This window comes from Lolium perenne, chromosome 5 (assembly GCF_019359855.2).
Source record: "Lolium perenne isolate Kyuss_39 chromosome 5, Kyuss_2.0, whole genome shotgun sequence".
NCBI lineage: Eukaryota > Viridiplantae > Streptophyta > Magnoliopsida > Poales > Poaceae > Lolium > Lolium perenne.
Window position 1 is genome coordinate 76818862 of NC_067248.2, and position 72089 is coordinate 76890950.

General features: G+C 44.1%; 2 protein-coding genes across 2 annotated transcripts; one reads left to right on the top strand and one right to left on the bottom strand.

The window, feature by feature from the left end:
- The first annotated feature begins 19254 nt into the window (after positions 1–19254).
- Positions 19255–23403, top strand: LOC127299500 (uncharacterized). The gene is made up of 8 exons (XM_051329465.2): positions 19255–19608; positions 19697–19802; positions 20560–20652; positions 20751–20946; positions 21514–21692; positions 22285–22538; positions 22810–22994; positions 23084–23403. The coding sequence occupies exons 1-8, from the start codon at positions 19290–19292 to the stop codon at positions 23252–23254; spliced, it is 1503 nt and encodes a 500-aa protein (XP_051185425.1). The 5' UTR covers positions 19255–19289; the 3' UTR covers positions 23255–23403.
- Positions 23404–24187: 784 nt separating this feature from the next.
- Positions 24188–27848, bottom strand: LOC127299501 (uncharacterized). Its single transcript, XM_071819918.1, has 6 exons — positions 27594–27848; positions 26856–27206; positions 26499–26583; positions 25168–25254; positions 24860–25093; positions 24188–24413 (listed from the first exon to the last, which is right to left on the bottom strand). The coding sequence occupies exons 1-6, from the start codon at positions 27750–27752 to the stop codon at positions 24334–24336; spliced, it is 996 nt and encodes a 331-aa protein (XP_071676019.1). The 5' UTR covers positions 27753–27848; the 3' UTR covers positions 24188–24333.
- Positions 27849–72089: the final 44241 nt, after the last annotated feature.

Genomic DNA, 72089 nt, shown 5'->3' on the forward strand with positions numbered 1-72089 from the left:
TTTGGGTGGAGGAGGAGGGAGATCTGAGGCTTTTGGTGTTTCTAACAATGGAGTATGGAAGAAGGAGCTCAAGAACAGCTTGTAGTGTAGTGCCTAACTGTCTAGAGGTAGGAGAAGGGCTATTTATAGTGTTCTTCGAAATATGGCCGTTGCCACTTGCCACCTCAGCATTTTTCCTCGACAAACCCGGTTGACCGGGCCACAGACCGGACAGCCCGGTCCAGAGGCCGGTCAGACCGGATCAGTGACCGGAGCTCCTTTGCATCGTCCTGGTGCTTCTCCGGTTGGTGTCCGGTTGCTGCCCGGTTGCCGCCCGGTCGACCGGACGGAGCGCCGGACCCGCCGGTTAGGGGCCCGGTTGACCGGTCGCAAACCGGATCTGCTGGCTCCTCCATTGGAACCCGGTTGCCGCCCGGTTGACCGGCCAGCACGCCGGACTGGCCGGTTGCTGGCCCGGTTGGACCGGGCTGGTGACCGGATTTCTCCTGTAGCCCCCTTTTGATTGTTGTTGAAATGGGGGGTCTCCTTTAGCCTTCTTGTTCCTTTGATACACCATTTACGCCTCATTGCCTAATACCTGAGATTATCCTTATAAACACATTAGGCCAAATACTTTAGCATGGTGTCATCGTTACCAAAATAATGGATAAGGGTGAAATACCCTTACAATCTCCCCCTTTTTGGTATACGATGACAAACCGAGCTAGAGTCACAAATAGATATTATGATAAGCTCTAAACCTTGATTCCATATAAGATATTACGAAAGCTCCCCCATAATGTGTGCACTTGGAGAATTTGCGTTTGAATGCAAAGTGCACCATTTGTGAAACATGAGAAGCTCCCCCAATATCTTTAGGAAACAAGCATGGTATGGAGATGTGCATATCAAGATATATAAGCATAGCACACATAATCATCCTAACATAGAGTAGCACACATAATCATCCATACATGAATTATTGGAAATAGCAAATGGTTCTTGAAATCAAGGCAAATAAGCACAAGCCATATAAAATCCAAATAAAGCAACTCCCATGGCTTGTGATAATCAAAGAACCCCCGTGGTTCCCTAGACTCTACTCTCTTCTCCCCCTTTGGCATCGGAACACCAAAAAGGCGAAGGAAAAAAGTAGAGATGCTATCGCACCCATCAATAGAACTCATGCCCGGTGGAGTAGGAGCCCTCGTCATCATCACCGGCAGCCGAATCAACTTCATCCTCATCACCATCATCATCAGCAGGAGGAGGAGTAGGAGTACGAGCAGTCCTAGGAGGAAGACCACCATGAGCATACATGGAGAAGTCAAAGTTCTGGATCATCTCATCGGTGATGGGAGGCATCTCCCACTGAGGTGCAGCCACAGGTGCCAACTCGGGTCCAGGAGGAGGAACAGTGACATTCCTAGTAGCCATAAACTCGTTCTGTCGCCTCTTGGTCTCCTGGTTCAAAGCAAGACTCTGATGTGCAACATCATTAGTGTTCTTGCACATTTGCCACATGCTAGAGAAGAAGCGAGCGGCACCATGCTTGGGGCGCCGAGAGTAGCTGGAGCTAGCATCATGATCATGGCGTTCCTTAGAACGGCGCTCAGCAGTTGGCATCATGGAGGGAACATCCGGACGAGTGGCCTCCTGAGTGGGGATCTTGAAGGCGTCCATGATGACTTTTTCACCAATAACGTTCCGAGGAGCGGGAACAATGTAGTTGATGAGCCGCTGAACATATTGGGCGTAGTTGGGAGTCATACGGTCCATAACTGCTCTCTTCAGTTCACAGTAGATAAGATCACAGCCATCAATCTTCCTTACCCTGTCAGGATGACAATAGTACATCAAGTTGAGGTGATAGTTCCGGACTTCACTGGAGTCGCCAGACTTGCTGATGAGGTTCTCTCGGAACAGCTTGGCAAGGACAAGGTATGAGTAGTACATCCCAGAGATAGTGGGAGGTCCAGCTGTAGGGTTCGCAGGGTAGCAGAAAGAGATGTCACCCCTAGTAAGCCTGGACCGTGAATGAATCCTGTACCTTGGATTACTGTCATCACCACAACCCATGGCTGCACGGAACTGAGAGTAGGTGCATGAGTACTTTGTCTTGCCGGTCATCCAGGTGAGGGTGCGGTCCTCATCATCATGGAAGAAGACGGTGCAGTGAAATTGACGGACAAGGAGTGGACAATAGGTAGGATCATCTTGGGTATCATCAGGCTTGAGGCACACAAGGTCATACACTCCCAGATTCTTCAAGGTTTGAACCACAAAACGGTACTTTGTGGCTTCATGCAAGGCAAGCTCGGCAGGATTGATGGCCTTGGGTGATACAATATTACCATGCTTCATATACTCATGAGAATCATAGTAACCCTCCCAGAGGACTGCTTGTGTGTTGGTCCAGAAGGCCTTGTCCGAACGAGTGTAAGTTGGCTTTGCAAAGCGATACGGATTGACTGTCCTCCATGCCTTCCACTCAAGGCGGTTTGCAGCCCCAACATTGACGGTTGGCACTACCTCATCATCCTCTTGGGCAACATGCTTATCCTTGTGCTTGGTAGCAACAGACTTGGTTCTACCCCCAACTGAGCTGCCACCGTCAAGACCCTGCTGAGCTGGAGGGGGAACGCGGTTACTAGAACGGCGAGGAGGATTAGCCCTTCCTCGCTTGGAGACATTGCCACGTGTCTCACTCTCACCACTCCAACTACCTGTGAATGAGAAAAAGAGAGCCGGGATAGAAGTGGGGTAAGCGTACATGTCATCAATAAGAGAGAAGCCAAAAGAGCATAGCATATATTCAAGTGTAGTGATGAAATTGTGCGAAAAACTGGGCAGCTCGGCGCACAGGCCGGTCAAACCGGGCAGCAGACCGGACTGGCCGGTTTGCGACCGGTTGACCGGGCCATGCACCGGGTCGGCCGGTGGAGCGGCCGGTTGACCGGGCGTGTGACCGGATCTGTCGAGATGTGATGTTGTGCCCAGATTTTCTACCACAAAACCATGCAAAAACTCATAAACTTGAATATAGACTATAGCAATATAGTGGAGAAGTGCATTGTGGTGTGAGACACTCTAAAGGCATGAGGAGTTTACAAACCCTAACCCTAAATTTTCTCAACTTTCCTCAACATGTGGCAATGGGAGAGGGAAATCAAGAAGGAGAGGGAATAGAAGGAAGATTTACCCGATGCCATGGTCCTTGTTGCTCAAGTGAGCAAGAAGAACACGGGAAGAGGGCTTGAGGGCCAAATCCCCAAGATCTTCCAAACGAACTCGAGAGGGACCAAATCCCTTGGTGAAGAAGCTTGAGAGACCCCGATCTACGGTTGGGTGAAGTTTGGGGAAGAACTAATGGCGGGAAAGACCTAGGCTGTGGTGGAGATGGTCAGGGCGCCGGCCATGGAGGTTGAAGATTGGGGAACAATGGGAAAGATCCCAAGGGGTATCCCTTCCCCAATATATATAGGAGGCTGCGCGACCGGTCAGGAGTCCGGTCAGACCGGACTGGTGACCGGCTGACCCGGCCCAGACCCCGGTTGCCGCCCGGTCAACCGGACCATCCGGTCAGGGACCCGGTCCAACCGGGCCAGGGACCGGCCCAGCCCAGAATTTTCTAATTTTGCCTCGTTTTTGCCCCTATGCTTTGTGTAAATGTGTGTGAGTGCTCAAATGATGACATGTACATATAGATAGATAGATGATGATGAGATGAGCATAGACATGGGGTAGGAAACACAAAGTTCTCTAGGCATACCCGTTGGAGAGAAAATCCAAATAAGATGTGAATAGCATCAATGGGCATGATTCGAAGTGTATATCAAGAATCATAAGTCATTTTGGAGTGATTTTTGCAATAAGATCATTTAGCCTTGTACATCCAAATCAAGTAGCAATTTAGACTAAATGAGGGGCGGGGGATTACTCCCCCTATGTGAAAGCGCAAATGTCATGTGACCTCGAAGAGACGTGCTTGGGTCCATATAATGACATTGGGTCTATTTATGTTGCACACATGGGTATGCATCATACCAAGACATGGTAAGATGACTATCCCCATATGTGCTATGCCTCTAAGCTAGATAGTTAGATAAATGCAAGAATATAGTGCAAGAAGTTGATTCAATCCAAGTTTTTAGGATCAAGAATACCAAGTTCTCCTCTCAAGTTCACAAACCGGGCTTCATCCAAAGGCTTAGTGAAAATATCCGCCAATTGGTAGGTTGTTCCCACATGAGTGAGATCAATATCCTTATTGGCAACATGGTCACGTAGGAAGTGATGGCGAATGTCAATATGTTTGGTGCGACAATGTTGAACCGGGTTATTGGCGATCTTTATTGCACTTTCATTGTCACATAGAAGAGGCACCGTACCAAGAGACACACCATAGTCTTTCAAGGTTTGCTTCATCCATAACAATTGAGTGCAACAAGATGCCGCGGATATATATTCGGCTTCGGCGGTGGATAAAGCGGTGGAGTTTTGTTTCTTGGATTACCAACTCACCAATGACCGGCCAATAAATTGGCAAGCCCCGGAGGTAGACTTCCGGTCAACCTTATCACCGGCCCAATCGGAGTCCGAGTATCCAATGAGTTCAAAGGTTGACCCCTTTGGATACCATAGCCCGAGAGTAGGAGTGAGAACAAGGTATCTTAGAATCCGTTTGACCGCCATCAAATGGCTCTCCTTAGGAGCGGATTGAAAACGAGCACACATCCCTACACTTAGCATGATATCCGGCCTAGAGGCACAAAGGTAGAGCAAGGATCCTATCATGGAACGGTATACCTTTATGTCCACATCCTTCTCACCGTCACATGAGCCAAGTTGCCCCTTTACGGGCATGGGTGTCTTCATTGGGCTTGCATTGGTCATGTTGAACTTCTTGAGCATGTCCTTCACATACTTTTCTTGAGAGATGAAGGTGCCTTTTGCAAGTTGCCTCACTTGGAAGCCTAGGAAGAACTTCAACTCCCCCATCATGGACATCTCAAATTTCCTAGTCATCAATTGCTCAAAAGCTTTGTTATGATTGGGGTTAGTTCCACCAAATATAATATCATCAACATATATTTGACATATAAACAAGCCACCCCCTTTAACCCGCTTGGTGAAAAGGGTGGAATCGACCGTACCCATGCAAAACCCATCTTGTAGTAGAAAATCCCTAAGGAACTCATACCAAGCACGTGGAGCTTGCTTGAGACCGTAGAGTGCCTTATGGAGTAAATACACATGGTTGGGTCGGCATGGATCTTCGAAACCCGGAGGTTGAGCTACATATGCGGTTTCTTTTAGAGGACCATTCAAAAATGCACTTTTCACATCCATTTGATATAGTTTGAAATTGTGGAAAGATGCAAATGCAAGCAAAAGACGAATAGCTTCAAGACGGGCTACCGGCGCAAAGGTATCCTCAAAGTCCATACCTTCTATTTGGGCAAACCCTTGCGCCACTAACCTTGCTTTATTTCTAATGACAATGCCATCCTCATCTTGCTTGTTCTTGAACACCCATTTGGTCCCAATGACATTGATGCGATGATCCTTGGGTCTCTCAACTAGAGACCATACTTCATTGCGGGTGAAACACTCCAATTCTTCTTGCATGGCAATGACCCAATCCGGATCAACCAAGGCTTCATGTACCTTAAGTGGCTCAAAACTAGACACAAAAGCATGGTGTTGACAATAAGTCATAAGTAGTGCATGGTGTCTACGAGTTACCACTCCTTTGGAGATGCTACCAAGGACAAGATCCACTTTCATGTCACTTGCCCTTGTAGTCGCCTTGATCTTCCGAATGGTTCCTTCATGATCAATGAATTCATCTCTTTCTAATACTTGATCATGAGGTACAACTTGAGCTTGAACATGAGTTGAAGATGTTTCTTGATCATCATCATGATCTTGCTCAGTGGGTTGAGGACTTTCTTCTTGTTCTTCGGGATGTGGCTCATCTTGAGTGGAGGATACATCTTGGGTTGCACTTGATGGTTCAACTTGAGTTGAGCTAGGCTCAACTTGAGGTGAGCTTGATACTTCTATTCCATCACCTTGATCATCACTATGCACTTCCATGGGCCGGATGTGTCCAATGCCCATATGCTTGATGGCACTAGATGGATCATCATTATTACCTGCAACACATGGAACAACTTGCTCCACTTGGGAGCCATTATCCTCCAAGAACACCACGTCACAAGATACTTCAATAGTCCCAGTGGACCGGTTGTAGTATCTATAGGCGTGAGAGTTCTCCGCATATCCAACAAAAATGCCCTCTATAGTTCTAGTTTCAAATTTACCAAGCTTCCCTTTATTGTTCTTAACAAGACATTTGCATCCAAAGACACGAATGTACATGACATTAGGCTTGTTACCTGTGAGAAGCTCATATGGAGTTTTGTTGTGGAGGGGGCGGAGGAAGAGCCGATTGGAGTAGTGGACAGCTGTAGAGATGGCTTCTCCCCAAAAGTTGTGGGGTGAGTTGAATTCACTCAACATGGTTCTTGCCATCTCAATGATAGTCCGGTTCTTCCTTTCAACAACACCATTTTGTTGAGGGGTATATGGAGCTGAAAACTCATGCTTGATGCCCTCATCATCAACAAACTCTTGCATAGTGTAGTTCTTGAACTCGGTGCCATTGTCGGTCCTAATCGCCTTGATCTCGGATTCATATGTACGTTGAGCTTTCTTGGCAAAGGTGATGAACTCCCTATGTGTCTCATCCTTAGACTTAAGGAGAAAGACCCAAGAGTATCTTGAGTAATCATCAACAATGACAAGTCCATACTTGCTCCCACCAAGAGTATCATAATGTGATGGCCCAAAGAGATCCAAATGAAGGAGCTCCAAAGGCCTAGATGTGGTGACGATACTCTTGATAGGATGTTTCTTCTTGAGTTGTTTTCCCGCTACACATGCACTGCATACACGATCTTTCTCAAAAGAAATGCCGGTTAGTCCAACAATGTGCTCACCCTTTAGGAGTTGTTTAAGGTTCCTCATGTTAACATGACCAAGGCGGCGATGCCACAACCAACCTTCGTCATGCTTGGCCGCCATTAGACATGTGGAGGGAGATGGGCTCTCTTTCGAGAGGTCAACCACGTAAAGGTTGTTCTCCACATATCCAACAAGGACCAATTTGAGATTGTCACTCCTAAAGACTTGCACATAATACTTAGTAAAATATGAATTGTAACCGGCATCGGCAAGATGATATATAGAAAGCAAGTTATAACCAAGGTGTTCAACAAGCATGACCGTCTCAAGGCACAAGTCCTTAGAGATTGCCACCTTGCCATACCCAAATACCTTTCCCTTTGAGTTGTCACCAAAGGTAATGCTTGACTTCTTGTTAATATCTTCAATGAATTGGTCAAGCACACCTCTTCCTCCGGTCATATGATTGGTGCATCCACTATCAAACACCCATTTTGGACCACCGGAGGAATACCCCTACAAAATCAAGTAGAGGATTTAGGAACCCATTGATTAATGGGTTCCCTAGTCATGGCAACAAGATCTTTTGGTACCCAAATCGAGTACCCTCTATAAGCATAGCCATTACGAGGACCAACATAGTTAGCATAAACATCACCATAATAATCAACAAATAAAGCATAGTGATTGTTTGGCCCCGTGCGGTCACCACTAGCGGCTTTGCCCTTTGGGGCTTTGCCATCATTAGTGACCTTCTTGTTCTTTTCTTGAGCGGGCTTCTCTTTCTTGTAGTTGTTCTTCTTGTAGGGCTTGGGAACATACCCAAGTCCATACTTTTGATTGTTTGACCTTTGCTTACTCAAGAGGTCATCCAATCCCATCTTACTCTTGGTTGTGGTGAACTTGGCAAGTTCTTTCTTCAACCTAACATTCTCCTCAAGAGTAGTTGCTTGCTCACAAGCCGATTCATTAGGATAATAGTTGAGACCATATTTGGTTACCAAAGATTCAAGATATGTATTGGTCTCAACATGCAAAGATAGTTCCTCTTGTAAACGAACATGTTCCGCAACAAGCTTAGCATGCTCACTAGTAAAGGTGGTGGAGGAACTAGCAACATTTTTATCAACAATAGAATCATTCATTGATTCAAGAGCTTTAGAGTAGGATTCTTGGAGTAGGTCATGGTTCTTTCCAAGTTTCTTGAGCTCATCCTTGACAAGCTTGTTAGCTCTTTCAAGGTGGTCAAGATCCCTAGTGAGAGAAGCATGAGCAACTTCAAGTTCCTCCTTTGATGCATTAAGCTCTTGGGTCAATAATTGAGCCCTTTCAATAGTTTCAAGATCCTTAACTTTATCTAGTTCATAAGTTTCAATTTGTTGCTTAAGACCTTGAGATATGCACCTTTCGGTTTTTAGCTCTTGTCTTAGGAGATTGAATCTCCTTTCCTTATCATTCAAATGATATTCTAATTCCTCAATGGACTCATCCTTTTCTTTGAGAGAGTCCATCAAGAAATCAAATTTGACAAGAGCTTCACCACGAAGGGTGCATCTAACATTGTAAAGTTCCTTAAGCACAGTTAATTCATCTTGATTTTCAGCTTTATTGTCAAGGACACTAGACAAAGAAGGTGGGGGTTCCATTACCTTGGTTTCTCTTGCCATAAGACAAGAGCCAATGGTTGTAGATGAGGAAGAGTCGTCGGAGTCATCATCTTGAGTTACTCTTGCCATAAAGGAAGAGCCAACATCATTCTCCGTGGAGTAATCCTTGGAGTAGTCATATGTGAAGAGTGACCCGGGCTTAGAGAAAGCCAAGCCGGCCACTCCGGCCTCCTTCTCCTCATCTTCCTCTTCTTCATCGGACAAGTACTCGGCCCCAACAAATGCTCTTCCCTTGTTCCTCTTGTATCGGTCATTGATTGGGTTTGGCTTCAATCTTGGCTTGACCCCTTTGATGAACTTTGGCTTGTCTACCCTTTTCTCATAAGGGCACTCATTTGCAAAGTGGCTCTCTTCATCACAATTGTAGCAAGTTCTCTTCTTCTTCTTGTCATTGAGGAGCATTGGCAACTTTCCCTTGTACTTCTTAGCAAAGAAGGCAAAGTCGGTAGCGATGTCACTAGTTGAGGTCATCTCCTCATCTTCCTCAATTTCATATGCTTCTTCTCCTCCATGGTCAGCTCTAGCCTTGAGAGCAAGGTTGTGTGACACTTCATGGTTGTGTGAGGCTTCATCAACACGGTTCATTGCCTTGAGCCTCTTTCCGGCTTTGGCCATGTTTTCATTGGCAGCCACATAGGAGACAAGATCATCGGAGTTGAGATCGGCACTCTTGGTCATGATTTGCAAGTTGAGTCCAAGGTTGGTGTCTTCTTGTTTGACGGCAATCATAGCAATGACCTTGGATTTTATGAAGGCTTCGTTCATCTCGAATCCGTCATTGTACTTCTCAGCACCAAGTCCCTTGATCCTTACTTTTAGAGCACCAAGCCTAGCATAGGCATCGAATACGGATTCTCCATCTCGAATCATGAACTGGTAGGTGATACGTCTCCAACGTATCGATAATTTCTTATGTTCCATGCTACTTTATTGATGATACCTACATGTTTTATGCACATTATATGTCGTATTTACGCATTTTCTGGAACTAACCTATTAACAAGATGCCGAAGTGCCAGTTCCTGTTTTCTGCTGTTTTTGGTTTCAGAAATCCTAGTAACGAAATATTCTCGGAATTGGACGAAATCACCGCCCAGGTTCCTATTTTTCCACGAAGCTTCCAGAACACCCGGGAAGGACCAGAGGGGGGCCACAGGGCCCCCAGATGATACCTTGGCGCGGCTAGAGGGGGGGCCGCGCCGCCCTATGGTGTGGCCCCCCTGTCAGCCCTCCTGCGCCGCCTCTTCGCCTATATAAAGCCTCCGTCGCGAAAACCCTATGGCATACGACGAAACCCACAGAAACCTTCCAGAGCCGCCGTCATCGCGAAGCCAAGATCTGGGGGACAGGAGTCTCTGTTCCGGCACCCTGCCGGAGCGGGGAAGTGCCCCCGGAAGGCTTCTCCATCGACACCGCTGCCATCTCCACCGCCATCTTCATCACCGCTGCTGCTCCCATGAGGAGGGAGTAGTTCTCCATTGAGGCTCGGGGCTGTACCGGTAGCTATGTGGTTAATCTCTCTCCTATGTACTTCAATACAATGATCTCATGAGCTGCTTTACATGATTGAGATTCATATGAGTTTTGTATCACTACTATCTATGTGCTACTCTAGCAAAGTTATTAAAGTAGTTCTATTCCTCCTGCACGTGTGTAAAGGTGACAGTGTGTGCACCGTGTTAGTACTTGGTTTATGCTATGATCATGATCTCTTGTAGATTGCGAAGTTAACTATTGCTATGATAATATTGATGTGATCTATTCCTCCTACATATGCATGAAGGTGACAGTGTGCATGCTATGCTAGTACTTGGTTTAGTCTTTTGATCTATCTTACACTAAAGGTTACTAAAATATGAGCATTATTGTGGAGCTTGTTAACTCCGGCATTGAGGGTTCGTGTAATCCTACGCAATGTGTTCATCATCCAACAAAAGTGTAGAGTATGCATTTATCTATTCTGTTATGTGATCAATGTTGAGAGTGTCCACTAGTGAAAGTGTAATCCCTAGGCCTTGTTCCTAAATACTGCTGAGTTACTACTGCTTGTTTACTGTTTTACTGCGTTACTACTGCTGCAATACTACCACCATCAACTACACGCCAGCAAGCTATTTTCTGGCACCGTTGCTACTGCTCATACTTATTCATACCACCTGTATTTCACTATCTCTTCGCCGAACTAGTGCACCTATTTGGTGTGTTGGGGACACAAGAGACTTCTTGCTTTGTGGTTGCAGGGTTGCATGAGAGGGATATCTTTGACCTCTTCCTCCCTGAGTTCGATAAACCTTGGGTGATCCACTTAAGGGAAAACTTGCTGCTGTTCTACAAACCTCTGCACTTGGAGGCCCAACACTGTCTACAGGAAAGGAGGGGGAACGTAGACATCAAGCACTTTTCTGGCGCCGTTGCCGGGGAGGAAAGGTAAAAGGTACTCACACTCCGGATCTCGGCTACTAAGCTATTTTCCGGCACCATTGTAAGTACTCGAAGCTATTTCCTTTAGACTCTGCAATTGCGACATTTGGTTTCTTGTTTACACTAGTTAGGCATAATGGAAAACAACAAAAATATGAGAGATCTTTATGAACTTTATCTTGAATTAGGACATGATGTGTTTGAAGAGAGAATTAAAAAACCCATGGAACTTTATATGCATGATAATGGGAATGTTATTAGTATGAATGCTTTGAACACCATTGTTGCTAATGCTATGGAAAATTCTAAGCTTGGGGAAGCCGGCTTTGATGAGCATGATATTTTTAGTCCCCCAAGCATTGAGGAGAAAATTTACTTTGATGATACTTTGCCTCCTATTTATGATGATTATAATGATAGTAGTCTTTTGTTACCACCTGTTATGGAGGATAAATTTGATTATGATTACAATATACCTCCTATATTTCATAGCTACTTTGTTGAATTTGCTCCCACTACAATTAATAAGAATGACTATGCTTATGTTGGGAGTAGTAATTATTTTATGCATGAGACTCATGATAAGAATGCTTTAAGTGATAGTTATATTGTTGAGTTTGCTCATGATGCTACTGAAAGTTATTATGAGAGAGGAAAATATGGTTGTAGAAATTTTCATGTTACTAAAACACCTCTCTATGTGCTGAAATTTTTGAAGCTACACTTGTTTTATCTTCCTATGCTTGTTACTTTGCTCTTCATGAACTTGTTTATTTACAAGATTCTTATGCATAGGAAGCATGTTAGACTTAAATGTGTTTTGAATTTGCCTCTTGATGCTCTCTTTTGCTTCAAATACTATTTCTTGCGAGTGCATCATTAAAACTGCTGAGCCCATCTTAATGGCTATAAAGAAAAGAACTTCTTGGGAGATAACCCATGTGTTATTTTGCTACAGTACTTTGTTTTATATTTGTGTTTTGGAAGTTGTTTACTACTGTAGCAACCTCTCCTTATCTTAGTTTTGTGTTTTGTTGTGCCAAGTAAAGTTTCTATGTCAAAGTTGATGTTATATTTGGGATTGCTGCGCAGAAACAGCATTGCTGTCTGTCACGAATCTGGGCCTATTTCTCTGTAGAAAATTCGAAAAAATCTGCCAATTTACGAGCGTGATCCTCAGATATGTACGCAACTTTCATTAGTTTTGAGTTTTTCCATTTGAGCAAGTCTGGTGCCATCTTAAAATTCGTCTTTACGGACTGTTCTGTTTTTGACAGATTCTGCCTTTTATTTCGCATTGCCTCTTTTGCTATGTTGGATTTATTTCTTTGATCCATTAATGTTCAGTAGCATTATGCAATGTCCAGAAGTGAAAATAATGATTGTGTCACCTCTGAATGAGTGAATTATTAATGATGCACTAACCCTCTAATGAGTTTGCTTGAAGTTTGGTGTGAAGGAAGTTTTCAAGGGTCAAGAGAGGAGAATGATATACTATGATCAAGAGGAGTGAAAGCTCTAAGCTTGGGGATGCCCCGGTGGTTCATCCCTGCATATTTTAAGAAGACTCAAGCATCTAAGCTTGGGGATGCCCAAGGCATCCCCTTCTTCATCGACAACTTATCAGGTTTCTTCTAGTGAAACTATATTTTTATTCAGTCACATCCTATGTATTTTACTTGGAGCGTCTGTGTGCTTTTATTTTTGTTTTTGTTTTGTTATCTTAGTTCTCTGAATAAGTTCATCCTTGTGTGGGAGAGAGACACGCTCCGCTGGTTCGTATGAACACATGTGTTCTTAGCTCATAATATTCATGGCGAAGTTTCCTCTTCGTTAAATTGTTATATGGTTGGAATTGGAAAATGCTACATGTAGTAATTGGTAAAATGTCTTGGATAATGTGATACTTGGCAATTGTTGTGCTCATGTTTAAGCTCTTGCATCATATACTTTGCACCTATTAGTGAAGAAATACATAGAGCATGCTAAAATTTGGTTTGCATAATTGGTCTCTCTAAGGTCTAGATAATTTCTAGTATTGAGTTTGAACAACAAGGAAGACGGTGTAGAGTCTTATAATGTTTACAATATGTCTTTTATGTGAGTTTTGCTGCACTTGTTCATCCTTGAGTTTGCTTCAAATAACCTTGCTAGCCTAAACCTTGTATCGAGAGGGAATACTTCTCATGCATCCAAAATCCTTGAGCCAACTACTATGCCATTTGTGTCCACCATACCTACCTACTACATGGTATTTCTCCGCCATTCCAAAGTAAATTGCTTGAGTGCTACCTTTAAAATTCCATCATTCGCCTTTGCAATATATAGCTCATGGGACAAAATAGCCTTAAAAACTATCGTAGTATTGAATATGTACTTATGCACTTTATATTTTATTAAGTTGCTTGTTGTGCGATAACCATGCTTCTGGGGAACGCCATCAACTATTGTTGAATATCATGTGAGTTGCTATGCATGTCCGTCTTGTCTGAAGGTCTATCATTTTAGTGGTTGGAGCATGCAAAATTGTTAGAGAAGAACATTGGGCCGCTAACTAAAGCCATGAATCATGGTTGAAGTTTCAGTTTTGGACATATATCCTCAATCTCATATGAGAATAATAATCATTGCTACATGCTTATGCATTTAAGAGGAGTCCATTATCTGTTGTCCATGCTGTCCCGGTATGGATGTCTAAGTTGAGAATAATCAAAAGCGAGAAATCCGAAATGCGAGCATTCTCCTTAGACCTTTGTACAGGCGGCATGGAGGTACCCCTTTGTGACACTTGGTTGAAACATGGCATGCGAAGATCCGGTAGTCCAAGTTAAGTAGGACGAGGTGCGGGCACTATTAGTATACTATGCGTGAGGCTTGCAACTTGTAAGATATAATTTTCATAACTCATATGCTTTATTACTACCGTTGACAAAATTGTTTCATGTTTTCAAAATAAAAGCTCTAGCACAAATACAGCAATCGATGCTTTCCTCATTGAAGGACCATTCTTTTACTTTTATTGTTGAGTCAGTTTACCTATCTCCTTCCACCTTAAGAAGCAAACACTTGTGTGAACTGTGCATTGATTCCTACATACTTGCATATTGCACTTGTTATATTACTTTATGTTGACAATATCCATGAGATATACATGTTATAAGTTGAAAGCAACCGCTGAAACTTAATCTTCCTATGTGTTGCTTCAACACCTTTACTCTGATTTATTGCTTTATGAGTTAACTCTTATGCAAGACTTATTGATGCTTGTCTTGAAGTACTATTCATGAAAAGTCTTTGCTTTATGATTCAGTTGTTTACTCATGTCATTACCTTTGCTTTGATCGCTGCATTCATTACATATGTTTACAAATAGTATGATCAAGATTATGATGGCATGTCACTTAAGAAATTATCTTTGTTATCGTTTTACTCGCTTCGGGACGAGCAGAACTAAGCTTGGGGATGCTGATACGTCTCCAACGTATCGATAATTTCTTATGTTCCATGCTACTTTATTGATGATACCTACATGTTTTATGCACATTATATGTCGTATTTACGCATTTTCTGGAACTAACCTATTAACAAGATGCCGAAGTGCAGTTCTGTTTCTGTTTTTGGTTTCGAAATCCTAGTAACGAAATATTCTCGGAATTGGACGAAATCACCGCCCGGGTTCCTATTTTTCCACGAAGCTTCCAACACCCGGGAAGGACGAGAGGGGGCCACGGGCCCAGATGATACCTTGGCGCGGCCAGAGGGGGGGCCGCGCCGCCCTATGGTGTGGCCCCCCTGTCAGCCCTCCTGCGCCGCCTCTTCGCCTATATAAAGCCTCCGTCGCGAAAACCCTATGGCATATGACGAAACCCACAGAAACCTTCCAGAGCCGCCGTCATCGCGAAGCCAAGATCTGGGGGACAGGAGTCTCTGTTCCGGCACCCTGCCGGAGCGGGGAAGTGCCCCCGGAAGGCTTCTCCATCGACACCGCTGCCATCTCCACCGCCATCTTCATCACCGCTGCTGCTCCCATGAGGAGGGAGTAGTTCTCCATTGAGGCTCGGGGCTGTACCGGTAGCTATGTGGTTAATCTCTCTCCTATGTACTTCAATACAATGATCTCATGAGCTGCTTTACATGATTGAGATTCATATGAGTTTTGTATCACTACTATCTATGTGCTACTCTAGCAAAGTTATTAAAGTAGTTCTATTCCTCCTGCACGTGTGTAAAGGTGACAGTGTGTGCACCGTGTTAGTACTTGGTTTATGCTATGATCATGATCTCTTGTAGATTGCGAAGTTAACTATTGCTATGATAATATTGATGTGATCTATTCCTCCTACATATGCATGAAGGTGACAGTGTGCATGCTATGCTAGTACTTGGTTTAGTCTTTTGATCTATCTTACACTAAAGGTTACTAAAATATGAGCATTATTGTGGAGCTTGTTAACTCCGGCATTGAGGGTTCGTGTAATCCTACGCAATGTGTTCATCATCCAACAAAAGTGTAGAGTATGCATTTATCTATTCTGTTATGTGATCAATGTTGAGAGTGTCCACTAGTGAAAGTGTAATCCCTAGGTCTTGTTCCTAAATACTGCTGAGTTACTACTGCTTGTTTACTGTTTTACTGCGTTACTACTGCTGCAATACTACCACCATCAACTACACGCCAGCAAGCTATTTTCTGGCACCGTTGCTACTGCTCATATATATTCATACCACCTGTATTTCACTATCTCTTCGCCGAACTAGTGCACCTATTTGGTGTGTTGGGGACACAAGAGACTTCTTGCTTTGTGGTTGCAGGGTTGCATGAGAGGGATATCTTTGACCTCTTCCTCCCTGAGTTCGATAAACCTTGGGTGATCCACTTAAGGGAAAACTTGCTGCTGTTCTACAAACCTCTGCACTTGGAGGCCCAACACTGTCTACAGGAAAGGAGGGGGAACGTAGACATCAGTAGGCCTCTTGCTTTGCGGTCTCATAGAGAGATGATTGGATCAAATCGGTTCCCTCTTGGAGTACTACGATCCGATCCCACAACTCTTTAGCGGAGACAATGTCATCAACTTGATCTAGAAGCTTGCGGTTGATGCCACTTCTAATCTTGTCACGTGCGGATGCATTGAGTTGACGGTTGTAGAACTCGGTGGAGGTCAACCGAGTAGGATCTTGTGGCTCCCGATGTCCATGAACAATGAGTTCCCATAGCTCCACACTGCAGCTGCGAATATGAGATTCCATAGCAGATTTCCAATGTGGAAAGTGAGTTCCATCGTAATGGGGAACGGTCCCACTATGGTTTATATGAGGCATGGGTGAAGTGTTTCTGGGATAGTCATGGTTAACATCATGGTAGGATTCTTTAGAGGCCGAAGCCCCACTAGGAGCTCCTCCAGTAGTTAGGTTCTTAAGCATGACAGACATTTCTGCCATTTGGCTTTGTAGTTCATCCTCCTTTTTCTTCCTCTCGGCATCATATGCCAAGAGTCTAGATTTCATTTCTTTAACCGAAAGGTTAGAGTCATCATCTAGACCCTCGAATAGTTTTTCCATCTCACTCTTAAGGCGATGAAGCCCTTAAAAAGAGTCCAGGCTTTGATACCAATTGAAAGTATAGAGATGGTAAACCTAGAGGGGGGGGGGGGTGAATAGGTTTCTACAGATTTTAATTCTTTCTTTGCAATATTAGGCTTTGCGGAATATAAAGGTGAGCCTAATGCAAACTAGGTGAAGCAACCTATATGAGGATACAACTAACTCGAGCACGAAGGCTCTCACAGGCAGTTAAATCACAAGTAAGGAGTTCGGTTAGAGATAACCGATAGCACGCGGAGACGAGGATGTATTCCCGTGTTCCCTTGCTTTGCAACAAGGTACGTCACGTTTGGAGGAGTGGAGGTCCCACGAAGGATTCCCCGCGCCACGAAGGCTCACCCTATTCTCCGGAGCCTATCCCACGAAGGAATAGCTCTCTCACTTGTGGTAGACTTTGAGGTAGCCTCCAAACCTTCACAATCTTGCCCGTAGCAGATCCACAGCCCGGATGCTTCCGGACTCCTCTTGCCCACCTAGGGTTTCCAAGGAACCCTAGGAAGCAAGCTTCTTGATGAATACAAGGGGGAATGAGATTTGGCTTGGTAGAACGGTAGATCAGGTCCTCCTCTATCGTTTCCCCGGAGGGATTTGAGTTTGGGTGGAGGAGGAGGGAGATCTGAGGCTTTTGGTGTTTCTAACAATGGAGTATGAAAGAAGGAGCTCAAGAACAGCTTGTAGTGTAGTGCCTAACTGTCTAGAGGTAGGAGAAGGGCTATTTATAGTGTTCTTCGAAATATGGCCGTTGCCACTTGCCACCTCAGCATTTTTCCTCGACAAACCCGGTTGGCCAAGACCACAGACGGACAGCCCGGTCCGAGAGGCAGTCGGTCAGATCAATCGGTGACCGGAGCTCCTTTGCGTCGTCCCGGTGCTTCTCCGGTTGGTGTCCGGTTCTTTGCCGATGCCGCCCGATCGACCGGACGGAGCGCCGGACCCGCCGGTTAGGGGTCTTGCTGACCGGTCGCAAACCGGATCTGCTGGCTCCTCCATTGGAACCCGGTTGCCGCCCGGTTGACCGGCCAGCACGCCGGACTGGCCGGTTGCTGGCCCGGTTGGACCGGGCTGGTGACCGGATTTCTCCTGTAGCCCCCTTTTGATTGTTGTTGAAATGGGGGGTCTCCTTTAGCCTTCTTGTTCCTTTGATACACCATTTACGCCTCATTGCCTAATACCTGAGATTATCCTTATAAACACAGTAGGCCAAATACTTTAGCACGGTGTCATCGTTACCAAAATAATGGATAAGGGTGAAATACCCTTACAGTTAGATCTGTTAGGTCGCACTTATGAGGCGTTGATTTTATTCGCTTTGTTTTGTCCAAGGACAAGCATTACATTCTCTAAGGTCTTGCAGGAAATTTACTAGCTATGTTTGCTACATTGTATGAGACTAACTTGCAAATGTTTATCATACTGGTATGTGATTATAATGTGGCACAATGATTCATAGCTTGCACCTTGTTGATTAACATATTGTGCCAATGATTAAAAATGTGAGCACATATTGGTGGCACAATGAATCTGTCCGGCCGTGAGCATTGTACAAATACTCAACAATGTGCATAACACTTGGTCGAAACTGCCGCAAGGTCATTTGTGTATGAGGCGTACTATAAGGATGAGCCAATCATGTTGGTATAGTGGCCACTTATCCAATATTGCCTCACATTTCCTTTTATATGTAGACTCTGGGTCTGGGAGTGCATGTGGAGGTACTTGAAGAGGTGCCAAGCAAGAGGCCTAGGGGACGACGCCCGTCTGCGAGCCACTTTCAGGAGGATGTGTCGCATACCCACTTATGCAAGGTGCTTATGGCTCCATGGATCGGAGTGCTCCCTCTCGCAGATGCCGTCAGGCCTTATCTTGACCCGGTGCGTAGTAAGATGATCGTCAAGACCACCACAGGGTGCCAGTTGGAGATGAACATCAAGGAGGTTTGCAGCAAGACCGTCCTGGAAGCTGGCTGGACAGACTTCGGCGTCGCCCACAACCTGAAGATTGGCTACATCTACATGTTGTTCTTCAGGAAGCTAAGTGCAAGGGAGTACAGAGTGGCCGTCTTTGACTACTCTTGCTGCGAGGTTGTTGGTCGGTGCCCGGCACCTGAGTACATGAAGAGGTCTGACGAAGGTGACGAGTGATCAATGTAGTTGAAGTTGTCCGTACCGTGGTCGTATGAATATTAGTACTTTTCGTACCGTTGGTCTGTATGAGCAGTTATCCTTGTGGTTAATGTCTGTTCGTGGTGTTCTTGCTGTTTTTCGTGGTGTTCTTCTGTTCTTCGTGGTGTTCTTGATGTTCTTTCTGGATCACCGTGTTCTTGACGCTATGGTAATCTCCTCACTGCTCGTGGGAGGAGATTACCATTTCACGTTAATGCTACACAGCCAAATGCACATCATGTTTAGTCATTTCGTCGAGTAGGTTGTGTGCTCGGTTCGCCGGCTCGCGGCTGGAACCGGAGCAGAAAAACTCCAGATTTCGTTGGTGGAGTGCGGAGCAGGAGCTAGCTCCGGTCGAGGATCTGAGGAGTTTTTCTCAAAAAAAAAAAAAAAAGGATCTGAGGAGTTGGAAGGGATACCGAACAGCCACCCCACTTCGCCGGGTCCCGCTTCACAGCTCCTCTCCGCCGCCCTTCTCCGACCCATGGAGCCGCCGGTCGCCGCCGTCGTACGGCTCGCCGCCGTCTCCCGCGCCCTGGTCCTCGCCCTCTCCCTGCTCGCTCGCCTGCTCTTCCGCCCCTACGACACCTCGGCCTCCCTCCACCCGCCCTGCCTCTCCTCCCCATCATTCCCCTCTCCCGCCCCCTCTCATAATTCCACTGCCGCCGCCGCCGCCATCTCGTCCTTAGCAGTGTGGGACGGCGTCCACTTCGCCCGCTCCGCCGAGTGCGGCTACGAGTACGAGCAGTCGTTCGCCTTCCTCCCGCTCCTCCCCGCCTCCATGGCTCTCCTCTCCCGAACCCGTAAGTTGCCTCGCACCGTCTTCTCCTTTCCTTGAGGCGCCCTGCTTGATCTGATCTGATCTGGTGTTGCGTGTTTCTGGCGCCCAAGTGTTCGCCCCGCTGGTGCCGGTGCTGGGGTACAGGGCCGTGCTCGTCATCTCCGGGCATGTTCTGAACAACGTGGCGTTCGTTGCAGCCGCGGCCTACTTCTACAGGTGACTGACGTTCTTCTTCTTCAGCAACTCACGTTTGGTTTCAATTCCTTTCAGTGTAATTAGGATTTCTAAATTTATGCCATTCTAGCTTTAAGTGAGCCGTTTTAGGTTCCTGGAACTGTTCGAATGTGTTTGCCAGATAGGAATGCAGGTAACTTAAGTGTGTACGAAAGAGCATGCTGTGTCTGATTCATTTTATCGGAGTCGTTCCCATGAATTCCCAGACTGTTAGAGTGTATCTATTGTTTGATTGGTGAACATAATTGTCTACTTGGTTCATTTAATTGCATTATTTGGTCATAGTGCAAAGTATCATATAGTGGTATCATCTATATGATACAAGTCTATGATACTACCCCTATAGTGGTTAGTATCATATAGTAGTATCATAATCTCATGCTATTTAATTATTTGTAGAATCTCAATGCAATTGTGTGTATAGGATGTATTTGACATTAAATTTTCTAGTTTCACGTGCTATGATACAGTATCATATTATGATACGTACCACTAGCATATCTCTCCTCATTAATTATAGCGCCACATCATATTTTTGCCAAGGTGGCATGCATGATACTCCTTATGATACTAGCACTATGGCTAGCCTTATAGTGTTCAAGTAGCTGCAACTAAATGCCCGCCATCAGTTTCAAGGTGTAGTGCACTCATTTCAAGCGCAGAATGACCAACTTCTAGTTTATAGATGTTCCCCTCTGCCTAACATTTCCAATATGGCTAAACATTCTTCTTCTTACAGATTGTCTGTACTGATCTTGAAGGACTCAGGAGCAGCCTACCGAGCGGCTGTTCTTTTTTGCTTCAATCCTGCTTCAGTGTTCTACTCATCACTGTAATTTTTCTTTCTCTTTATGCCACAACTAGGAAAACAAATCACGTACTAACCATGAATTAAACATTAACATGTTTCTTTTTTGGGTGTTTTGGCAGATATTCAGAAAGTCTTTATGCGCTGTTTTCGCTTGGAGGGCTATTCTACCTGTTTTCCGGTGCCAATACCGTTGCAATGATAATGCTCGCTGTCTCTGGTTCCGCTAGGTCAAATGGAGCACTTAATGCGGGTTATTTCTGTTTTCAGGCTTTGCTACAAGCATATGATGCTGCTATACAGAAGAAAAGGCCTATAGTAAGTTTTATTTTAGTCTGTATGAACTTTGCTATTGTTTTCCATGGTGCTTATTATAACTAGCTGAAATGAGGAGGCTACATGATTGAAGAGGATGTGGTTCATCCACACTCATACTCATATCACCCCTTCGGGGATTTTCACCAGAAAGTTTGAATAGATTCTCATAAAGTTCAATTTTAGGTGTGAAATTTGTGTACATGCGAAGATTGTGCAAAGTATATGATTATATGTGCGCCGTATAGTAGGACAAAGATTGTACTCATATTACAAATGATGATGCCATCTTTTTTCCTTTCTTCTGTAGAGGCACATATCATCAAAATTGTCCACAAAATTTGCATGTAGTAGTCTTTCACATGTCTTAGCAATATGATTTATTTATTTAACTTTGCTGAAGTTCCCGAGTTAAAAGCGACCGAAATGCACACAAATGTGTGTGCATAAGTCATATCTTCTACATGGCCTTTTATGTTCCTTTGTTCTATGCAAAAGTTCTGTTGGGCTACATAAGATGCTGTTAGGGAAAATGTGTGTATCTAACAACATTACTTTTTTTGGCCAAAGTTGGCAGTGCAGGCCCTTATCACTGGATTTTTGCGCTCCACTTTTATATTTATACCATTCTTTGCTTTCCAAGCATATGGATATTTAAACATATGCCTACACGGGAACTCAGATGAGTTGAGGCCATGGTGCAAAGTAAAATTGCCCCTTTTGTACAGTTTTATTCAGAGCCACTACTGGTAATTATTTCTATCATAGCTTTATCAGCATTAGCTTCATAATTCATAAAACGTGAACACTGTTTTTCGCTAGTATTATTGGTTTTACTATCTTCTTCTGCAGATTGTATTGTGTTTTGTCTCACAACTCATATGTAAATGTTATTTTATCCTTAACAAAGTTCTTTTTTTGCGTGACTTAATAAATGTTCTTGTGAGGAAAAGGACCATTTCTCTTATACAACCATGCATGTTCCACATTCATCTTTGTGGACTGTTATTTATCTGTTCCCTCATCCTTGTGGTCTATTTCACCAATAGTGTATGTCATATTGTCGTTAGGTTGTTAGGATACCATGCTTGGTATTTGGAACCCATGCTTGGGTTACATGCCCTATGCATAGGAAGAGGACATAATACGAATGTGGGTTCTGAACCATGGAGTAAGAATGTCCATATCCCATACAATTTTACATAGCTTATACTGCTAAGCTTTGCTCTTTGACTAATGACTACTCTATTTTGACCACTTATGAGTCTCATGTTTTCATAAAAGAAAAACTTGTGAGACTCATTATGCATGAGATTTATGCTATTTTCTCTTTCTTTTCAGGGGAGTTGGTTTCTTGAGATACTTTCAAGTGAAGCAGCTGCCCAACTTTCTTTTAGCTTCACCAGTACTGTCCCTTGCAGTTTATTCTATAGCTCATTACACAAAAATGCTTCACCAACTCTTCCAGTCAAATAACATACACGAGAAGATTATTGCTACTGTTGAGGGGAGGTCAGTTGAATTATGTGAAAGCTCAGATGTTGCCACGGTGTTGAAGAGTGAATTTTCTAGTGGACTAAATAACAAAAAACAAGGTGCTGTTACATCCTCAGCTGTCAACATATTTATATTTCTCTATTCTGAAAGATTATTTGGGTACATCATCAAATTGATATTATTCAACTTCCTTAAAGATGCCATTTTCTCCGACTCGCTAATGTATAACTTCTATAAATAACATGAGTACCTTGAAGTTGATCAGGAATTCAGAGAGTTTGAAGTGACCTGAGAAACAGGGAACTGGCATCAACTGAACGAGCTTTAATAAAACTTTTATGTTTACCTAACTCTGCACTGTTTGAACAGCACAAACTGATGTTAAGAAGAGGAAATCTGCTGCTTCCGAGGCTACTTTGGCATCTTTAGATGGCAACAGGTCAACTGGTCGAATTCTAAAAGTGGATAAGGACGAGTGCTCCGTACTAGTTCTTCCTTTCATTTTACATCTGACATTCATGACATTTACCGCCTTCTTCGTGATGCACGTCCAGGTCAGTATAGTGTTTGCAACTCAAAATAGAATTTATTTGTAGCTGCTGCAGAGTCTATTACAGCCTCCTCTGTTTTTCCCTTGGTCTAGGTGTCGACGCGATTTCTGTCTGCTAGTCCCCCAATCTACTGGGCTGCTTCGCGCATTTTGGTTTCTCCAAGGGGCTCGTCCAAGAGATGGGGATACTTCATCGTCGTTTACTTCATTGCTTATATTCTTCTAGGCAGTTTGCTCTTCCCCAACTTCTACCCGTTTACATGAGAACTGCTGCACAGAGCACAGTTACACGCAAATTGTATGAAAAAACTGAGTGTGGAGGTTCTCCTAGGTAGATGGTTCATGCACAGTTGATGTATCTTTTGCTCCCTACAAACTTTCAGCTTAAAGAGAAAACCTGGGTTGAGCTGTCATCTTGAATGGCTTCCACCCGCTCGTAGAAGCCATGCATTCAAATCTACTGAGCTAACTCAAAGGCTACTTATCACATATATGCTTGAGATTATGAGCAAGGTCTGGTTGGACACAACCAAAGATTGCACAGAACAACAAAGGATTTTATAGGCACTATGTCGAGAGTAGTGACTAGTGAGTAGCCACCGTTCAGTATGGATAGAACTTACGACTTACGAGGTTAGCGACACGGAGTGGGTTGGCGTCACGGTAGTACGTAGGTATCAGTGTCATTTAGAGTTTTGTCCAGACGTGTTCTCTCTTCATTTTCACTAATCGGAGTGTGCCGTCGTGTACTACTGTACCAGTCGTATCATTGCAGTTTTCTCATTCTGTTGTATCTATAGATAGGCATTGCAGCACGGCGTTTTTTTTCAAACCCATTTGTATGTACGTTAGTACTATATATTTGTTGCATTTTATTTACATATAAAACTATAATTGCAAAAGAAGGTGAACGTTTAAATAATTCAGGCCAAGGTGAGAGGCGTTGTTGCAGATCCGGTGCAATCGTCAACTTGATATGCTAGATTCAGCCCAGAGTAGCAGTGAGTGCGGCAGTTAATGTGCATACGGTAAAGAAAACAGATCAGTGCCCAAAAATAGATCCATTTCCTTTCAAAATCTAAGACAACAGAAGCAAAGTAAAGCATATGACAATATATCAACATCTCATGAAGCCCGAAGGCATTATGCCTCGAAAAGAAACTTTAACCATGCACATAGCTACAGGCGATATCTAGTTATTCATCAACTGTAATCTTCAAGTTAGATCAACGGGGATCCTGGAAAGGGCAAAACATCGCCACTTCATGTTCTTCAGAACCAGGCCAGCTGGACCCATAGTTGACTGGCCTGGTTTTCTAACTGTGTAGCACGAACAGGAGGTTTTAACTTTCTAGTGGGAACTGTAACTTCTCAAATATAAGAATCGCAACAACTGGTCCTGCGAAATCTCCAAGGGTACAACCTGCAAGTCATTGGACGACATAGTGTCAACTTAGTTGAACTGAACCAATACTAAGATGTGCTAAATCTGATAGTGATTAATTCAAGGCAGCAAGTGTGCTAAATTCCTTCGAAGCAAACTAATGGACAGAGCTATAATTACTTAGCATATCTCAGGGTGACAAATCTAAGCTGAAAAAACAATAATCTGTGCTTAAAATCATTCGACAATAAATATGCAGAGGAGACATTTTTCACTCATGGCAACATAAACGGCTGCAAACTTACAAAAAGGACCAAAATGCAGAACAATAAAGGTAATTTAAGATGATTTTTAAGAAACCGAAAGATCGATTGATCGCCAAAATAATGTGAAAAGTCAATAAATCCATAAATAAAACTAGATGCTTTGGCAAAAGTTGCATTGTCTAGCACTTGAATAGACGGAAGAAAGGAGTCGTAACTCACCAATCCACTGGCCATGCATTGGATGCACGAGGGCACCAAGGCCTGCTCCAATTGAGGCAAAAACCAAAGAGAAACCACATTTGATGGTTACACTATAGATCTTTTTCCCGAACAATTTGAATTTCTCCCTCTCGTCAAGCAATTCTTCATCATTATCAGGTTGGCTAATGAAACATTTGTAAACTTGGACTAAAGATTGTATAACCCAAGCAGCAGCTACTCCCAATGCATGTGCTGTTTGAAGAAAGAAAGAACATTTGAGTGATAACCTACAAGAGGTAAAAAGTTACACTGGAGGAAAATCTTACCTCGAATAGTTGTCCTGGCAACACAGTATGTGTATTCTGGAATTGACATCCCCCTTTCAGCTTTCCTCTTTGATGATTTTGCAGCATCTTTAGAAAAAGAGATAAAAGGTAAGCCATTATATTATAATAGCTGATAAAAAAAATACAGAACTCAGTACACAAGAAAGTAATACTGTATAAAAAACTGATCGGTCAGACACAATTAACAAATGACAGAACATGACGTAACTTATTGGTAAGCTAGCATATGACCAAAACATCCTGCAAAAGGACTGAATAATGTTTGGCCAGCACAAGAAGTCAAACTAAACAATCCATTCAACGGCCAGGAGTGCTCAGCCCGACCAGAAAGAGATAGGATTTTAATGACTTCTAACTAACTCGGCAATGAAGGCATAAGACATCCAAAAAAAAGAATCTCAGTTGACAGATTCTAATGAGCATAGACAAACTGTGTTAGGTTTTACTTTTGTGGAGCCCCGAGTCAGGGTCGGGTGTCCAAACTTAAAATGCTCATGGGCAATCTACCGTTGAATCCTAATATTGCCAACTTATAAATAAACTAGTTCTTTACACATGATCAGGACAAAGATTGTAGAAAGGAGATTCTTTACAGCTTGTGTATTTTTTCCTAGTCCTAATGTTAAACCAACAACAATATGAAAGCTGAACAGAGGATCCAATAGTTATTATGGAAATAGCAGCAAGATGCATGCCAATGATCTGGTGAACAAGTTTACCGAGAAAAGACTAAATCCAGGAAACTACAACAAGTAAGGTTGCGATTAATTGAAGAATACATTCTTTCCATGCAAATAATAATTCCAAGAATTTTGCAGCATTATTCAATTTGAATAACTATCGCATTCAGATTTTATAGTTATTCAAATCAAACAGGTTAATCCCCTGATATTAATCTGGACTAAGAAATTTGCTATTCTGGATTTTGACTAGCAATTCTGTTGGTTTCCATCAATCACCGTTAGATGATAGCTAAATGAAGATTTGACTAAATGCACATAAGGAGATCTAAGGCACATCACCAAGCCATATAGCAACTTATCAAAACAGAAAACGAAATCAATGCTTAAGACCATATGTAAATTAATGTGGAGGAAAACTATGATAAAACTGTTGAGTGCACTAAAAGTAGATGACTAGAATAAATGTAGTTGAGGTACTGCGTACTAGTAGCCTACATATTTACTTGAGGACTTGTATAGTAGAAGAAAATGTATTCCCATGTTTCTTTCCAATAATGCACAGGTTCTGTTACATTCCTGCTAGAACGCTGCCAGAAGGGCATATGAAAAAAGAAAAGAAAATTTCACCTTTGAGAAGCTTCCATGCCGTTCTATCTGAAACATGGCGAACTGCAATCCTTTCCAATACTCTTCTAGTTGTTACGACGGAAGTCTGCAAATGTAGAATATAACAATAAGTACAGACTTTTACATTAATGTTTGAAACAGTAACGGTCTTCTGGGCCAAGCTTAAAAGTATACTAGAAGCAAGTTTAAGCTTCAGCTATGGAGCCCCACCTATTTGGCCCAGGTTCACCCTCCAGGCCCCAAACAGCACGAATACTAGGAAGTGCATTTATTTTCGGAGGCATAATCGCCAGTTTACGGAAGACAAATAGAACAGAGAGCGCTACTTTACTGAAGTGTCAGAGAGTAAATATGTACCTCACGTGCAATTTGCTGCAACGATTTGTGGAAGGGAGTGACGAGGTCGACAGGCGGCTTCTCTGAATCATCTTGAAGGAAATCATCATCGTCCTCATCATCATTGGGCGGACTAGGCTCAAGAAGCGGCAAATAGTACAATAGGAAGGCCCTCAGGGTTGTCAAGCTTAAATGCTTAAAGGTGAACGCAAAATGAAGCGGCTTGAGCTCGAAAGGGTATTCCTTTATTGGCACTTGGAGATCGTGGGTCGAGATACCGTGGATCGAGTCAAATATCTTGCTATTAAGATCGTTGACGAGATCGGGAGTATCAGTCGATCCGTAAGTCGCGCCGGCATCGCAATAAGCGACCTTCCTGCATCGATGAACAGCGTGGTTGGTAATTGGTTAATAAGTGCGCATTGGCTTATGGTAAATGAAGAGTTCCTTTTTTTTCTAGGTTTTATTGCTTCCATGGAAGTAGTGGAGATATCTTGTTATCGTTTATTCGTTTGTAGAGCTGCATTACTTGTACTAGCTACGGAATGAGTCAAAAAGAAAGCTTGATTCAATCACAAACTCCACAGTATGATGTTGTTTAATGAACTTTTCCGATTTCTTCCTAGAGTAACAGTTTATGGAGAGCAATGCGTCGAACACCTTGATCGCGACACAAAGAAACCAACCAACAAACTAGCAACGGCAACAACGAAAGCCCTAGTAGTTAGTATGTGGGTAAGGAGTCGAGGAAGGTGGAACAAACCCGAACAAGTGTCGCGCGGAGAGGGGAACGCCGGCGGCGGCGAGGGCCGCGGCGGCGGAGGCTGCTGCGGCGGCGGACAGGGTGGCGTGGGAGTGGAGGGAGCCGCGGGGCGCCCGGGCGGCGAGGTCGAGCAGGAGCGCGATGCCGACCGCCATGGGCGCGGGATCTCGCGGCGGGCGAGCGAGGAGAGGAGAGGTCGGGGGTTTGTCGGATTCGCCGGGTCGTGCAGCGTCAGTGCCGGCCGACAACGACGGAGGTGGCTGCCGGTTATGGGCTTGGCCTCGTCACGGGCTGGGCTCTCTCGGTTATATGGGCAGGGCAGTGGGTCTCATGGTCGAATTAGGAGAACAACACTTTCCGTATTGGAAAAGAAGCTGAATCTTAAACCCTTCACTACGAAATAAACCTGAATCGCAATTAACTTTCCGTGCTGAAAAAGAAGATGAATTACTGTACAACGATTTCGTAACAAAACTGAATCGCACCACTTTTCGTACTGAAAATAAACCCAAGTGAAATCGCAACACCCCTACTATACTTCGACGATATGGTTTATGATGGAGGAAATTGCACAAATCACCACCTTTGCTGTCTTTGTTGCGCAAAACACCACCTTTACATGTTCGTTGCAGAGATCACCGCCGTTTAATGTAATGTGTTGCACAGAGGTCCAAATCTGATATTGGAGTCAGATTAAGCTAATTAACTTCAAATTTGACAGCTGGCCCCATAAAACAGAGACGATGTGACGTCCACTATGTCATCTAGTGTGTTTTCAAACTTTTTTAAAAAAGAAAATCCAATAATTAAAACAATATTAAAGAATAATTCTGGGAAAGTTTGAAATGAATCTAACATGCCGTCTGAAATTTGTGTCAACTTTTTTTTTAGATTCGATCAGTGTTTGATGAAATTTTCAAAAAAATTCAAAAAAATATGAATTTTTTTTGAGAAAATAGTCACGTGTATGTTCGAATATTCTATGTTGGCCCACTAAATTTTCGGCATGAAAGAACTTATTTTATGACTTGGGTAAAAAAGTTAAAAAGTGTCTTGTCTGTAATGAAAATATAGCATCGCAATTTGTCTTTTTTACAAGGAACACAATTTTTTTCTTTTATAACAAAACTTTTATGCCTTTCGAATATTTTTTTAGAATTTTTAAACATATAAAAATATGTTATTTTATATTTTTTCTAATAGGTGCAAATGCACCTATGAGCCAAAAAGTCATGTCCGAAAAGCTAGCATCAATAATTAGGTTCAAACGCTATCGTCTGACCATAGATATGTGAATATGAAGGACTTTTAACTTCATCTTCTCCCTGATTTACTTCTCTAAATTATGTTATTATTTTCCAAATTATTCAGGTCATATTGTTTTAATTGCTAGAATATTTACATTGTTTTTTTTTTGAAAATTTCATCAGATGTTGACCGAATCTAAAAATGTGACACAAATTTCAGATGGCATGTTAGATTCGTTTCAAACTTTCCCAGAATTATTCTTTAATATTGTTTTAATTATTTGATTTTCTTTTTTAATTTTTTTTGAAAACACACTAGATGATACAGTAGACGGCACATCATCTCTGTTTTATGGGGCCAGCTATCAAATTTGAAGTTAATTAGCTTAATCTGACTCCAATATTATATTTGGACCTCTGTGCAACACATTATATCAAAAGATGGTGATCTCTGCAACAAACATGTAAAGGTGGTGTTTTGCGACGAAGACAGCAAATGGTGGTGGTTTGTGCAATTTCCTCTTTATGATGCAAGCCAGGTCAGTGACCCGCAAAAAAATGAAAGAAAGGTTGTATCTGTAAATATAATTATTGATCTCTTTTTGAAGTGGCAGAGAGCATCTCTAAACCATTTTTATTGTGATTATTATAAATCTGTATTTTTTTTTGCTCTATTTGGTGTGTGTAACATTCCAGTTGATGTTGCTAAAATATTGAGATTAAGTTTCATGTTGTGAAGAGATATAATCGAGGGTTAAACGTATGAATTTTTTTTTTGCGAGGGAAACATATGACATTTGATGTACTATATAAATTCTTTGGTTCCTCGTACTGAATGCCTATCACCCAACCTTTCGTAATTATGCTACCGAGATGGGTTTATTAAAAAGCATGTTGATCCCGGAAATGATTACCATTAAACAAACAACCTCTCAACCGGGTACAATGTCATTTAATTTATTTAAAGATAGAATGATGTGCTATAGGTACTTTTTGTGGGTTTTTATTAGTCACTATAACATGTTACTTTGATTTATTATTTTGTTGAGAGTGAGCTTACGATGTTATTACCCATAAGAAGAGAGCCTTTAAATTGATCTGAACTAACAACCAAGAGAGAAAACAAGTGTGTGGCCCACTACATATATTATAACTTCTAAGCATGTGCCTTGATTTGGGTTAATGTATGTGTATCCAATCCATATCTCTATTCCGAAGTTCGGTTCGAGTTGAGGTGGCAACTTGAACATGTTCCAGACCTTCTATTTTGAAGTTGGTGGAGATCTCCTTGTCCCATGGGTAGTGTCGGCGCAACATTGTGAAAGTCGTGAGTTCTTGCGCATAGGCGGAGCTTGACGCTTGGTAAAGCTAGGTGATTATACTAGTTAGGCCAAATGAAGATCTTGGCCGTGAATTATTGAGAGATTATGGAAAAACAAGGCCTCGATTGATCCTATAGGCCAAAATACCTCAGTAGTTTATTTTCTGGTTTCACATTGCTATCACTCATTTTATTCCTCAACATAGATGCATATCTATATCACATGTTAGGACACGTTAGAATACAGACACGACACATTAGGATAGACTAGAATTCTAGACCATCTTGGACTCCTAAGTCTATCTTTCTTCAGTGTACCTCTATATAACACCACACGGGCCCAATCAATTCAGCGCCAATTATAGGGATCCATCATGTTTCACACCCACGACTCATTTTTTTTGGGTCTCCAATGGCTCGTGGTAAAAGGTATTATGTCATTTTCAAATTATGTGTATGGTCTAATCACGAGATTAATATTGTGTTTGGAATCGCGGTGGATTAAGATAATATAGCTGATCAGATTAACTTTTTCCTATTAATTTTTCTACCAGCTTTTGCCGACTTTTGTGGCTATTTTTCACAACACATAATAAATAAGCGCAGCAACACATTACATTTCACTAATCGTAATAATTATAGTAATTATGTTACTCCACCTAAGGTTTATATCTACTTGCAGCCATCTTGCCCCTTGGCGAAATTTTGGTTCCAGAAGAGGGGGTCCTCATCTTTTTTGGTTACTCTTTTCATTCATGTCCTTTATGCTCGCGAACTGATATGCCAACAACAAATGATGGAGTTAAAAAAATGTTTGGAGGGAGGTGTGGTGGGAGCCCCCCCAAAAAATAACCATTGCAACAAACAATAATTTATAGACTTGAGGCAAATTTATACTGAAATTGTCCATGTTGGTTACAAAATTTATATGGAGATACGTAGTTTAAACAAAAATAAGCCCTCCCCCCCCCCCCCCCCCCCCTAGAATTAGAGATTGAGGATGATGTGCTCGTACTATAAAAGCCTTAGAACATGTCCATCGGCACATTCTAAATAGACGCCGGTAGCAGCTTGTTCTACCTAGTATAGTGTTAGATGCCTTTGTTTCATCTATGCGTGCATGTACATAGTATTTTTTTTTTGCGGAATCATGTACATAGTATTTAGTCGTGTCCGGTCTATACGTGAGTGTCTACAGTTTCAAATGGTCTTGTTTTATCTAACAATCTTAATGAATTTAGTCAGAGAGATTTTACATAATTTTTAATAAGTAATAATAGAAAATATAAATTACATTAATTTTGAAAAAACCCATGATATTGGCTCCTCATCAAAGATAAATAATACACGTTCTGCTTTGAGCTAGTTATTTATTGGCAAATTTGCACCATCAAGAATTTGTTATTCTTACAGATCAGAAGAGTTTGGTCCACTCGGAAGATCAAAGCTTAATTACGGCAATCTACTATGTGAGAAAAGCCACACCATAAGGTCTATGTGACAATGTTTATGATCTACCTTTACATAGTGGAATAATCAAGAGTTATCCACATGATTATAGACGACCTTAAGTTTGTGGATTGTTCACAAGCAATATAAAATAATTTTTCTATCCTCCCTCTCTAGTGCGTGAGGATACATCAATAGGACATGTTGGCCCCATTTTATTATTAAAATACACTATATACATAGTGAAGGATTTTACAAGATAAGTGAGACCTAATTTATAGCCAAAGTTCACCTTACACATAGGTGACGCCCTTACACATTTATTAGCAACCAAAAGATTTCACCAAGAATTTGGGTTTATAGTACATAAATTTCATATTGGCGTGGCCCTGAAGCAAGGCTTTTGCCTACTTTTGTGGCTATTTGTTTACAACAGATAATGAAATACACTTTTGCAATTTGTCAACACATTATAGTTCACCAACCATAATGATTATACCTTGACAACCAAACTTTTAGAAAAACACTAACAACACATATAATATTCTATTTATATCATATAAAAATATATTTATAATATATTTAATGATATTGAGTTTGTATTTTACATGTAAATGTAAATTTTTTTGTAATTTTTTTGTCAAGTTTCACATGATTTGACTTCTCAAAAATAATATAAGACTTACTAGCTATAGAAGGTAGTATCTAGTTGCATAGGCTGCCAACTAGGAGCGAGCCGTCCGCGGCGCCGCAAACCGAAGCCCACATATCAGCTTTAGCGGGCACTAGCGGTGTTGGAGGCAAAATAAGTGAGGTTGGCACCTGCATATCCCGCTTAATCCCGCATTCAAGTATACATCCTATCCTTGAATAGGCACATGACCGTGGTAGCTCGCACGGAAGGATCCGCGGCCTCTCCTGGCTACCTCCACTTGCGGATCCCCCTCCCCTCCACTCTCCCACCTTCTCCAAAATTGCAGATTGGGCTCCCGCCTCGTGGGTGCTAGTTCCAGGGTGTTATGTTTGTCAGATCAGGCCATCGGAGGAAGGAAGATGAGGACGTCGGATGGGGCCATTGGAGGGGCGGAGGGGGACGCCAGATGGGGGCATAGGGAGCTGCCAGATAGGGCACGGACGAAGCAACCAGAGGTTGGTAGAGGGTGTCGTCCAGGCTGTTTTCTCCCGTGGGTGGCCCTAAAGTTCACCCTCAAGGAGCTGTTGGCAGGTCTCCCATCCCTTTCATGCGGCGTGCGGCCAGAGGGCTAGAGCTCCGAGAACGCCCACTATGACTCCCCATGGTATGTGACTCCCCATGGTCCAGGAAGGGAAAGCACATGGTAATTTTTTTGTGCTTTTTTTGTAGCTAGGGTTTTCCTTCCCTAATTAGCAGCTTATGCGGGTAACTAAGCGATCGTCGCGGGCATGCATGTTGTCTATGTGGGTTGTCTGTGTAAGCCTGCATAAGTTTAGCAGGCACATGTGGAAATAGGTAGGAGACCCACCGGTCGTCCCACTTACAGCATGATACTCGCATCCACCTGCCCCTAGGGTGAAATTTCGGTTCCAAGTTACCAGAAGAGGTTGTCCTCAATCCTGATCGCCGTGGACTCTTGGCTATACTTTTCATCCCGTCAACCGCGAGCTACGCACCGCCAAGAGATGTTGAGCAATGTGTGATTCAGTAATCGTGTGTTCAGAGTTGTTTCCCGTTCATGTCGCAAAGCCCGCGGCGCCCGTGCATGTGACATCCTGCATGTTTGTTTCGTTAGATTCACTTTTTTCACAGATCCGTGCTCTAGGTTTCATTATGTTTCGTCAAGTTTCAAAAATCTGAAGCATAATGATATGAAACCTGGTGTGCCCATGCACGGAACAAACACCACGAAATGCATTGCACGGAACAAACACCACTGTGTCAGCAGTGGAAATGCATATGTCCCGACATCCCCTGCATGGCTGCATGTTTGTATTGCTAGATTCAGTATGTTTCACGCTTTGGGATCAGTGTTGCATGTTTCGTCAAGGAGCAGCGCAGCCGCACTTTTTGGCGCGCTCCCGATCCAGTCTCCGTCTTCGACTCAGAAATGAACTCGGTCCGGTCCGACTCCGAGTTCAGAAACACCAATAATCCTACACTTACGGGAATTTACCTACGGGCAGACGTGGTGTTGTGGTGGGTAGTTCATGATCCTAACAACAAGGGAAGGAAAAAAAATCTTAACCAATCATGTGTCTCCACCTCATCCCGTAAGTGTTTCCCACATATCGCGCACACGCATCCGTTAATCCGTACCAGTACGAGAAGAGTGCTTGCGTTCACTCTCGATAATCATGTCTGCATGATCATGATCACGCAAGCATTCATCATCTTCTGTATATCCTCCTGAGACCAACGAAGAGCCGTGTACATGACAATAGCAAATCGAGATTGTAGCACATCAAATATCAGCTCGACATCCTTCCTACAACTCTCCTATCGAGAAGCAAAGTGAGACTTCTTTTGAACTAGAGGTTCGTTGATTGTCTTCACAAGTCTCGGCCATCTTAGATAGATGATATTGGCTAGGTAGTACGTTTTGGTGTGTTGGTGCCCATTGATCTCGTAGTTGCAAGGTAGACCATGGCCTTCAACAAGTCAACCAAACACCGGAACACGCTGGAACACGTTGATGTCATTGTGACTTTGTGAGAACTCGACATCTAAAAAAAGCATGCAAAATTCAGAGGTTATAGTCTGCCACAATTTTAGGTACCACACTGCATTATCCATGATGTCCTTTGTACAAACCTTGCCAAAAAATGGAAAATTCTTCCAGGACTAGTTGGTGCAACTGATGATTCCGAGTATCTTAGAAACTCCCCTGATTCATTTGTTGCCATGATATATCTCTTCTTTATTTGGCCCTCTTAAATATGTTAGAATATATAACTGTATTATATTTGTATAGATATACGGTTGTATATGTGTAGTCCTTATATAGCTGTCCATGTATTGTATGACCCGAACTCTACCTTGTAACCTCTATATATTGGTCAATACAAGGCACCACAACGTGTGGTTTCCATAATCTTACATGGTATCAGACGCAAAACCCTATCATGCGCCGCAAAACCTCTTCCGCCACTGTCGAAACCACCAAACCCTAACACTCGTACCTCACCGCCGCTCCTGCCTCCATGAACCTCTCCGACGACGAGGCTGCCAAGGCCCTCAAGGAGCAGGCAGATGCAGACGATGCCAAGAACAAGATGGCCCTCGCCACCGCCAACGGGTCGACCTCGGGGCCGTTCTCTCTGACTTCGCTGCATGCCCAGGTTGTCAGCCTGCACTCCATCAAGGGGACCGTCCTCGTCGAGCTCGCGCTTGACACCGGCGTTCACCGCCAGTGGCGCACCTTCTCCCGTGCCATTGTCCGCAAGTACGCCCTCCTCGATCACCTCGACAACGACGCCCCCGAGGCGCTGGCGCCAAAGTGGTCCCTCCTCAATGCCACGGTCGTCTCTTGGCTCTATGGGTCTATCTCCATCTGCATCCTCGACTCCGTCATGAAACCGGGCGACCATCCCCTCGCCGTCAATCTCTGGAATGACATCAACGACTGTCAACACCCGGATTTTTAAGTCCGGATGCCTATTATGTCATACATCGCAATCCCAGGAATATTGTTGTTGCGAGGCATAATAGTTAAGTATCACAGTCATCATTCATTACAAACCATAATGTCTTACACTTTGGAATCACATGATCCATATTACACGAATAGTTGATCTATTGATCAACGAACAAACACAAGTTCATAGCGGAAGCGTAAAGATAAAGGGACTCTATAGTCCACAGGCCAACACTTGACGTTAGCAGACTCCTAGTTGTGGTAGACTTCCTGCTGACCGTCCTCCTCGTACTGCTGCTCCTCTTCATAGTCTGGCCATTTGAATAGCCAGGGACACAGCCGTGAGTACTTTAAGTACTCGCAAACTAATACTAGTGTAAGTGCTAGCAATTCTAGTAAAGGGGGTGCTAAGCTCTAGTTTCTTTGCATAAAGCCAATTTTAGTTCACAATTATTTTCTAAAGACTTATTCAGGTGCTAACTAACTCAAGTGGGAACATTAGTGTCATTCCCACAACTCTGTTGCGATTCAAAAACAAGTCACCATTCACCATTCCTTTTATCAGTATTTTCAAGATCTAACACTGGAAACTGTATGGCCTTTCCAACCGTCCGTAACCGTGGACACGGCTATTCGAATAGGTTTACACTCTGCAGAGGTTGCACACTTGTGCCACAACATTTGATTTCATCCATCGGGATAACCCCGAATCATCGTAACACAGTACGCGGATCATCAACCCTAACTTTTCATTTACAAACCCTAGTATGAGCACCTCTCCCCATGAGCTTGGCCTCCCAGTGAAGACCAACTTTCAACCTGGGAACTGCACAGGGCTTGGCCGTACAATTTACTTCAGTTCACATCATTTCTCAACAACGGAGGCAGCCTCGGCATAACCCCTATGATGTGTGTTCAGAGGGAACCCATACTAAGATACATAAATTTCTAGTTAAGCCCTTACCCATAATCAGGTATTGTGGGGGTACTCAAGAATTGGAAAGGTATCGCATCCAAACCAATATTAGTTTTTAATCAAAAGTCACTATCTTCTCTTGGTCATATTCACCTTCAAAATTCATTTCATAGTTTTCACCATCATCATTTCACCACACATGTTCCCATCTAGAGTAGTCATTTTTAATTTAGCACTAGCATCTAGGTATGAGGGGTGATAAGTACTTTGCTTTGCTCCTAGGCTAACTTTGATACTCTTGTACTAATCCAATATTAACCAAGTGAATCATGAATCAAAAAGTACTTTGATAAATCAAAGTAAATAAAACTTGGAAGTAAAACTGGGAAGTAGGATCATGAACATAAAGTAAATGGGTAATGCCTTGCTCATGGTGAGCTTTGCACTTTGCAAGAGTATTATCTTGCCTTGGTTGGGGAATTGGTCAAAGTGGTCTTCTTCTCCTTGGAAGTAGACCTCCTCGTCCTCTTGATACTCCTCGGTACTAGCGTCTAAAATACGAATACGGGGTACACAATCATCATACCAAACTTATTTACTAGACTAAGCACACACATTATTTACACAACTTAAACTAGCATCACACATTACTATTAAGTTGGTGGATGTGTTTTTCTTATTTAAGAAAAATAATTTCCTCTCATACTAACTTAGGTGTTATTTTTATTTATTTAGAGAAATAATTTCCTCTCATTATCTTATTAAGATATAATTTCTCTCATGAATAGTATATGACCTAGGTTGACCAAAGTCAACCTCTTCATACTTATCATTTAAGAAAATGATTTAAATGAGGTGTAGCACCTCATACAATTTAATCCTAGCATGGTAAAGGTTTAATATCATCAACAATCCATATGAGACCTATATGACCAGAGTCTCTACCTCATTTTGGATTGTTCATGACAAGATTTAAATGAGAGAAACAATCCCATATGATTTATTAATAGTTTTGGACTATATCTTTGACTAGAAATAGCCATATAGTCCTTTAATTAAACTAGGCCATGATCATTCAAAGTAAGCATGGCATATTTTTGCAGAAACAATTAGTACAAGTGTAATGTGATTTATAGGAGTTGGAATTAACTTAAAAGCATTTGTGGTTGATTTTTAATAATTTTTCCAAGGCAGAAAAGTACCCGCCTTGTTTATTTTCCTACTTTAATTCTATAATAGATCTAGGGTTCAATCCAGTGGCATTGTGTAGATAAAATCCTAAGTTTTCCAAATATATAAAATTTGTAAAATTTGGTTTGGTGGATTTTATCCTGTTTAATTTTGAAAACAGCATCAGAGAGGAATTAACTTAATTCGAAAATTCATTTTTGAATTGGTGGGCTTAGGCGGGAAGAGCAATTGGGCTGCACAGGGGAAAAGAAGTGGGCCGGCCCAGTACTGCGTCTTGCGCAGCGGGCCGCCTGACGTGCGGGGGCCACGCGTCAGTGGGAGTTGGCCAGCGAAACGGTACGAGAAAAGAGGGCCGTGCGATTAGGCGATGGATCGACGGCCCAGAGGAGTCGTCGTCTCCGGCGAGAGTTGGACTTACGGGCGGCGGCAGTAGGGGGTCGGAGTGGCCGTCGGAGCTCCGGCGGTCGTCGGAGGGGTGCGCCGCAACGTTGTAGTGGATGAGGAAGCGCATGGAAGCAGTTTCGTCTCCAGGGGCGGCCTCCTTCTCCGGCGATCGTCGGCTACGGTGGGCGGAGACGAGCTTGCGATTGGAGCTCTCCGATGACTAATCAAGCAAATGCGGTGGTCGAGGAGAGGCTGGGTGAGGAGAGGAAGAGGATGGCGTGCTCAATTTGGGGAGAGGAGTGCTCCTTTTATAGTGGCCTTGAGGAGCGGAGGAAGGTCACGGTGACGATGGCGAGGTGGTGCTGCAGGCGATCAACGGCGTGGGCGAGGGCATGGCAGTGACTAGGCGGGCTCAGGGAGCGTCACGGTGAACGCGGAGCAGTGTTCGGTGGTCAAGAACAGTGGCGCTCGTCACGCGTCCAGGGCTACTGTGGCGGACGTCGTCGTCCTCCTCGACGGTGACCAGGCGCGGGCGAGCTCGTGGTGGTGTCTGGCGGCGTCCTGGTGCTGAGGTGAGTCCACGCAGGGGCGCTGATGGCGAGGCGGGGTCTCTGCTGACTGGGTGACACAGCGCTCTGGCGTGCTCTGGCGTCGCGACCATGCGCGACATGGCGTCGCTGGAGCGTTCTGGGCACGTTGCTGCTGGCGTGTGCACGCGTAGGCTTGACCAAGGGAGGGCAGGGGCTGGTCCAGGAGAGCACGGGGAGCGTCCAGGACATGATGGCACGTCGTTGGGGCGAGAGGGGAGAGGAATGGCATGGGGTGGTCATGCCAAGCCACGTCATGGTCATGCCCTTGTCACTTTGGTCAAGTGGAGGTGCTGGCAAGTGGTGGCATTGATGCAGAGAGGTGGATGGATGCTCCAGAGCTGCAGAGAGGTGAGGGTTGGACTTGGTCCAAAGAAAAATCTCAGCATGGGCTTCAATCTTCACCCTGCCTGCAAGGTGTTTGATGTAATGCCCGCAAGAAAAATAATTTCGAATTTTGAAAATATTTTTGGTGGAGTGTAATCATATATTAAATGGAGTATATTGGTGGTGGTGGTGATCAAAATGGAATTGAAATGCAAAAACTCATTTTGCATATGATCTTAAATCTGATTCAAAGTCTCCACTTGGCTTGCTTCTAATTTGAAATTGAGACAAAGTTTGGGGGTGTGGTTTTGAGCAAAGTTGTTCTCCTTGGTGTTGTCTTGGATGAGGTGCAAAGAGTGGGCAAAGTGTAGAAGGGAAATCTCGAAAACTAGGGGCTCAAAGTGGGTATCATGCTGAAATTGTCACATATGACCATAATCACATGTGAGCTCAAAATTGATTCAAATTTGATTTGAATTGAGTTTGATTGTTTCCAAATGTGTTAATAAGTGTTTAGTATCCATTTACACCCAATGGTGCAAACCAAAATGGTCTAGATTAAAGATTTGTGAAAATGGCCTAAGCCATATGTGTGGGTTGAGTTGATTTTTATATTTTCTTTTCTCTTTTCTTTTTCTTTGTATTTGGATGATCAAGAGATCATGGTCAGTGTTTTAGAGCAAAGGTAACACATAAGCAAGCATCATGGCAATTGCACACTCAAATAATTAATAAGGTGATCTACATGCATAGTCCTATATGATGAGAAAAAGTTTTTGTTGACTCTAATTTTTGGATTCTTGGAATCTCTCTCTTGTTTCTTTTATTGAAAACTTGGGATGTTACAAACCCTTCCCCCTTACAAAAGATATCGTCCCGAGATCGAGAGAAAACTAGGTACTAAAGAGATCTGGGTATTCCTTCTTCATATCTTCTTCGCGTTCCCAAGTGGCTTCTTCTTTGGTGTGATTGCTCCACTGAATCTTCAAGAACTTGATACTCCTGGTGCGGGTGGTTCTGTATGCTTCTTCCAGGATGCGGATAGGCACTTCGCGATACGTCAAGTCCGTGTTGATATCCACTGATCGGTGATCTATATTCTTGAATACTTCGGTCTTCTCCGGTACTTCCAAGCATTTCCGGAGCAGTGAGATGTGAAACACATTGTGCACAACCGTCATTTCTTCGGGTAGTTCCAGTTGATAAGATACTTCTCCTCGGCGACTCGGAACTTTGAAGGGTCCAACATATCGGGGCGCGAGCTTTCCTTTCAGTTGGAATCTCTGCATTCCTTTGAGGGGTGACACTTTGAGGTAAACAAAATCTCCAATCTCGAAGGTCATCTCTCGGTGTCTCTTGTCGGCGTAGCTCTTCTGTCTTGATTGCGCAGTCTTGAGGTACTCGCGGATCTTGTGCACCTTCTCTTCGGCTTCTCGAAGAACATCTGGTCCAAAGACTTGACTATCTCCGACTTCCGACCAGTTCAGAGGGGTACATCATTTTCTTCCGTACAGGGCTTCAAAGGGGGCCATCTGTAAGCTGGCTTGATAGCTGTTGTCGTATGAGAATTCTGCGTAAGGTAGGCAGTCTTCCCATTTGGATCCATATTCTAGCACACAGGCTCTCAACATATCTTCCAGTATCTGGTTGACTCTCTCGGTCTGTCAGTCAGTCTGCGGGTGATAAGCTGTGCTGAAATTCAGACGGGTTCCTAGTCCTTCATGCACTTTCTGCCAGAATCTTGAGGTGAATTGCGACCCTCTATCTGACACAATTGACTTCGGGGTTCCGTGCAGGGCGACTATTCTGGAAATGTATAACTCAGCTAGCTTTGGGCCTTGGTATGTGGTCTTGACGGGGATGAAATGTGCAACCTTGGTTAACCTATCGATGACTACCCAAATGGAGTCATTTCCTCAGCTAGATTTGGGCAATCCTGTGATAAATTACATACCGACAGAATCCCATTTCCACTCAGGAATCTGTAAAGGTTGCAACAGTCTTGCGGGTCGTTGGTGTTCCGCCTTGACTCGTTGACAGATATCACACTTGGCGATGTAGCTTCCTATCTCTCGCTTCATTCCGTGCCACCAGAATTGTTCCTTCAGGTCTTGGTACATCTTGGTTCCTCCGGGGTGAATGGAATACAGGGTGTCGTGAGCTTCCTTCAGTATGACTTGCTTCAACCCTGAATCTGACGGTACACACAGGCGTCCGTTGTACCAAAGTACTCCTTCTTCATCTACGGTGAACCCTGGTGCCTTTCCTGCAGCTATCTGACTCTTGATTCCGTCAATGCTGGCATTTCCCTTTTGGGCTTCCTTGATCTGTCCAATCAAAGTAGGCTGCAGCTCTATGCTGGCTAGGTATCCCTCACTAACTAGCTCCAGTCTAAACTGTTCAAACTCTTGGTATAGGCTAGGCTGTTCTTCTGCTATCATGGAGTTTAACTGACACGGCAGTCTACTCAGGGCATCCGCTACCACATTGGCCTTGCCGAGGTGATAGTGGATTTCCATATCATAATCCTTGATTAACTCTAACCATCTTGTCTGCCTCATATTCAACTCCTTCTGTGTGAAGATATACTTCAGGCTCTTGTGATCAGAATAAATCTCGCATCGATTACCCATGAGGTAATGACGCCAAACCTTCAGGGCTAACACTACGGCTGCAAGCTCGAGGTCATGGGTCGGGATATGCTGGAAAATCCTTCAACGAATCAGCGGTAATATCCCGCTAATCCAAGAAATGCGCGGACCTCGGTCTGAGTGGTTGGGGCTTTCCATTCTGTAACGATCTTGATCTTGGCGGGATCTACGGCAATTCCTCCTGCAGACAGGATATGTCCCAGGAATCCTACTTCCTTCAACCAAAACTCGCACTTGCTGAACTTGGCATACAACTTGTGTTGCCTAAGGGTTTCTAGGATAACTTCCAGGTGTTGCTCATGTTCTTCTTCGGTTTTGGAGTAGATAAGGATGTCGTTGATGAAGACCACGACAAATTTATCCAAAAAGTTCATGAAGATCTTATTCATGAGGTTCATGAAGTAAGCGGGGGCATTGGTTAATCCAAATGACATGACATTGTACTCATACAACCCATATCTGGTGGTGAAAGCAGTCTTTGGGATATCCGTTGCACGGATCTTCAGCTGATGGTAACCAGTCCTAAGGTCAATCTTGGAGAATACGGTGGCACCGGCCAGCTGGTCAAACAGGTCTTCTATCTTTGGCAAGGGGTATTTGTTTTTGATGGTGACATCGTTAAGTTTACGATAATCCGTACATAACCGATTGGCACCATCCTTCTTATCCACAAATAAAACTGGTGATCTCCAAGGCGACGCACTTGGTCGAATCAGACCTTTGTGTAACATATCATCCAGTTGCTTCTTCAGCTCCACCAATTCTGCCGGGTTCATGCTATAGGCTCTCTGGGCTATGGGTCCGGTTCCAGGAATTAACTCGATGATAAACTCGATATCCCGATCTGGGGGCATACCGGGTAGATCATCTGGAAACACATCAGGGTATCAACAGACGACCCTGATCTGATCCAAAGTTGGTTTGGCTACACTTTGGTTGCAGGTGAAATTTTTGGGTAGTCTCTCAGACACATGTTCTATTTTTATTCCGGTGCTACTAGTCATGGTGATGGCCTTCTTGGCGCAGTCTATCAATCCATGATGTTTCGCCATCCAATCCATACCTAGTACTACTTCCAATCCTTTTGTTCCCAGAACAATCAAGTTTGCATAAAAATCTATTTCATGAATTCTGATGGGTACTGATACGTCCAATTTGCATCACTATTTTGTATCATAATTTGCTGTTATTCATTGATATATTTCATATTGGGACACAATACTTATGTTATTTCATCTATTTTGCATGTTTCATCATCATTGGAGGATCAAGCACCGGAGCCAGGATTCTGCTGGAAAAAGCACCGTCAGAACGCAATATTTCGGAAGATCAACTGTGGAAGGGAATTTCACGAAAATTCCTATTTTTCCAGATGACGGAGGGAGCCAGAAGGGGAAGAAGAGAGGGGCCACTGTGGGCCCAGACCATAGGGCGGCGCGGCCCAGGCCCTGGCCGCGCCACCCTATGCTCTGGGGGGCCCACGACCCTTTTCGCCTCCTTTTCTTCGCGTACTCCTTAGTCCCGAAAACCTAAGCCACAGAGAGGACCTCACGAAGGGTTACAGCCGCCTCTGCGGGGCGGAGAACACCAGAGAGAAAAGAGCTCTCCGGCGGGCAGGAATCCGCCGGGGAAATTCCCTCCCGGAGGTGGAAATCGACGCCATCGCCATCGTCATCGAGCGGGACATCATCTCCATCATCATCATCATCATCTCCACCATCTACACCGCCATCACCACCGCTGCACCTCGTCATCGCTGTAGCAATTCGGGTTAAATCTTGATTGTTTGATAGGGGAAACTCTCCCGGTGTTATTCTATACTTGTTGTAGATGCTATTGAGTGAAACCATTGAACCAAGGTTTATGTTCAGATTGTTATTCATCATCATATCACCTCTGATTGTATTCCATATGATGTCTCGTGAGTAGTTCGTTTAGTTCTTGAGGACATGGGTGAAGTCTAAATGCTAGTAGTGAATTATGGTTGAGTAATATTCAATGTTATGATATTTAAGTTGTGGTGTCATTCTTCTAGTGGTGTCGTGTGAACGTCGACTACACGACACTTCACCATTTATGGGCCTAGGGGAGTGCATCTTGTATTCGGTTGCTAATTGCGGGGTTGCCGGAGTGACAGAAACCTGAGCCCCCGTTAGTATATCGATGCAGGAGGGATCGCAGATCTCGTAGTTTAAGGCTGTGGTTAGATTTATCTTAATTACTTTCTTGTAGTTGCGGATGCTTGCAAGGGGTATAATCACAAGTATGTATTAGTCCTAGGAAGGGCGGTGCATTAGCATAGGTTCACCCACACAACACTTATCAAAACAATGAAGATTATCAAACCACATGAAGCGAAAGTACTAGACTAAAATCCCCGTGTGTCCTCAGGAACATTTGGTCATTATAAGTAATCAAACCGGCTTGTCCTTTGTGCTAAAAAGGATTGGGCCACTCGCTGCAATTATTTCTCTCGCATTTTATTTACTTGTACTTTATTTATCTGCAATATCAAAAACCCCTGAATACTTGTCTGTGAGCATTTACAGTGAATCCTTCATCAAAACTGCTGCCAACACCTTCTGCTCCTCGTTGGGATCGACATTCTTACTTATCGAAGATACTACGATACACCCCCTATACTTGTGGGTCATCAAGACTATTTTCTCGCCGCTGCTGTCGGGAGTGAAGCGCTATTGGTAAGTGGAATTGGTAAGGAAAACCTTTACTGTTTGTGCTGATTTTATTTCTGCCTGCTGCTATAAATCATTATGGAGAGATCTTCTCTTCAATTTCTATTTGGGAAATCTACTACTACTGCAACGGTAGTGGATGAAGCGCCAGGTGAGGAAGTAGTACCATATAAAATACCTATGAAAATTATTGAACGTGTTATGGATAACCGCTATGAAGGGGATGGAACTGTCCATCCTGGTGATCATTTATTGTTTTTGCATGAATTATGCGGGTTATTCAAATGTGCAGGTATTTCTATGAATGAAGTTAGAAAGAAACTATTCACTATATCGCTGTCTGGTAAAGCGGCGCACTGGTATAAATTGCTGAAGAATGGTGATTCTATTGATTGGGAGGACATTGTGCCTTTATTTTATTCCAAATTTTATCCTCCAAGTGAAATTCACAAAGATCGGAACCGCATATATAATTTTTGGCCTCATGATGGAGAAAGTATTGCCCAAGCTTGGGGGAGATTGAAGTCTTTAATGCTCAAATGCCCCATTCATGAGCTTCCTGGTAATGTTATTATTGATAATTTCTATGCAAGACTTTCTTTTCAAGACAAGACCTTGCTGGATACTTCTTGTTCTGGATCATTTACACGCAACAAAGAAGAGTTTAAAAGGGACCTTCTTGATCGGATCCAAGAAAATACTGAAGGATGGGAGAATGATAAAGATAGAGAATCAGGTATAATTTATGATTATAAATGCATTGAAGCTTTTATGGATACTGATAAATTTCGTAATATGAGTGCTACATATGGTCTTGATTCCCAAGTTGTTGCAAATCTTTATAGAGCTTTTGCCTCTCATTATGAACTGCCTAAGAAGAATTTTGATAAGTATCATGAACCGTATAAAGATAAAATTGATTCATCTGTAAACAAATGTGTAGTGATTGAAACTGTTGATAATGTTATCCCTGAAGCTTATATTGAAAAAACTCCTTTCCCTGCTAAAATGAAGGAGTACTCTGTCATATCTAGTGCAGTTAATAAAAGTGAAAAGAAACCTAAAGAACCTGAAGAACAAATTAAAATTGAACCTCTTTGTTGCTATAGTTAAAGATCTTGTGACTGAAAATGTGGAGGATGGTCATATTATTTTCAGAAGATGCTTCTAATATTGTTTCACATCCTAATAAATCCAAACAAGTTAGTGTTCCTATGCTATCTGTTAGAATTGGTGATCATTGCTATTATGGTTTATGTGATATTGGTGCAAGTGTTAGTGCTATTCCTTATGAACTTTACACGGAGATTATGCACGAAATTGGTTCTTGTGAACTTGAAGATATTGATGTGGTTATTCATTTGGCTAATAGAGAAACTATTTCTCCGATTGGTATTGTTCGAGATGTGGAAGTTCTATGTGGTAAGATTAAATATCCTGCTGACTTTTTGGTACTTGGTTCTGCTGCTAGTGATCATTGTCCTATCATTTTTGGTAGACCTTTTCTAAATACTTGTGGAGCTATTATAGATTGTAAGAAAGAGAAAATTTTGACTAGATTTGCTGGTGAACCTTATGAATTTAACTTTTCTAAATTTACCAAAACTCCTTATAAAACTGACTTGCCTGGTAATGATTTTAAAATGGAGCAGTGTGCATCTATTGTTCTTGTTCCTAATAACCCTTTGCAGCAACATTTGGAGAATAGTGAAAGTGAAGCTTTTAGGAAAGAAAGAGATGAGCTTGAGGAAATTTTTCGTCGCCAACCTATTCTCAAGCATGATTTACCGGTGGAAGATTTGGGTACAACACCGCCACCAAAGGAAGATCCTGTTTTTGATCTAAAGCCTTTACCTGATAATCTTAAATATGCTCATATTGATGATAAGAAAATATATCCTGTTATTATTAGTTCTAAGCTTTCAGAAATTGAGGAAGAAAGGTTATTGGAAATATTGAAGAAACACCGAGGAGCTATTGGCTATACTCTTGATGATTTGAAAGGGATTTCTCCTTCTATTTGCCAACATGCTATTAATATGGAAGAAGATGCAAAGCCTGTTGTTGAACATCAACGTCGTCTAATTCCGAAGATGAAGGAAGTGGTAAGGAACGAGGTATTAAAACTCCTTGAAGCTGGTATTATATATCCTATTGCTGATAGTAGATGGGTTAGTCCTGTTCATTGTGTTCCTAAGAAAGGAGGAATGACTGTTGTGCCTAATGATAATGATGAGCTTATTCCTCAAAGAATAGTTGTAGGTTATAGAATGTGCATTGATTTTCGAAAAGTTAATAAAGTTACTAAGAAAGATCATTACCCTTTACCCTTTATTGATCAAATGTTAGAAAGGTTGTCTAAAAATACTCATTTTTGCTTTCTTGATGGTTATTCTGGGTTTTCACAAATTGCTGTTAAGGCTAAAGATCAAGAGAAAACCACTTTTACTTGTCCTTATGGAACTTATGCTTATAGGCGTATGCCTTTTGGTTTATGTAATGCTCCTGCTACTTTTCAAAGATGCATGTCTGCTATTTTTCATGGTTTTTGCGAAAGTATTGTAGAGGTATTCATGGATGATTTTTCTGTTTATGGGAATTCTTTCGATAATTGCCTGCGAAACCTTGATAAAGTTTTGCAGAGATGTGAAGAAACTAACCTTGTTCTTAATTGGGAGAAATGCCATTTTATGGTTAATGAAGGAATTGTATTGGGACATAAAATTTCTGAGAGAGGTATTGAAGTTGATAGAGCTAAAGTTGAAGCAATTGAGAAGATGCCCTATCCGAGGGATGTTAAAGGTATTCGTAGTGTTCTTGGTCATGCTGGGTTTTATAGGAGATTTATTAAAGATTTCTCTAAAATTTCAAAGCCTCTTACTAATCTTCTTCAAAAAGATGTACCTTTTGTTTTTGATGATGATTGTAAAGAAGCTTTTGAAACTCTAAAGAAAGCCTTAACAACTGCTCCTGTAGTCGAACCTCCTGATTGGAATTTGCCTTTTGAAATTATGTGTGATGCTAGTGATTTTGCCGTAGGCGCTGTTCTTGGACAGCGGGTAGATAAAAAGTTAAATGTTATTCATTATGCTAGTAAGACTCTTGATGCTGCTCAAAGAAATTATGCGACAACTGAAAAAGAATTGTTAGCTGTAGTCTTTGCTTGTGATAAGTTTAGACCTTATATTGTTGATTCAAAAGTTACAATTCATACTGATCATGCTGCAATTAGATACCTTATGACAAAGAAAGATGCTAAGCCAAGGCTTATTAGATGGGTACTTACATTTGCAAGAATTTGATTTACATATTATAGATAGGAAAGGTGCTGATAATCCTGTTGCTGATAATTTGTCTAGATTGGAAAATATTGCTTATGATCCTGTTCCTGTTAATGATAGTTTTCCAAATGAACAATTGGCTGTAATAAAGGTGAGCTCGCGAGAGAGCCCTTGGTATGCAGATTATGCTAACTTTATTGTTTCGAAGTATTTGCCTCCAACCTTTTCAGCTCAGCAAAGGAGGAAATTCTTTTATGACTTGAGGCATTATTTTTGGGATGACCCACACTTATATAAAGAAGGAGTGGATGGTATTATGCGAAGATGTGTTCCTGAATATGAACAACAGGAGATATTGAATAAATGTCATGGAAGTGTTTATGGAGGACACCACGCTGGAGATAGGACCGCGCAGAAGGTTCTACAATCAGGTTTTTATTGGCCAACACTCTTCAGAGATGCAAGGAAATTTATTTTATCTTGTGATGAATGTCAAAGAGTTGGTAATATCTCTAGACGCAATGAGATGCCTATGAATTATACTCTTGTTATTGAACCATTCGATTGTTGGGGATTCGACTTCATGGGACTTTTCCCTTCTTCAGACGGTAACACTCATATACTTGTTGCTGTTGATTATGTTACTAAATGGGTAGAAGCTATACCTACAAAAAGTGCTGATGGTGAGACCTCTATAAAAATGCTTGTAGATATTATATTTCCTAGATTTGGAGTACCTAGATATATTATGACTGATGGAGGTTCTCATTTCATTCATGGAGGTTTTAGAAAAACTCTTGCTAAGTATGGTATTAATCATAGAATTGCTTCTGCTTATCACCCTCAAACTAATGGTCAAGTAGAATTATCAAATAGAGAGATTAAAGCTATCTTAGGTAAGACCGTTAATAAATCTAGAAAGAATTGGCCTAGCAAATTGAAAGAAGCATTATGGGCTTATAGAACTGCTTATAAAAATCCTATGGGAATGTCACCTTATAAAATGGTTTATGGAAAAGCTTGTCATTTACCTCTAGAACTAGAGCACAAAGCTTATTGGGCTGTTAGAGAACTAAATAAAGATCCTAAATTGGCCGGTAATAAGAGGTTGTTGCAATTAAGTTCTCTAGATGAATGGAGAAGTGAAGCTTATGAAAATGCTAAACTCTTTAAAGAAAAAGTTAAGAAGTGGCATGATAGAAGGATCATCAAAAGAGAATTTAATGTTGGAGATCAAGTTCTATTGTATCGGGCTCGTCTCAGATTCTTTGCAGAGAAATTACTCTCGAAGTGGGAAGGACCATATGTTGTTGAGGAGGTGTATCGTTCAGGAGCAATTAAAATTAGCTCTCTCCAAGGCAATGCCACACAAGTGGTGAATGGACAAAGACTCAAGCATTATATCTCGGGCGATTCTTATAATGTTGATGTTGATATTATTCAAGTGGAAACACCGGAGGCTTTCATCAAAGGACAAATTGACAGTCCGCCAGAACTGGACTTTGAATAGGTAACAGTATAGGTAATAAAAAGTCCGCGTTTACCTTTCCGAACATTATTTTTGCTGTTTTTGGAAAATATGAAAAATTACGGAATCGAAACGGAGTGGAAAAGACGCACGAGGGGGTGCCACCATAGGCCGGCGCGGCCTGACCTGGGCCCGCGCCGACCTATGGTCTGGCCGCCTCGTTGCCCCTTTCCGACTCGTTTTCGACCTGGAACCTTCCTTTTGTCGTAAAAATATTTGCTATATAATCCCCCGGACCCCTGGAGGTCCGTAATATCGTTTTCTCGTCGTGTTTTGTTTCGAGCTGTTTCCTGCCAGATTTGTTTTGATCTAGAAGCACCATGGTCTCCAACAACAAGGACAAGCAACCTTTGAAGGAAAATATTCAAGACCCGGAGCTGAAGAAAGAAGATGCAAGAGAGGATGAAGAAGTGGAGGAAGCTCCGCAGGAACGCCAACAAGCCATCGTCGCAAGTATTGGCGTGATATCAAGTCCATCCAACATCAAGAGGAGTGCACGAATCGCCACCGGAGGAGCGGTTCCACGTCACTACTTGGCTCCAAGGACATCTTATCCGAGCCATTACAACCCTTACCGCAATCTAATCTACGATCGTCAAACTGAAAGGACCCCCAAGGTAGTGTTGCCAAGTAATTGGGATATAAATCGTTCTGACACTGCAGGAGAGAAGGAGCCTGAGGCTGAAGAGTGGGGAAATAACTCCAAGAGTTGGGACTCACCGTCGGACAGACTCCTTAACCGCGTCGAGCACAATTCAGAGATGATTCGCAATCTCATATACAGGATTGACGAGCTCCAGGAGCTTATTGAGAAGCTTGTCAGGAATTCATCACCACCATCACCGAAGGAGTAATTCATCATCGGTATTGGCATCCCCTTGGTTTGTTCCAAGCTTGGGGGAGTGCCGCGGTATCACATCACCACCACCTTTATCTTTTACTATCAAGTAGTGTCATATCATGAGTAGGGAAGTTATTATATGGAATAGTATGCAATATGGAAGTATCTCTCTTAGTTAGTTATCTATGTATCCGTTGGTGTGAGTTATCGTTATGGAATATTAATGAGAAGTCTTATCATTTACTTTTTGCACACCTTATTTTAGTTTGCAATCTCCATTATATGATTACTCTTGACATGAGTATTGATATCACTTTGGGAGCATCAAGTAAATCTATTTGGTTTTGGCAAACTTAGCATTGGTCAATAGCAACAACATCTTGATGTTTAATGAAGGAGAGAAATACACTTAGATACATTATTCTATTATCTCTATGCTTAGTATTCTAGAGGTAAAATTGCTTGTGCTTATGAGAAAGATGCATGATTGTTTCTATCATATGTATATTTGTTTGTTTCCCTCAACCTTTATGCTTGCTATCAAACCTTGCTAGCCAAAGACCTGTATCGAGAGGGAATGCTTCTCATACATCCATAACCTCAGACCAAACCTATGCCATTTGTGTCCACCATACCTACCTACTACATGGTATTTTCTGCCATTCCAAGTAAATACTTCATGTGCTACCTTTAAATGATTCAAACTATACTACTCCTTATTTTGTGTCAATGTTTTATAGCTCATGAGGAAGTATGTGGTGTTTTATCTTTCAATCTTGTTGGGCGGACTTTCACCAATGGACTAGCGGCACATCTGCTTATCCAATAACTTTGCAATAAGAGCTGGCAACGGGGTTCCCAGCCCCAATTTAATAACTTTCATTAATAATTCTCTTCACATGTTTTGCTCTGACTTATCAGTAAGCAACTTAATTTTGCAATAGACACTCCTCCATGGTATGTGAATGTTGGAAGGCACCCGAGGATTCGGTTAGCCATGGATTGAGAAAGCCAAGGTTGGGGGGAGTGTCACCCATAATAAAACTAAAATACATGTGTAAACAAAAGAGAAGGGGGATGATCTACCTTGCTGGTAGAGATACCGTCCCTCATGGGAGCCGCTCTTTGAAGGTTCGTTTGGCAAGGGGGTTAGAGTGCCCGCTACCATTCGTTGACAACAACAAACACCGCTCAAAACCTTACTTTTATGCTCTTTGTACGATTTCAAAACTTGAAAAGCTCTAGCACATGATTTAATCCCTGCTTCCCTCTGCGAAGGGCCTATCTCCTACTTTTATGTTGAGTCAGTAAACCTATTTCCCTCTATCTCAAGCAAGCAATTGAGTTGTTGTGAACCAATCATTTATGCTGTGATCCAGTTAATCATGTCTTTTATACTTTCTTGTTTAGTACCAATTTTATCTGAATGAATATGACTTTGAAGTTATCAATGATTATGAAGAGATTGTTATGCTTAAATATGAAGGCTCAGTTATAAAATCTAATATGAAAGCTTTGCTTAGAAGTACGATCCGTTAGCAGTTCTCTGACCAAGAACAAAGTTTGCCATCACCAATTATGATTTCTTATGCACCTTTACTTGTGATTTCTCCTTACTTATTTCAAGATGAGTTATATGAGGAAGTTGTTTACCAGAATGTCTTGTGTGAATGAATATGATGCTTCTTGTCCGTATTTTATTTATCGACTCTTCACTCCATAAACATGTGGTCTTGTTTATCGAGCTCAGTTTCGCTTGGGGACAAGCGAGGTCTAAGCTTGGGGGGAGTTGATACGTCCAATTTGCATCACTATTTTGTATCATAATTTGCTGTTATTCATTGATATATTTCATATTGGGACACAATACTTATGTTATTTCATCTATTTTGCATGTTTCATCATCATTGGAGGATCAAGCACCGGAGCCAGGATTCTGCTGGAAAAAGCACCGTCAGAACGCAATATTTCGGAAGATCAACTGTGGAAGGGAATTTCACGAAAATTCCTATTTTTCCAGATGACGGAGGGAGCCAGAAGGGGAAGAAGAGAGGGGCCACTGTGGGCCCAGACCATAGGGCGGCGCGGCCCAGGCCCTGGCCGCGCCACCCTATGCTCTGGGGGGCCCACGACCCTTTTCGCCTCCTTTTCTTCGCGTACTCCTTCGTCCCGAAAACCTAAGCCACAGAGAGGACCTCACGAAGGGTTACAGCCGCCTCTGCGGGGCGGAGAACACCAGAGAGAAAAGAGCTCTCCGGCGGGCAGGAATCCGCCGGGGAAATTCCCTCCCGGAGGGGGAAATCGACGCCATCGCCATCGTCATCGAGCGGGACATCATCTCCATCATCATCATCATCATCTCCACCATCTACACCGCCATCACCACCGCTGCACCTCGTCATCGCTGTAGCAATTCGGGTTAAATCTTGATTGTTTGATAGGGGAAACTCTCCCGGTGTTATTCTATACTTGTTGTAGATGCTATTGAGTGAAACCATTGAACCAAGGTTTATGTTCAGATTGTTATTCATCATCATATCACCTCTGATTGTATTCCATATGATGTCTCGTGAGTAGTTCGTTTAGTTCTTGAGGACATGGGTGAAGTCTAAATGCTAGTAGTGAATTATGGTTGAGTAATATTCAATGTTATGATATTTAAGTTGTGGTGTCATTCTTCTAGTGGTGTCGTGTGAACGTCGACTACACGACACTTCACCATTTATGGGCCTAGGGGAGTGCATCTTGTATTCGGTTGCTAATTGCGGGGTTGCCGGAGTGACAGAAACCTGAGCCCCCGTTAGTATATCGATGCAGGAGGGATCGCAGGATCTCAGAGTTTAAGGCTGTGGTTAGATTTATCTTAATTACTTTCTTGTAGTTGCGGATGCTTGCAAGGGGTATAATCACAAGTATGTATTAGTCCTAGGAAGGGCGGTGCATTAGCATAGGTTCACCCACACAACACTTATCAAAACAATGAAGATTATCAAACCACATGAAGCGAAAGTACTAGACTAAAATCCCCGTGTGTCCTCAGGAACATTTGGTCATTATAAGTAATCAAACCGGCTTGTCCTTTGTGCTAAAAAGGATTGGGCCACTCGCTGCAATTATTTCTCTCGCATTTTATTTACTTGTACTTTATTTATCTGCAATATCAAAAACCCCTGAATACTTGTCTGTGAGCATTTACAGTGAATCCTTCATCAAAACTGCTGCCAACACCTTCTGCTCCTCGTTGGGATCGACATTCTTACTTATCGAAGATACTACGATACACCCCCTATACTTGTGGGTCATCAGGTACATCTTTGCAAAATTTTCTAGCTTTAGTTGTTGATCCAGGTATTTGAACTATCATGACATGTTTCAAGCTGATTGGTTGAATCTTACTATTGCACACAAAATCTTCTGCAACAAATGAATGTGATGCTCCTGAATTAAACAACACTCTTGCTGGTATTGAGTTAACAGAGAACATACCCAGCACCACATCTGGGGCTTCCTGGGCTTCCTCGGCGTTCATGTGGTAGAGGCGACCTCCACGGTTGTTCGGGTTGTTGGGGGCGAACTTCTTGCCGGTGGAGACACGGCGTTGCTGCTGAGCAGGTGCAGCGGTGTTGCCGGCGAGCTTGGCCAGTCTTTTGGGGCACTCATTGGAGTAGTGTCCCACAACTCCACATTCATAGCAGGTGATTGTGGCCTTGTCCTTGGTTGCAACGGGGATGGCGTTGCTTCCTGTCCTTGGTGCAGTGCTGGTGTTGTTGTTGTTGTTGTTGTTGTTGTTGTTGTTGTTGTTGGGGGCTCTCGACGGAGCGCGGTTGGAGTTGTTGTTGTGGTGCACATAGGAGTTACTGTTGTTGTGGTGGGGGCCTCCTGGCCTTGGGTTTCCTCCACTCCGGTTCTGAAAACCGGGGCGCGACATCTGGTTCTGGGGCTTGTTGTTTCTGGGGGCAAAACCACCCCTTGAGCTAGGGCGATACCGTGGGGTATTGCTGGGCCCGCTGATGCGCATAGATGTACACGTCCGTTGGGAACCCCAAGAGGAAGGTATGATGCGCACAGTGGCAAGTTTCCCTCAGTAAGAAACCAAGGTTTAATCGGACCAGTAGGAGTCAAGAAGCACGTTGAAGGTTGATGGTGGCGAAATGTGATGCGGTGCAACACCAGGGATTCCGGCGCCAACGTGGAACCTGCACAACACAACCAAAGTACTTTGCCCCAACGAAACAGTGAGGTTGTCAATCTCACCGGCTTGCTGTAACAAAGGATTAACCGTATTGTGTGGAAGATGATTGTTTGCGAAGAAAACAGTAAAACAAGTATTGCAGTAGATTGTATGCGATGTAAAGAATAGGACCGGGGTCCACAGTTCACTAGAGGTGTCTCTCCCATAAGATAAAAGCATGTTGGGTGAACAAATTACAGTCGGGCAATTGACAAATAGAAAAGGGCATAACAATGCATATACATGATATGATAAATATAGTGAGATTCAATTGGGCATTACGACAAAGTACATAGACCGCCATCCAGCATGCATCTATGCCTAAAAAGTCCACCTTCAGGTTATCATCCGAACCCCTTTCAGTATTAAGTTGCAAGCAACAGACAATTGCATTAAGTATGGTGCGTAATGTAATCAACAACTACATCCTTAGACATAGCATCAATGTTTTATCCCTAGTGGCAACAACACATCCACAACCTTAGAACCTTCTGTCACGATCCCACATATCAATGGAGGCATGAACCCACTATCGAGCATAAATACTCCCTCTTGGAGTTAAGAGCAAAAACTTGGCCAGAGCCTCTACTAATAACGGAGAGCATGCAAGATCATAAACAACACATAAATAATAGATTGATAATCACCATAACATAGTATTCTCTATCCATCGGATCCCGACAAACACAACATATAGTATTACAGATAGATGATCTTGATCATGTTAGGCAGCTCACAAGATCCAACAATGAAGCACATGAGGAGAAGACGACCATCTAGCTACTGCTATGGACCCATAGTCCAGGGGTGAACTACTCACTCATCACTCCGGAGGCGATCATGGCGATGAAGAGTCCTCCGGGAGATGATTCCCCTCTCCGGTAGGGTGCCGGAGGCGATCTCCTGAATCCCCCGAGATGGGATTCGCGGCGGCGGCGTCTCTGGAAGGTTTTCCGTATCGTGGCTCTCGGTACTGGGGGTTTCACGTCGGAGGCTTTAAGTAGGCGGAAGGGCGACGCGGGGGGCCACACGAGGGCCCCACACGCCAGGGCCGCGCGGCCAAGCCCTAGGCCGCGCCGCCCTGTTGTGGCGGAGCCTCGTGGCCCCACTTCCTTCCCTCTTCACGCATCTGGAAGCTTCGTGCAAAAATAGGACCCTGGGCGTTGATTTCGTCCAATTCCGAGAATATTTCCTTACTAGGATTTCTGAAACGAAAAACAGCAGAAAACAGCAACTGGCTCTTCGGCATCTTGTTAATAGGTTAGTTCCAGAAAATGCGTAAATACGACATATAATGTGTGTAAAACATGTAGATATCATCAATAATGTAGCATGGAACATAAGAAATTATCGATACGTTGGAGACGTATCAGCATCCCCAAGCTTAGTTCTGCTCGTCCCGAGCAGGCAAACGATAACAAGGATAATTTCTGGAGTGACATGCCATCATAATCTTGATCATACTATTGTAAACATATGTAATGAATGCAGCGATCAAAACAATGGTAATGACATGAGTAAACAAATGAATCATAAAGCAAAGACTTTTCATGAATAGTACTTCAAGACAAGCATCAATAAGTCTTGCATAAGAGTTAACTCATAAAGCAATAAATCAAAGTAAAGGTATTGAAGCAACACAAAGGAAGATTAAGTTTCAGCGGTTGCTTTCAACTTATAACATGTATATCTCATGGATAGTGTCAACATAGAGTAATATAACAAGTGCAATATGCAAGTATGTAGGAATCAATGCACAGTTCACACAAGTGTTTGCTTCTTGAGGTGGAGAGAGATAGGTAAACTGACTCAACAATAAAAGTAAAAGAAAGGTCCTTCAAAGAGGAAAGCATCGATTGCTGTATTTATGCTAGAGCTTTTATTTTGAAAACATGAAACAATTTTGTCAACGGTAGTAATAAAGCATATGAGTTATGTAAATTATATCTTACAAGTTGCAAGCCTCATGCATAGTATAGTAATAGTGCCCGCAACTTGTCCTACTTAGCTTGGACTACCGGATCTTCGCAATACACATGTTTCAACCAAGTGTCACAAAGGGGTACCTCCATGCCGCCTGTACAAAGGTCTAAGGAGAAAGCTCGCATTTTGGATTTCTCGCTTTTGATTATTCTCAACTTAGACATCCATACCGGGACAACATGGACAACAGATAATGGACTCCTCTTTAATGCATAAGCATGTAGCAACAATTATTATTCTCATATGAGATTGAGGATATATGTCCAAACTGAAACCTCCACCATGATTCATGGCTTTAGTTAGCGGCCCAATGTTCTTCTCTAACAATATGCATGCTCCAACCATTAAGGTGGTAGATCTCCCTTACTTCAGACAAGACGAACATGCATAGCAACTCACATGATATTCAACAAAGAGTAGTTGATGGCGTCCCCAGAAGCATGGTTATCGCACAACAAGCAACTTAATAAGAGATAAAGTGCATAAGTACATATTCAATACTTACGATAGTTTTTAAGGCTATTTTGTCCCATGAGCTATATATTGCAAAGGTGAATGATGGAATTTTAAAGGTAGCACTCAAGAAATTTACTTTGGAATGGCGGAAAAATACCATGTAGTAGGTAGGTTTGGTGGACACAAATGGCATAGTGGTTGGCTCAAGGATTTTGGATGCATGAGAAGTATTCCCTCTCGATACAAGGTTTAGGCTAGCAAGGTTATTTGAAGCAAACTCAAGGATGAACCGGTGCAGCAAAACTCGCATAAAAGACATATTGTAAACATTATAAGACTCTACACCGTCTTCCTTGTTGTTCAAAACTCAATACTAGATATTATCTAGACCTTAGAGAGACCAAATATGCAAATCAAATTTTAGCAAGCTCTATGTATTTCTTCATTAATGGGTGCAAAGCATATGATGCAAGAGCTTAAACATGAGCACAACAATTGCCAAGTATCACATTATCCAAGACATTTTAGAATTACTACATGTAGCATTTTCCAATTCCAACCATATAACAATTTAACGAAGAAGAAACTTCGCCATGAACATTATGAGTAAAGCCTAAGGACATATTTGTCCATATGCAACAGCGGAGCGTGTCTCTCTCCCACAAAGTGAATGCTAGGATCCATTTTATTCAAACAAAAACAAAAACAAACCGACGCTCCAAGTAAAGAACACAAGATGTGACTGAATAAAAATATAGTTTCAGGGGAGGAACCTGATGATGTTCTCGATGAAGAAGGGGATGCCTTGGGCATCCCCAAGCTTAGACGCTTGAGTCTTCTTAAAATATGCAGGGGTGAACCACGGGGGCATCCCCAAGCTTAGAGCTTTCACTCCTCTTGATCATAGTATATCATACTCCTCTCTTGACCCTTGAAAACTTCCTTCACACCAAACTTCAAGCAAACTCATTAGAGGGTTAGTGCACAATTAATAATTCACACATTCAGAGGTGACACAATCATGATTTACACTAGGCGCAGAAAGTGCAAATCAAGTAACATCAAGAGATGGAGCATCAACATTATTATTTTTCATGCAAACACAACTTGTTGCAGAGGGTACTTTAGATGCTCCATTATCTAAATTTTCTATGGTGGTGCTAGGGGTTTTAGCAATTTTAGGCCTATAATAGTTCTTTTGTTTAGGAACTTTAGAGGCATACATGAATTTTTGCTCTTTACCCACATAAGCTTTCTCATTATACTTGAGGGAAGAAAAGGTTGAACCCAAGGTTCCCATAGCTTTATCAAGTTCATCAATCCTATTGGTTTGATTATCATGGACAACACAAGTTCCTAGGACACTAATTCCTTCATCAATTCCTCCTAGGGATTTATCAAGTTCATCAGTTTTGTCCAATAACATTTCCAATTTAGTTTCAATACTTGGAAATTTTTTCTCTATTGTTTCCAATTTTTTCATAACATCCTCAAGAGAGATTTCAATTTTAACTTCATTAACAGGTGGTATTCCAACTAGACTCTCAATGATGCAACTAGCTTCTAAAGCGGGAGTACCTAGGAAATTACCTCCCGAAAGAGTATCAAGAACATACCTATTCCAACTAGATAAACCAACATAAAAGTTCCTAAGAAGGATAGTGGTGGAGTGTTTCTTAATGCACCTATGATGAGCATTACTAATTCTGTACCAAGCATTTTTAAAACTTTCTCCACCTTGTTGCTTAAAAGAACGAACTTCAACTTCAGGATTACTCATTTTAATACTAATAAAGTAAACTAAGCAAAGACAAGTGACTAATTTTTTTTTTGTGTTTTTGATATAGAGAGCAAGACAGTAAATAAAGTAAAACTAGCAACTAATTTTTTTGTGTTTTGTTTAGGTGCAGCAAACAAAGTAGTAACTAAAATAAAGCAAGACAAAAACAAAGTAAAGAGATTGAGAAGTGGAGACTCCCCTTGCAGCGTGTCTTGATCTCCCCGGCAACGGCGCCAGAAATTTGCTTGATGCGCGTAGATGTACACGTCCGTTGGGAACCCCAAGAGGAAGGTATGATGCGCACAGTGGCAAGTTTCTCTCAGTAAGAAACCAAGGTTTAATCGGACCAGTAGGAGTCAAGAAGCACGTTGAAGGTTGATGGTGGCGAAATGTGATGCGGCGCAACACCAGGGATTCCGGCGCCAACGTGGAACCTGCACAACACAACCAAAGTACTTTGCCCCAACGAAACAGTGATGTTGTCAATCTCACCGGCTTGCAGTAACAAATGATTAACCGTATTGTGTGGAAGATGATTGTTTGCGAAGAAAACAGTAAAACAAGTATTGCAGTAGATTGTATGCGATGTAAAGAATAGGACCGGGGTCCACAGTTCACTAGAGGTGTCTCTCCCATAAGATAAAAGCATGTTGGGTGAACAAATTACAGTCGGGCAATTGACAAATAGAAAAGGGCATAACAATGCATATACATGATATGATAAATATAGTGAGATTCAATTGGGCATTACGACAAAGTACATAGACCGCCATCCAGCATGCATTTATGCCTAAAAAGTCCACCTTCAGGTTATCATCCGAACCCCTTTCAGTATTAAGTTGCAAGCAACAGACAATTGCATTAAGTATGGTGCGTAATGTAATCAACAACTACATCCTTAGACATAGCATCAATGTTTTAGCCCTAGTGGCAACAGCACATCCACAACCTTAGAACCTTCTGTCACGATCCCAGATATCAATGGAGGCATGAACCCACTATCGAGCATAAATACTCCCTCTTGGAGTTAAGAGCAAAAACTTGGCCAGAGCCTCTACTAATAACGGAGAGCATGCAAGATCATAAACAACACATAAATAATAGATTGATAATCACCATAACATAGTATTCTCTATCCATCGGATCCCGACAAACACAACATATAGTATTACAGATAGATGATCTTGATCATGTTAGGCAGCTCACAAGATCCAACAATGAAGCACATGAGGAGAAGACGACCATCTAGCTACTGCTATGGACCCATAGTCCAGGGGTGAACTACTCACTCATCACTCCGGAGGCGATCATGGCGATGAAGAGTCCTCCGGGAGATGATTCCCCTCTCCGGCAGGGTGCCGGAGGCGATCTCCTGAATCCCCTGAGATGGGATTCGCGGCGGCGGCGTCTCTGGAAGGTTTTCCGTATCGTGGCTCTCGGTACTGGGGGTTTCGCGACGGAGGCTTTAAGTAGGCGGAAGGGCGACGCGGGGGGCCAAACGAGGGCCCCACACGCCAGGGCCGCGCGGCCAAGCCCTAGGCCGCGCCGCCCTGTTGTGGCGGCGCCTCGTGGCCCCACTTCCTTCCCTCTTCACGCTTCTGGAAGCTTCGTGCAAAAATAGGACCCTGGGCGTTGATTTCGTCCAATTCCGAGAATATTTCCTTACTAGGATTTCTGAAACCAAAAACAGCAGAAAACAGCAACTGGCTCTTCGGCATCTTGTTAATAGGTTAGTTCCAGAAAATGCGTAAATATGACATATAATGTGTGTAAAACATGTAGATATCATCAATAATGTAGCATGGAACATAAGAAATTATCGATACGTTGGAGACGTATCACCCGCTTTGATGCATCATGCGGCGCTTTCGGTTCTCATTTGCTTGGTGCAGTTTGCCTTCCATCTGGATGGCAGAATCCACTAGGGCTTCGAGGTCGGCAAAGGGGATGTTGACTAGTACTGTCTGCATCTCGTCGTGCAGACCATTCAGGAATCTCTCCTTCCTTTTCTCAGTGGTGTCAGTTTCATCGGGGGATTTGACGAGGGATCACCTCGGCAATGCCTACGGATTGCAGACTAGGGTTTCGGGATAGAGCGACGCTGGAGATTCCGGGGACGAGATTAAGCACACGACGTACCCAGTGATGCGCGTAAATGTACACGTCCGTTGGGAACCCCAAGAGGAAGGTATGATGCGCACAGTGGCAAGTTTTCCCTCAGAAAGAAACCAAGGTTGATCGAACCAGGAGGAGCCAAGAAGCACGTTGAAGGTTGATGGTGGCGAAATGTGATGCGGCGCAACAACAGGGATTCCGGCGCCAACGTGGAACCTGCACAACACAACCCAAGTACTTTGCCCCAACGAAACAGTGAGGTTGTCAATCTCACCGGCTTGCTGTAACAAAGGATTAAACGTATCGAGTGGAAGATGTTTGCAAAGAAAACAGTAAAACACAATTGCAGTAGATTGTATGCTATGTAAAGAATAGGACCGGGGTCCACAGTTCACTAGAGGTGTCTCTCCCATAAGATAAAAGCATGTTGGGTGAACAAATTACAGTCGGGCAATTGACAAATAGAGAAAGGCATAACAATGCATATACATGATATGATAAATATAGTGAGATTTAATCCGGGCATTACGACAAAGTACATAGACCGCCATCCAACTGCATCTATGCCTAAAAAGTCCACCTTCAGGTTATCATCCGAACCCCATTCAGTATTAAGTTGCTAAGCAACAGACAATTGCATTAAGTATGGTGCGTAATGTAATCAACAACTACATCCTTAGACATAGCATCAATGTTTTATCCCTAGTGGCAACAGCACATCACAACCTTAGAACCTACTGTCACGATCCCAGGTGTCAATGAAGGCATGAACCCACTATCGAGCATAAATACTCCCTCTTGGAGTTAAGAGCAAAAACTTGGCCAGAGCCTCTACTAATAACGGAGAGCATGCAAGATCATAAACAACACATAAACAATAGATTGATAATCACCATAATCATAGTACTCTCTATCCATCGGATCCCGACAAACACAACATATAGAATTACATATAGATGATTTTGATCATGTTAGGCAGCTCACAAGATCCAACAATGAAGCACAACGAGGAGAAGACGACCATCTAGCTACTGCTATGGACCCATGGTCCAGGGGTGAACTACTCACTCATCACTCCGGAGGCGATCATGGCGATGAAGAGTCCTCCGGGAGATGAATCCCCTCTCCGGCAGGGTGCCGGAGGCGATCTCCTGAATCCCCCGAGATGGGATTCGCGGCGGCGGCGTCTCTGGAAGGTTTTCCGTATCGTGGCTCTCGGTACTGGGGTTTTCGCGACGGAGGCTTTAAGTAGGCGGAAGGGTAGGTCAGGGGGCCACACGAGGTGCCCAGATGACAGGGCCGCGCGGCCAGGGGCCAGGCCGCGCCGCCCTGTGGTCTGGCCCCCTCGTGGCCCCACTTCGTTATCTCTTCGGTCTTCTGGAAGCTTCGTGCAAAAATAGGACCCTGGGCGAAGATTTCGTCCAATTCCGAGAATATTTCCTTACTAGGATTTCTGAAACCAAAAACAGCAGAAAACAAAGAATCGGCTCTTCGGCATCTCGTTAATAGGTTAGTTCCAGAAAATGCATAAATATGACATATAATGTGCATAAAACATGTAGATATCATCAATAAAGTAGCATGGAACATAAGAAATTATTGATACGTTGGAGACGTATCAGCATCCCCAAGCTTAGTTCTGCTCGTCCCGAGCAGGTAAAACGATAACAAAGATAATTTCTGAAGTGACATGCCATCATAATCTTGATCATACTATTTGTAAACATATGTAATGAATGCAGTGATCAAAACAAAGGTAATGACATGAGTAAACAAGTGAATCATATGACAAAGACTTTTCATGAATAGTACTTCAAGACAAGCATCAATAAGTCTTGCATAAGAGTTAACTCATAAAGCAATAAATCAAAGTAAAGGTGTTGAAGCAACATGTCGTCGTGGTGAACGAGCAGATGCCATGGGATGGCTTATCTTGGGGCCGAATGGACGCTAGAGGATTCGGGGGAGGGTTTGTGACTAGATGGACGAACTTCCGGATGCTTTCCTCAAGAACCTGGCCAAGGCCAGAGGTAGAAGAAGAAAGACACAAGGATGAACTCGCTCTAGATCACCATGTTCATTGATCTCAAAACAGGTTACAGGTTGTTCTCTCTTCTGTTGATCACGCGTATGAAAGAGGCTGCCCCCTCTCCTTATATAGGGGAGAGGGTGGCTTACAGAACAAGAAACCCTAATGGGATCTTTGACTAGACAAACTACTTTACAAGGATACTTTATAAAGCTACTTTAATCATAGATGACGCCGGGGTCTTCTTTAAACACGAAGGATGACGCCCTCTGGCTTCTTTGACCGTCATCCTCCTCTTTGTCTTCTAGTCTTCGTTTAAAGCTACTTTGCTTAGCTCATCCTTGTCCTTTAGCTCCTGACGGAATCTTTGACCAGTCAGCCGGCATGTTCTTCCTTCCGGTGCGCCGGTATCTTTCCTTCCTGGTTCCGGTATACCCCTCTTGGGGATACCGGCTTAGCTTCACTTAGCCAAACTCTATTTTCTTATTCCGGCATGAACATTAAACCGGTATCTTGAAGGGTAAGACCATCCGGTATGGCACACCTTTGGCATACCGGGGGTCATCCCCCCAACATTAGTCCCCGAAGCTGGTATAGTCTGGCGGATCCTATCCAACAGACCATGCCAGGTTTTCGTATCTTGGATACCGGTTTAACTTTCTTATTCTTTGGCTCAAATCCGGCATCTTTGCTCGGACTCACATTTTCTCTGTTCGCAAGGCATTCTCCGGCATCTTACTCTCCGGTATCTCAGTCATTAAGTCTCTCCTCGACGAGGTCGAGAATATTTCGGGTTCTGTGCCTGTCAGAGACATGCGCACTGTGACTGTCGCGCCAGTGTCAGTTGTCACTTCGTATTGACACTTGCGCGCCCATTTAATGCACCGCTGCAGATCCCACTCACCGCTTCGGATCCCGTGTGTGCCTCCGTGTGGCCTTCCCTTTTTCGCGTGTACCCCTATGCCACGTGGCGACCAGCGATGCGAACCGTCGCGGGCCGCGAGGCAAACCGCGTAGGCCCAGCGGTTTTCGGCCCACCATCTCTCTCCTTTATAAGCTCAACTGCCCCTTCTTCTTCCTCTTCTTCGCATTCTCCTGTCTTCGCGCATAGTGTTCCTCGCCTCCACGCTCTCACCGCACTTCGTCTGCCGCTGCTCGCCTGAGTTTCGCCGCCCGGCGAACTTGCGCCGCGCCTTCGTCGGACCTTGTCGTGCGGAGAGCTTCTGCAGCGTCTTCTTCAAGCGCGCTGCATTCTTGCTGCTTCTCGACCTTCACCGCCTCGCCGTCGACAGAGCTCGTCGCCGGCCGCAGGTCCGTTCCTTCGCCGGGGAAAGTCTTCCTCAACGACTGTGACGCTCGAGGTCAGTTCCAATCTTACTTTGCTCGCCGTTCGCTCGCTTTTCAGATCTGTGGTCTACGGCATTCTTATTTCCTCTTTTTCTTTGGTTTTTCTCTTACTCGTAGATCTTCACGCGGGGGTCAAGTGTGGGATTTCTGTTTCTTTTGCCTCCCATCCAATGTCTGACGAGGAATCTTCCTCCGCATCTTCCTCTTCTTCTTCCGCTAGTCATAGCAAACAATCTTCCGGCGAATCTACATCTTCAGATTCGATGAGGACAGATTCCGGCAACCAGCAGGACTCCGGTAGTCAGCAAAGTTCCGGTAGCCATCAAGATGCCGGTAGCCCTCAAGATGCCGGTAGCCATCTAGAATCCGGTAGCTCTAGCCAAGCATCCGGCAGCCACCTTGAAGCGAGTAGTTCCGGTGAAGCTTCAAGTAGCTCTAGCCAATCTTCCGGCGAGGAGCCTTCCCCAATTACACGCGGAGCCTGGATGGGCTCCAATGTTACTAAGTATGAGATCGACTGGTTATACCGGTCCCGCAGGATTCCGGAAGGAGTCACTTGCCGGATTCCTGATGATGAAATAGTACCGGAACCTCAGGACGGTGAACGTGTTGTTTTTCTTGCTCACTTTGAGCGTGGCTTTGGCCTTCCTCCTTCCTCTTTTTTCCTGGACCTTCTAGATATCTACAAGCTCCAACCTCACCATCTTCCTGGCAACTCCATCTTTTATCTTTCTTGCTACACCACCTTCATGGAGGCCTACATAGGCATTCGTCCCACTCGTGAGACGTTTGCCCGCTTCTTTGCTCTTCGGATTAACTCCGTTCAGGGCCTAGACATTCCTGCACCCAAACCTCCCATGCAATGCGGGTCTTGCATCATCAGCTCCCGTCAAGGGAGCCCCTTTTTTAAGTTCTCCGGCCTGGAGTCTTGCCGGTTATGGCAAGGGACGTTTTTCTATGTGAAGAACAACGGCCCCGCAGATCTCATTTGTCTGCCCCCTTTTGATCCGGCGCCGCCCGCAAAGACCAACTGGAGCTACAATCCGAAGGAGGCTCATAACGAGACCAACCGGATTATACGCTTCATGAGACAGAAGATGAAGGACACCGGCATCTGCTCCGACGATATCGTCCGCACCTTCATCTCGCGCCGGGTGCTTCCTCTGAAGCGCCGTGCCCATAGGATGAGCGAGATGTATGGCCCTGGCGATCCTACCAAGATCACAGGCCTGCCCCTTAGCAAGAAGGACGTTGTTCTCAAGGCTAAGCAGATTTGCCAAACTGCTATGCCTTTTAACTGGAAATGGGGCCTCCTTCCCTTCAGCACTACTAACCCTCCGACCCAAGAAGTAAGGGACTATGCGATTGGGGTTGTTTTTTGCCGGTAACCTTTTCCTTTCGCTTATTTTCTTTTTCATGTTTCAGGCCAAGGACCGCTTCCCCCTCATTGAAGCCGAGCGGCGAGGAGTTTGCCGGAAGCGCGCCCTCGACTCCTTCGACCCAGATCCCTACATTTTCTGGAAGGATCTGAAGATGGGCAAGACCCCGGCATCTCGCCTGGGCCGGTCTCCGCCAAAGCCAACCGGGTCCTCTGATGACTTGGTCATGCTTGAGGTATTTTCTCTTCCGGTTTCTTTTATCCTTCCGTTATCGTTTTCCTTTGAGCTGCTTCTTAGCCTCATTCAAATCATAGATCCATGAGCACGTGCCGCCCCTGCGCGCCGAGGCCGGCACTGAGTTTGTGGACAAGCTCATGGCTCAGGGCCAGAAGAACAAGCGGCCTTCATCTGACGATGGCTCCAGCCAGGCCCCTCCCTCCAAGCGCTTTCGGACTGAGCCCTTGGGGGAGAAGAAGGTGGGCATGCGCCGCTACGCGCGCAAACAGATGCCAACCGCTTCCGGGTAAGCTTTTCATTCTCTGACTCGTCTCTTTCTTGCTAAGTTCTTTTTCCGGTTGCTTTCTTCCAACCATCTCTCTTTCTTTTTCTTAGCCCTGCGCTCAAGCTTGGCCCAAGGCCATCAGAATCTGAGGGTTCCGCAAGGACCTCAACTCCTCCTCCTCACTCAAGCCCGGCACCACCTGGTGCCGGTAACACCTCTGCCTCCCTTTCGGGGGGCACAACAAGTTCGGGGCGTGCGGCCCCTTCATCATCAGATCACCGCACGGAGGAGGACCTTTCCTTCTTCCCAGAAAACCAAGACACCGGCACCAGCAACATCGGTGCCGGAGAAGAAAATGTTGCCGGGCAGGCGGAGCCTCCAGCTCCTCCTGTCTTTGAGAAAAAGACAACTTCCGCGCCGGAGTCCTCCGCGCCGGAAGGTTCCAACTCGGGTGGTGCGCCTACCGCTCCCCCTTCTCCACGGACCATCCTCATGCCGCCACCAAGCGCTCCTAGCGCCCAGCCTTCCGGGGCTGCTTCTGCCGCGCCACCGCCCAGGACTTCTAGGCTCACCAAGGGGAAAGCGACGGCTCCCGGCGCCTCTTCTGCCGGCCAGCAGCCCTTGGTGCTGCATGTCTCCAAGGCCGCCCAGAATACTGTCACCAAGGCCACCGGTCTTCTTGGCCGTATTACTGATTTTAAACGCAGGGGGCAGGATCTGGGGCATTTACTGCCCTATACCCAGAAGTGGAACGCCGCGGACATAACTCCGGCGACCCGCGGCTTGGGCAAGGACAGGTTGCCGGCACCTGATCCCGTTGGGAACCGGTCTTCCGAGGAGCACTTCACGCGGCTTCGCTGCGCCGTGAAAGAGCTGGATAGTGCGTGGTATGATGCCACGAACAATCTGATGGTACGCTTTACTAACTTTTCTCAATTTAGCTTTATGCCGGTTTCTTTCCTGTCTATCTTCCCAGTCCCCGAGTTTTGTGGTGAGAGCGCAGCTTTCAGGACAAAACTTGAATTTTGAAAACTTAGCGCGAAACCGGCACTGCCAGTCCCCGAGCTTCGGGTTAAGAACTCTGTTCTTAGCGCGAAGCTTACCTTAGAACGCGCGAAACCGGCACTGCCAGTCCCCGAGTTTCGGGTTAAGAACTCTGTTCTTAGCACGAAACTTTACTAATCTTTTTTGCTTTGAACAGCTCACGGCTGACGCTCGGAAGACCCTCTTTGAGGAGCTCTTATGGGAGCATCGGGAGCTTGTTGAGGCACACGACAAGTGCCAAGGTAAACTTTTGTTCTGCCGGCATCTTTCTTACCGGAACCTTTTTTCCTTCTAACACTTGTAATTTCTTCTTGACAGTGATCCCAGAAGCTTCCATTGATGCTCTCAAAGAGCAGCTCGCCAACGCCCAACGTACGACTTTGTTTTTTCCTTCTGCTAACTTGTCTTTACTTTGAATTTGACCAACACCTTCTTGTTTACACCTTCCTTTCCGGGTTGCAGTGGAGAAGGAGCAGCTGATTAAACAGCATCAGGAGGAGCTGAGCGCCCAGAAGACCAGCTACCAGGAGCTTAAGTCCCAGCTTATCCAGCTAGGTCTTGACCATGCCAAGGTTCTCGAAGCCGCTGAAGCTGAAGCAGCGGCCAAGATAAACGAGGCTCTGGAGGAGGCCAGCAACTCCACCGTGGTGTTGCAAGCTGAGCTGGAGGAGCTGGCCAAGGCCCGGAAGGCTGCCGAGGAGAAGGTCGCGCGGTTGGAGGAGGAGCACAAGGAATGCAACCAGTTGATCCTTCAAACTGACACCCTTGCCCATCGTGAGTTCTCTGACTAACTCATACAAGCCATTTTTCCTCCGACCCCATTTTCTTTCCGCTATCTTTTCCTCCGGTCTCTTTGTCTTCCGGAGCCTTTTTCTTCCGGATTCTTTTCCTTAGCCTTTTTTCTTTGCACAGGCCTCTTTCCGGACTCCCAGACGCATGCTGTCAAGAAGGTCAACGCGCGCCGCACTACCCAGGGCCAGGCGAATCTTGCCGTGCCGTGGACGCCCCATGACCACCTGGTCGCGCTTAACGCGCGGGTGTCTCACATGCGCGCAATTGATCGCAACTTGTCTGACATTCCTGATGTAGCTTCCCAGCTCTTCAGGACCCTTTGGCCTGGCGAGGTGGTGCCGGACACTTTCTCTCTGATCAGTGATCGCCTCAAAGGCACCGGCAGGAGGATCCGCGAATGGCAGTGCTCCGCTGCCCGCGCTGGAGCGGACTCTGTCCTCCGCGTCGCTTGTTCCTGGTACCCGGAGCTTGACCTGGATGCCCTCACCGGAGTGCGCGAAGGCGCGGAAACCGATCTGGACCCGATCCTTACCGCCAAGCGGCAGGATCGCGCGTACCGCATCGCGGAGTACGCCGAAATGCGCACCTTCATCCCTCCCCCTCATGGCGTCCGAGATTATCTTGACGAGGAGGAAGATGAAGCCGAGGAGGAGCCTCTTGACGATGCTGGTGCTGGCGACGCTCCTCCGGAAGCTCCTGCTGCTTGAATATCTGCCTTAAGATTTACCTGTCATGCCCCTTGGCCCTGTGTGGCTTAAAACAATGTTTTGTTAAATTCTGCCCCGGTATGCCGGGGCTTATGATGTAAAACTTGAAGTCCGCTTATGGCTGACGTACAACCTTTTGCGCCGGTAAGTTATACCGGTAGCTAATTATCTTAAATTTGCCTTAACATTTTCGCGTTTGGTTCTGCTTTTATCCTGCACTTGCAAAGATTTCCAAACTGTTTCTGCATCCAATTAGATGCACACTTGGTTCTTTTGCCTTGGCTCTGCCTGCCTTCTCTGGGCGTTTTGGTGTATGAGCACAAGGTTCTTTCACCAAATAAGCATTTTCTTGAACTTAGAAATAATTCAAAATTTTGCAAAAAACCGGTATGACCGGGGTTAGTTAAATTTTTCCGAATTGTTCTTTCCCGGTTTCCCTCTCCACAGTTCATGTGCTTATCCCCTACCGGTTTATCTTGCTTGCCATGAAGCCAAGTTATGGACAGCAGCAGAGTCGAAGACTCCGGTAAGGTTTAGCACACTACTAAACCGGAAAGAAAAAACGTTCAATAAGCAACCGGCAACAGAAAAAATAGACATATTTCATGCAATTTAATAAAGCAAGTCCCCGAGATTCATTCGAGGTTCCGACATCTTTTTATTCATAGCACATAAGGTACAAAAAGGAACTTCTTACACCACAACTTCAAGAGTGGAAAGGACGCAACAAGGCTACGTTCCATGGGCGTTTGGTCTCGTCTCCGGATCTGTCCGCCTTTCCCTTCTTCCATTCCTGCGCATCGATTAAGTAATATGCATCATTGTGGAGAGCCTTGCTCACAATGAAAGGTCCTTCCCATGGGGGGGACAGCTTGTGCCTGCCTTCAGTGCGCTGCACCAGGCGTAGCACCAGGTCTCCTTCTCGGAATACCCTCGGGTTTACCTTCCGGCTATGATAGCGTCGGAGGTTCTGCTGGTAAATGGCTGTTCTTGCCAAAGCTAGCTCTCTTGCTTCTTCTAGCAAGTCTACATCATTTTCTCTGGCCTCTTTTACCTCTTCTTCGGTATAGAGCTGCACGGTGAGTCATGGAGAATGTCGGTTGGTATGACCGCTTCTGCTCCATAAACCATGAAGAATGGTGTGTATCCGGTAGACCGGTTCGGAGTTGTTCTTAGACTCCAGAGCACTGACGGTAGCTCATCGATCCAACATCCCGGTGACTTTTCCATCGCATCCATGAGTCTTGGTTTGATACCGGAAAGTACCAAAGCATTCGTTCTTTCAACTTGACCATTGCCTTGCGGGTGTGCCACTGAGCACAAATCCAGCCGGATATTTTTGCTTTCACAGAACCGCTTGAATTCTCCTTGGGCAAAGTTTGTGCCATTGTCAGTTATGATACTGTGTGGGTATCCATATCGTAGGATTACATCTTTCAGGAATTTTACTGCCGTGTGGCCATCACATTTTGCGATAGGCTTCACTTCTAGCCACTTGGTGAACTTATCCACCATTACCAAGATGTGGGTCATGTTTCCCCTTGCGGTTTTGAACGGTCCAACCATGTCCAGGCACCAGACAGCGAAAGGCCAAGTTAACGGTATGGTTTTTAAGCCGGATGCTGGGGTATGGTTTTGCTTAGCATACCTCTGGCAGCCATTGCATTTCCTTACCAAATCCTCAGCATTGTCCAAGGCTGTGGGCCAGTAGAACCCATGCCGGAACACCTTTGCTACCAATGCCCTTGAAGAAGCGTGGTGCCCGCATTCTCCTCGATGAATTTCCTCAAGCATTTCTCTTCCTTCTTCCGGCTCCACACACCTTTGGAGGACACCGGTAACACTTCTCTTGTATACCTCACCATTGATGATGGTGTAAGCTTTGGACCTTCTCTGTATCCTTCTTGATTCATTTTCGTCAACCGGCAAGGTGCCGTTGATCAGGAATTCCTTAATAGGTTCGACCCAAGATGGTGCCTCTCTAACCACAAACACCGGCATGTCTATGTCCATGCTGTCTACAAGCATTGCCTCTTCCGGCATGGGCGTCGCAGTCCCCGAGTTTACCGGTGCAGTCCCCGAGTTTGCCGGAACAGTCCCCGGGTTTCCTTCGTCGATCTCCATTGGCACCACATGTGATTCCGGTACAAAAATTGATTCCGACTCCGGACTTGGTTTGATTGATGGAACCCTCAAGTGTGCCAGAGCTATTCCGGGAGGAATTTCTTGCCTGGATGAACCTAGCTTGGATAAGGTATCCGCGGCCTCATTTTCTGCGCGCGGCACATGGTGAAACTCACACCCTTCGAAGAATCCGGCAATCTTTTGCACATGGAACCGGTATGAGGCCATGTTGGCATCTTTTGCGTCCCAATCTCCGGAACACTGTTGCACCACAAGATCTGAATCACCATAGCAAATGATCCTGAGTGCCCCAATTTCTTTTGCAACCTTGAGCCCATGTATCAGAGCTTCGTACTCCGCGACATTGTTTGATGCCCTGAAGTGCACTTGTAAAACATACCGGAGGTGGTCTCCTTTTGGTGAGGTGAGTACTACACCGGCACCTAGGCCCTCCTTGAGCTTGGATCCGTCAAAATGCATCTTCCAGTACTCTATCTTGTGCTCTGGCGGTTTGTATTGTATCTCCGCCCAATCGACCAAGAAATCAGCTAAAGCTTGCGATTTTATGGCATCTCTTCTTTCATACACCGGTACATACGGTGATAGCTGAATTGCCCATTTTGCAATCCGGCCGCTGGCATCCTTGTTACCCATGATATCGGAGATGGGTGCCTCGCTCACCACCTTCATGGGGTGCTCCTCAAAGTAATGCTTGAGCTTCGTGGCGGCCATAAACACGCCATAGGTCATTTTTTGGAAGTGTGGGTAGTTTTGTTTTGATGAGGAGAGCACCTCGCTCAGGTAGTATACCGGCCTCTGGACGGTTTTTCCTTCCTCTTCTCTTTCCACCACTACCACAACACTAACCACCCGGTTCGTTGCCGCTATATAAAGCAACATAGGTTCTCTCTCCAAGGGTGAGGCCAAAATTGGGGCCGTTACGAGCATGTTTTTCAATTCTTTAAATGCTGCGTCTGCCTGCGTGGTCCAGACGAAAGTATCCGATTTTTTCATCAAAGCATATAGCGGCAAGGCTTTTTCTCCTAGCCTGCTTATGAACCGGCTTAGCGATGCCAAGCTTCCGGTAAACTTTTGCACATCTTTCAGTTCTCGTGGGATAGACATTCTTTCTATCGCCCGGATTTTTACCGGATTAACCTCAATACCCCGGCTTGACACAAGGAAACCAAGCAGCTTGCCGGCAGGGACACCAAAGGTGCACTTTGCCGGATTGAGTTTCATCCGGAACCGCCTTAGGTTATCAAATGTTTGCCGGATGTCATCGATTAAGGTATCTTTTACTTTAGTTTTTATCACGATATCATCCACATAAACTTGCACATTTTTTCCGATTTGATCAAACAAGCATTTTTGCATACAGCGCTGGTACGTTGCACCAGCGTTGCGCAAACCAAAAGGCATAGTAACATAACAATAAGCCCCGTGCGGGGTAATGAACGCAGTTTTTATTTGATCTTCTTTTTTCAGAGGGATTTGATGGAAGCCGGAATAGGCATCCAGGAAAGACAACAGCTCACACCCAGTAGTAGAATCAATCACTTGATCGATTCGGGGCAAAGGGAAAGGGTCTCTTGGGCAAGCTTTGTTGAGGTTGGTGTAGTCGATGCACATGCGCCACACTTTTGCAAGTTTTGCCTCCAGGTTCTCATCTTTTTTCTTTTCGACCAACACCGGATTGGCCAGCCACTCTGTGTGCGTGACCTCCACGATGAAACCAGCAACCAGCAGCTTTGTTACTTCTTCTCCAATGATTTTTCTCCTATCTTCAGCGAACCGGCGCAAAGGTTGCCGCACCGGCTTAGCATCCTTCCGGACGTTTAGAGAGTGCTCAGCCAGCTCCGTCGGAACACCCACCAAATCATCAGTAGACCAGGCGAAGATATTCCGATTCTCACGGAGGAAGCTGACGAGCGCGCTTTCCTATGCTTGACTGAGGCCGGCACCGATACGAACGG

What these genes read in the sequence shown, in the direction of transcription:
- LOC127299500 (XM_051329465.2), top strand. Translation starts at nt 19,290, where the DNA reads ATGGAGCCGCCGGTCGCCGCCGTCGTACGGCTCGCCGCCGTCTCCCGC. An exon ending in TACAGAAGAAAAGGCCTATA is followed by an intron (nt 20,947 to 21,513) that starts GTAAGTTTTATT and finishes TTTTGGCCAAAG; the next exon opens with TTGGCAGTGCAGGCCCTTAT. An exon ending in TTTATTCAGAGCCACTACTG is followed by an intron (nt 21,693 to 22,284) that starts GTAATTATTTCT and finishes CTTTCTTTTCAG; the next exon opens with GGGAGTTGGTTTCTTGAGAT.
- LOC127299501 (XM_071819918.1), bottom strand. Translation starts at nt 27,752, where the DNA reads ATGGCGGTCGGCATCGCGCTCCTGCTCGACCTCGCCGCCCGGGCGCCC. An exon ending in TGCCAGGACAACTATTCGAG is followed by an intron (nt 25,094 to 25,167) that starts GTAAGATTTTCC and finishes TTCTTCAAACAG; the next exon opens with CACATGCATTGGGAGTAGCT. An exon ending in AATGCATGGCCAGTGGATTG is followed by an intron (nt 24,414 to 24,859) that starts GTGAGTTACGAC and finishes AATGACTTGCAG; the next exon opens with GTTGTACCCTTGGAGATTTC.